The sequence below is a fragment of the Myodes glareolus genome, chromosome 4, assembly GCF_982192425.1.
Source record: "Myodes glareolus chromosome 4, mMyoGla1.1, whole genome shotgun sequence".
Classification (NCBI taxonomy): Eukaryota; Metazoa; Chordata; class Mammalia; order Rodentia; family Cricetidae; genus Myodes; species Myodes glareolus.
In genome coordinates, this window is record NC_142029.1 from 47,801,908 (window position 1) to 47,873,996 (window position 72,089).

At 39.1% G+C, this 72,089-nt stretch overlaps 4 protein-coding genes across 4 annotated transcripts in view; all 4 read left to right on the forward strand.

Annotated features, from left to right (window-relative positions):
* Window positions 1-1,394: 1,394 nt before the first annotated feature.
* LOC148122256 (tripartite motif-containing protein 43B-like) lies at window positions 1,395-6,873 on the forward strand. Its single transcript, XM_087905921.1, has 6 exons — window positions 1,395-1,805; window positions 2,355-2,450; window positions 3,736-3,957; window positions 4,754-4,776; window positions 5,180-5,277; window positions 6,371-6,873. The coding sequence occupies exons 1-6, from the start codon at window positions 1,395-1,397 to the stop codon at window positions 6,871-6,873; spliced, it is 1,353 nt and encodes a 450-aa protein (XP_087762047.1).
* Window positions 6,874-18,642: 11,769 nt separating this feature from the next.
* On the forward strand, window positions 18,643-29,061 carry LOC148122257 (tripartite motif-containing protein 43-like). The gene is made up of 6 exons (XM_087905037.1): window positions 18,643-18,780; window positions 23,550-23,964; window positions 24,514-24,609; window positions 25,894-26,118; window positions 27,834-27,843; window positions 28,519-29,061. The coding sequence occupies exons 2-6, from the start codon at window positions 23,554-23,556 to the stop codon at window positions 29,019-29,021; spliced, it is 1,245 nt and encodes a 414-aa protein (XP_087761163.1). The 5' UTR covers window positions 18,643-18,780; window positions 23,550-23,553; the 3' UTR covers window positions 29,022-29,061.
* A 19,543-nt stretch (window positions 29,062-48,604) lies between these two features.
* Window positions 48,605-54,090, forward strand: LOC148122258 (tripartite motif-containing protein 43B-like). The gene is made up of 6 exons (XM_087905922.1): window positions 48,605-49,015; window positions 49,565-49,660; window positions 50,947-51,168; window positions 51,965-51,987; window positions 52,391-52,488; window positions 53,588-54,090. The coding sequence occupies exons 1-6, from the start codon at window positions 48,605-48,607 to the stop codon at window positions 54,088-54,090; spliced, it is 1,353 nt and encodes a 450-aa protein (XP_087762048.1).
* An 11,772-nt stretch (window positions 54,091-65,862) lies between these two features.
* LOC148122259 (tripartite motif-containing protein 43-like) overlaps window positions 65,863-72,089 on the forward strand; it is a 10,437-nt gene continuing 4,210 nt past the window's right edge. Inside the window, exons 1-3 of the mRNA XM_087905038.1 lie at window positions 65,863-66,000; window positions 70,788-71,202; window positions 71,752-71,847. Of these exons, the coding sequence (XP_087761164.1) occupies window positions 70,792-71,202; window positions 71,752-71,847 (507 nt within the window). The 5' untranslated portion in view covers window positions 65,863-66,000; window positions 70,788-70,791. The remainder of the gene's footprint in view (window positions 66,001-70,787; window positions 71,203-71,751; window positions 71,848-72,089) is intronic.

A 72,089-nucleotide genomic window follows, 5' to 3' on the forward strand; every position in this document is an offset into this window, starting at 1 on the left:
GCCAGACAGGCAGATCTCGGTGAGTTTAAGGCCAACTGTTCCACAAAGCGAATGCCAGGATGAATCTCAATCTAAACAGAGATAGCCTGTCACAAAAAACAAAACAGAACAAAAATCCTGAAAATTAACTCAACCATTTTATTCATGAAACTAGTGTCTGGTTAAATTTTGGCACAATTTTTTAAAATTTATTTTTAATATTTATTATTTTCGTGTGCTTACAAAGTGTTTTGAAATGATGCATCTAATGTACAACAAAACATACCAACAGAGGGCCATCAGATAAGTTAAAAAAGCCAACTTTGTAAATACAGTCTCTTCTCTAAACTGATATTGACAGTGAAGATTAGTACTAGTTTCCAGCATACACAATACCACCAGCTAAAGTCATTGAATCCATTTGCTTCAGACCCCGGAATCTTAAGTTATTTGGAGGATATTTTCCTCAAACAAACCAAGATTCTTGATTTGTTTAGATATTCAAAGAGAAAGGGAGTGTGCACCTGTTGATTAGATAGCCAAGTCTCAAACAGTCTTGAGAATCTCATTCATGTCTCTAGGATTCATTCCACACTCAAACTAGGATGTGTATCTTCAGTAAGCGAACAAGTTTCGATAAGGACTCCCCTGGTATTCACTCGATGGATCTTTGTATAGACATGGGATCCTGTTGGCATGTTGAAGGTTTATTTGAAGTAGTTTGACTATAATTGGGGATCCACATGAAGTGCTCCATGATTTTGGAAGCCGTGAGGCCAGGTACCTCAAGTTCTACCACCGCTTATTTCCTGTTATGATGGACAATGTCCTTGAATTATGAGACAAATAAATTCTTATTCTTGTTACATATTTGCAGCAGAAAAAAGAGAAGTAACTAATATTGTGTTCATGCGTCAAGGGGATAGATAATGGGATGTTTATGATCAAGATGCTTAAATCAGAAAGCTAAACATTTACTAGGAATCCTGTTACTCGGGAATTGTTTTCCTGTATAGACAAGCAAAGATGAAAGATTTCAACCAACATAGTTCTGTAGTAAGTGACCAAAATGTGGACCTGAAGTACTTTGATCAACACAGTGTAAATACATTCATAAGCACTGTGAGAGCATGTCTCAGACCTTGAAGCATGGTACTAATTTGGATGAAGTCTCTGAAAAAGATGCAGATCGTAGGGCACAGAAAGTCATCAGATCAATCTGTATTCATGTGAAGAAGAGTGAAACAGAAAAAATTAGCAACTGCAATCCTATGATTATTTTGATTTTTGGATGCCAGAAGATGAAGAATGTGTTGTTATAAACAGAACAGAAACACAACATTAATCAAATTTTGTGATTTTTTTTTCCTTCTCTGGGTTCAATAACATCAGTACTATTTTCTTCCTTCAGAAAAATGGAGTCAGACCTCTCACAAGCCTTCCAGGAAGAACTCACCTGCTTCATCTGCATGAGCTACCTTATAGACCCAGTCACCATAAGCTGTGGCCACAGCTTCTGTCGAGCCTGCCTCCACCTTTCTTGGGAAGACAGTCTCTTTCTAGGCCATTGTCCTATGTGTAGGGAACCATCCCAGCAGAAGGACTTCAGAACCTGCTTTGTTCTGAAGAAGCTGGTGTCCATTGCCAGACAAGCCAGCCTCATGAAGTACCTGAGCTCCGAGGAGCATCAGTGTGTAACTCACAAGGAGACCAAGAGAATCTTTTGTATGGACAACAGGATCTACCTCTGTCGACTCTGCTCTGACTCCCATGAGCACAGAGGACACAGACACTGTCCCATTGAAGCAGCTGCTGAGGTTCAAATGGTGAGTGATGTTTCTGAGAGAACATGAAACCCGCAGAGTGAGGCTCAGCTGAGAACAGCAATATGCTGGTCTTGATTATGAGAAATTTACTCTTTTCTGAATGGTGGCCCCTTATTAGCAGCTAGTGAAGAAAGAATGACTATAAATGTAAACAATCCTTGGGAGACCCATGGGTGTAAGATCACTTGTGTTTTATTATACATTATTTACAGGTCACTGTAAAGTGAATAAAGTGAAATACTGTATTCACATCTTTTAAAAGTATCTTTGACTGGTGACTAAATTAGAAAATACAATAGTGTCAGCTACAGAGAAACCTGTGAGAAACCCAATATTATGCTAATTACTCATATATTATTTATCACATTACCTGAACAAAGGGATATAACATGTTCTATTTCTATGTTTTAAATGTAAAATTCAAAGTTACCTAAAGTAAAAATGGAACATTGTGATCCTTCCCTTTTTGCTAAAGTTAATTTATTCGTTGTCTAAGAGTTTTCCCATCATTACTGTTTATTAAAAGTTGATATTCATCGTTTCTTCCAGGAGAGACTTCTACGGCATATGACATCTTTATGGGAGAAGATCCAAGAAAATCAAGAGAATCTAGAGGAGGAACGCAGAGTGAAAAGTTTATTTATAGTGAGTGTGAGATGTATGCTGAGAATCTGGTTGAGATAGTTATTTTCCAAAATCATAGTTCAAGATAAGTCATAGGGTATGATATTAGGAAAACATGTTATGATGGCCTCTAATTCTGCATGTAAAATATAGCTCTGCACATGGAAAGATGATCTGGCTCTATGGAAAAAGAGTCTGAGACTAAAGTGTGAATTACTGACAGTTCAGCACACTGCATTAGACTCTAGGACTGCACCACGAATTCTAATTATTGCATGCAGATTTCATACTCGCGTGAACATATGAATTATCAGTCCATGCCATTTCTTCATGCAGCCTTGATTTTCTTTGACAGGTGGAAATGCTTAGGGCTTGATTTCCTTTGTGTTGAGGGAAGCTACTTGTTTATTCCTGGCCACCCAGACGCAAAATAATCAGAAATTATATTAATCAAAACAGTGCTTGGCTGGTTAGCTCAGGCTTCTTATTAACTAGTTCTTACATCTTAAAGTATCCAATTCCTGTTATTTTGTATATTAGTACAAGGCTGGTGCTTCAACGGTAATCTTCTTGCTGGAGGTTTACATCTTTCTCCTTCGGTGACTACATGGCATCTCTTTGACTCTGCCTAGTTTCTCCTCTATCTCTGCTTGGGATTCCCACCTTGCTCTATTCTGCCCTTCCAGAGGCCCAAAGCAGCTTCTTTATTAACCAAATGGTAAAAAAACACATTCACAGCATACAGAGGGGAATCCTACATCACCTCTCCTTTTCTGTCTAGAGAAAAATGAAGGTTTTAACTTTAACATAGTAAATTTACATATAACAAAATAGACATAAAGCATGGATTAGTTACAATATTTATATCTACTTTATCTTTTATCATAAGTAAGGAAAATTATAATTAAAACTTTCTGTTCTTGAACTCCTTCAAACACACCAGAAGGATATAACAATACCTTACTTAACAGGATATCCATTGTAAGCAACTTTCAAAATTCTCGATAGACAGAAGCATCTTGCTTCCTGGCCAGTCACTGAAGGTTCTTCTGTAACAAATAGGACATCCATCTTCAGCTTACAGACCCATAGTTCCAGCAGTTATTTTCATGACGAAGGGAATTTGGAAGACTGTGTCCCTGAGAAGGAGTAAATTAAACCATGGAATTTCCATTTTCTGACAAGTCCGTCATTGTGTGTGTAGCACAGCGATAAGAGTCCTTCATCAAATTTAAGCATAGAAGGATACAGTGGAGGAGAATGAGGTATTTTATAAATATCATCAACAATGTCCTGTTTTGTTTAGGACTACCTGATTATGAGGGAAGAAATGATCAGAAAAGAGTTTAGGATATGGACATGTGACCAGGAGGAGGAGCACATTGAGGGCATGGTCAACGAAGGCAACCGTGTTCTAAAGAAACTAAGGAAAAATGAAGCCATGATAATTCAAAAGAGCAGTCAACTAAGAGAAATGTATCAGGAACTGATGGCGATGTCCCAGGAGCCATATGTGGTGCTGCTGCAGGTGAGCAGGGAGGAGTGAAGGAAAAGGCTTTATTGTCTTTGGCTCACACTGGTGATTGCTTGACTAAGATAACTTTCACAATTCCCTTCATTTATGTCAGGGGATTCCTGTTCAGGATTAATTGGGAGAAACGAAATTCTGTCATAATCTTGCCAGAGAAGTTTTTGAAATTGTGCCAGTACATTCCCCAAGAAATAAGTCCTAACATTTGCTTTTGTAGTTTGCTTCTCTGAAAGATGATATTCAGTGTTGCCATTCTTATACTCCATAGCCTCTACTTGGATATTATGAAAATTTCAAAGAAAGTTATTGCTTAATTTCTTCTTTTTGAAATTTGCAATTTGCAAAATCTTAATAAGGAAGAGATTTTGAGGCAGGTTCCTTTTCTCCAGCTCATGATCACATACAACTCACAGTAATCTTCAGGCCTCTACTCTAGCAATTCTAGTATTAGAAGCATGAGGCACAATGCAGTGGTGAAGTCAGACATTTGAAGTATCCTTTGTTAAAGTATAAATATGTTTTGTGTTCAAGATAGTGAAGGTTTCCTTTTGTAGACAGTTGGCGTTTCAAAAGCAATATAAAATCAGTATCAAGGTCCTTGTCATATTTTGCTCTCACAGTCTGATCTATCAAGACTTTGGATGGTGCTAACCTGCTTTGTTGGTATTGTCCTAAGAATTAAATATAAATTTTCAAGTTAGATAGTGTGATGTTCTCTGTCATTTATAAACATCACAAAGAAACTTTGTATTCCATTTTATCAGTAACATATTTTTTCTCATTTTCTTTGCAGGCTTTGGACGACATGTTCAGAAGGTGTGTTTAGCTATTGGTGCATGCCGAGACACCCTAAAATTGTTATAAAATTGATCAAGCTACCTAAGCAAAGTGCATATGTAGTTTGAAGAGAGAATATGCAATTGTTTGTTTATGATGTGTTTTGGATTTTTTATTTGATGTGTTATATTTGTGAGGAACAAATGTGTGTTGATGTTCATGCCAAGTGGTATTGCATATGTGTGGAGGTCAGAAGACAACTTTCAGGAGAGAGTCCTCACTTCCACCATGGGTTCCAGGGATTGAACTCAAGTTGTAAGGCTTGTGTCGCAAGGGAATTGGACTCCAGAGCCATTTGGCTGAAGTAGTAGTGAGCTTTTTCCTAATCAACTGTGATGATATCTTTATTACCAGACAAATCAGTATTTTCTTGTCCTTGCAGGAGTGAGTCAATGCAGTCGAGCATTCCCCAGGGTATGAAACCAGAACTCTCTGCCCTCCCCATCACTGGACTCACTGAACGATTCAACTACTTCAAAGGTGAGTGTGAGAAATGGTGGAAATAGTAGAGGGACCCTTCCACAGTGACATCACTTCACAGACATAAATATTTTAAGGCCTGAGAAATAGGTCTTCGTTAATCACATGTAATCTCAATTAATCACATGGTTACCTTACAAGCAAAGAGACAAAAATGAATACAAATATATCAGGTTGCATGTAATAGTAGCTGAAAGAGTATCAGATTTTTGTTGAGGCATAAGGAATGGTTAATAATTCAGGACAGTGCAATTCCAATTAAGTGTACCCACTGTTGGAGATATTTGATTATGTTCCTTCAGTCCTTTTAGCCTTGGACTTTTATACTACATTGTAGTTAATATATTAAAATTATACAAGATATAGTGTTGTGCACTGCTAATACCAACAATATCATTGAGAGGACTGCCAATGAGATTTAGGACAGTCTCGTCAACAAAATAAGTTCCATACCTGTCAAGGTTATTAAGCAAGACCCTATCTCAAAACGAATTAAAAAGAATAATCATAAAATATCTAAACAGAGCCATGTATCATGAGCCATGAATATAAAACAAATTGATAAGTAATGAGGCTGTGTCTAAATCCCCCTTATAGATCTAGAAGTCAATTTTAATCTCACAGGAAACAGTATCAGAGGAACCAGAGTACAAAGATGGATACCTACTTGTAGGGATCTACTTCTAGAGTATATTTATCTCGTTCTTTAGTGTGAATATGATTAATTACATGGAAAGAACAACACCAACATGAAAGAAATCACTGTACATACCTTAGGAATAACTTTTTATGTAAACCTAAGAGGATAGTCTTTGCTCTGGCCATGGTTGCTATATATACATCTTCCGTTTGCCAGGTGTAATTAAAGTAACCTGTCAGAGGTAGGTTGAGGCTCCCTCCTCTACCGCATCTACAAAAATATCATAAAACTTTTCATCATGCTACCATTTGTTTCTTTTGGATATCTTTGTATCAGAGCCACATTTAACTTCTTATCTTAGCCTGTTTTGACAAACTGAGAAGACTCTAGTGACCTCTATCACCTGAGAAATACAAATGGTAATTTTAACAAAAATATTGTCTCTTCCCCCAGTGTACATTTCCTTTAAAAATATAACTGTACTCCGTGAGAAGAAGAACCTCTTTAATGTCATGAGAAGACTCAACCTCAGACCTCAGGTTCCAGATACATTTGTGGATCCTTTTGGAAGCTATTTGGTCTTCAGTGGATCAGAGAGCTTCATCTCAGGGAAATATTATTGGGAAGTGGATTTGAAGGACAATTTGGAATGGGCTGTTGGTGTCTGTACCAATTCCTGGTTAAGTAATACAAGCCGAGCGTATGAAACTAAGGGTGCATTCCTCCTTTTCTGTGTGAAGGAGGGTAGTCATTACAGTCTTCTCACCACAAACCCAGTATCCTGTCACTATATAGAGAAGCCACTGGGCCAGGTTGGCGTGCTCCTTGATTGTCAGAATGGATGTTTAAGTTTCCTGAATATTGCCAAGAGTTCCCTCATATACAGATATCCTAATGGCACCTTCAGTGATGCTGTTTGGCCTTTCTTCTCCAGAGGCCAAATAGTACCATATTAAGTTGTAATCCATTATCTTGTGTTTTTAACTAATTCCTACTGTAATGATACCTCTTTTATTGATATTAAATATAAAAATAATATAAAATGAAAAAGAGCCTTGACTATGTTGCATTTTTTCTATGTTATTCATATTCCACAAAGAGCAACTTCATTTCATAAAGGGTTTGTCTTGGTATTTTGTAACATGAGGACCTGCTTGTTGGGGGTTCCTGTCCTGCCTGGTTTATGTCCTCCTACCAGGTCTCACAGACATTTAGCCTCAAAGAAAAATCACACAGTGGTCTCCACAAGTTATAAACTGATTGACCCATTAGCTCAGGCTTCATATTAGCTCTTGTAACTTACATTAGCACATTATTCTAGTATGTGTTAGCCACATGGCTCAGTACCTTTTTCAGCAGGGCAGGTCACATCCTGCTTCTTCTGTGTCTGGGCAGGACTTGGGAGGAATGGGCTTCTTCCTTTCCAGAATTCTCCTGTTCTCATTGCCTTGCTTCTACTTCTTGCCTGGCTACTGGCCAGTCAATGTTTATTTAAAACCTAATTGTCAGAATACAGAATTGTCCTGCACCATTCCCCCCCCCCCCATTTTTTTTAAACAAAAAAAATATCCACAGTCCATTTTCTGGAAATATGAATGGAATATTCCAGGCAACTTCCTGTTGGTTGGAGATGCTGGTAATCTTATGGGTACCTAAAGAAAATTTAGAATTATGATCAAGTCCTGACTGGAGTATCCTGTGAGTTTTCATCATCTCAGGCAGCAATCTTGAATCTGTTCTAGATGTTGAATTCAGACATCTGGGCCATCTGTTCCTACCGGAGATTTCTCAGGTGGTTTTCCTTGATCAAACTGAATTTTTCTAACTCAAGATAAATCCACACTCTCTCATTACCTGTGGAAACAAAGGTAAAATCTCTTCTCCAAAGTAAGATACCTTTTGACTTCAATTTTGAAGTTGAGGAATTTTCAAAATGCCTATCTTGGATTAATTCAGCAGCATTTATATACAAATATCTTTTAGCAGCTGTTGCTTCTTCCTCAGCATTTAAACAATTCAAAGAGAGCATAATAATATACAATATCCAGATTCTCTGTGTGTTTTCCATCTTTACGTGGCTTTATTTTAAACTCTATATCTTTTATTTTTACTTTTAATTTTTTGAGACAGGTTCTCTGCAAAACTTTGCCTGTCCTGGAACTCCCTCTGTAGACCTGGCTGTCTTTGAACTCACAGAGATCCACATGCCTCTGACTCCCAAGTGCTGGGATTAAAGGTGTGTGTGAGCACATCTTGAATTTGCAGAGGTCTCTCTGCCTCTGTCCCCACGCATTGTGATTAAATGTGTTTGCACCAACACCCAGCTACTCTCTTTCTTTCTTTTTTTATTTTACGTACTTTAACCTTTAGCCTGCATATATTTTTAACACACTGTAAACCATTTAGAGGTTTTCTTCATCTTTGACTTTCTCTTAGCGCTCTCTCATTCTTCTTTTTTTCTGACCACATGAGTTTTTAATTTGCTAAACAATATAGAGAGGGATTAAAGTGGTTTTGATATCTGGATTCAGCCCATTCCTTAGCTTTCTGAAATCCCAGGCTCATGGCAGAGATACCTGGCTAGAGCCTTGTTTATTGTCACAACTCTATGGAGTTTCAAGGTCCTTGCCAGCAAGCAAGTTGCAACATTGTGTCCACAAACATCCCACAAATGCTCTCTCTGTAGCCAGACCTCTTGTCTCAAAGAGTCAGAGTTTGCACTGGCACAATGGCCCAGAAAGCCTGCCTTTTAAAACGGCACATCTTGTAGGAAATAGACAAGAGTCCCAGGTAACCTCGGGTGCATGGGGGGGTGGGAGGGTCGATGGAAAGGGAGAGGGTTAGAGAGAAGGGAGTAGGGGAGGAACAGGGAAAGCTTGGTGGCCTGGGATGGGGGGGGGAGGAAGGATGAATATGGGATCAGGGAAGAATATATTTCAACTAAGGGAGCCATTTTAGGGTTTACAGGAGACTTGATTATATATGGGATCCCAGGTCCAAGGAGAGATCCCCCAGAATGCTCTCTGGACAGAGGAGAGGGTGCCTGAATCGGTCGTGGCCCATGACCATACTGATGTATATTTTGCTTATCACCATAGATCCTTCATCTGGCGAAGGACGGCGATACAGTCGGAGACCCACATTGGAGCACTGGACTGAGCCCCCCGAGGTCCAAATGAGGAGCAGAAGGAGGAAGAACATGAAAAACGAAATCAGTACTGCGAGGGATGCTATCACCCACTGATACAAGGGAACGGATCTGATGAGAGTTTACCAAGGCCAGTTGGACTGGGACTGAACGAGGACGTGATCTAACCAGATTCTCGGAATTTGGCCGGATTCTATGACTGTGGCTGGCCCGAAGTCTTTCTGAAAAGCCATTGACTATGACACTGGGACTTGTTTCCTCTACATATACTGGATTTTGGGGATCCAGTCTGTTTGGACACTCACCTTCCTGGACCTGGAGGGAGGGGGAAGGAACTGGAACTTCCCACAGGGCAGGAAACCCTGACTGCCCTGGGGGACGAAGAGGGAGGAGGAGGGGGAGTAGGGGGAGTGGGAGGGTGTTAGGAGAGGGGGGCGGAAATGGAAACTTTTATAATTTAATAAAATTTACTTAAAAAAAAAACGGCACATCTTTCCCCCCCCCCCCTGCGGTCAGCTTTTTCCAACACCATTTAACTGTTTCGTGGCAGGACCTCTTAAAGAGCTGCAGGGTTTTCAGCTAAAGCTGAGTCAGGAAGCCTCTCTTAAATGAGATGGCTTGCCTCTAGGAAGCAGAACAGATCCGAGAAATTGCTGCTACCAAGAAGCCATGCTTTACTCCATTCTTTTCCAATTCTGTCTAGAATTACTTCCCAAGCTCTCTCAGATTTTATGTGGATGCAGTCATTCATATGTTGGGCATCATTCATCTGTTGCATGGAGAGCAGGTCCTTTCTTCTCTGTTACAGGAGGAGCGGGCTGCTCGTTGTCCCAGCTACCTGGCTATCTTACACCCGAAATAATCACACGGAAACTGTGTTCATTTAAACACTGCTTGGCCCATTAGCTCTAACTTCTTATCGGCTAACTCTTACATCTTAATTTAACCCATTTCTGTTAATCTGTGTGTCACCACGTGACTGTGGCTTACTACAAGTTTCTAACCAGCGTCCGTCTCAGGCAGGAGATCCATGGCATCTGCCACTCTGCCTTTCTTCCCAGTATTCAGTTCTGTCTACTCTGCCTACCTAAGTTCCACCCTATCAACTAGGTCAAGGCAGTTTCTTTATTCATTATCCAATGAAAGCAACACATAAACAGAAGGATCTCCTACACCAGTGTTGGTCTTATTTTCCTAACTTGTCAGAATTATTTATTAGAACGAAAGCTTGACATCAGTGCTAGAGATCTTTATGAAGTATGCTCAAAACCTTCACTTGATTTCTAGCTCAATAAAAATACTATATAGCTCTATGTGTGCATATACATATACATGCAGCTATATTTCACTTAATTGTCTTATTGGTGCCAAGTAGAATCACAGATGTGCTGGATATTTTCATTCCAACTTGAAACAGGCTACAGTCATCTGAGAGAAGGGAAACCCGTTTGAGAAAATGCCTCCATCACAAGTGACTGTGGGCAAGCCTGTAGAGCATTTTCTTAGTTATTGATCAGGAATGAGCAGACAATTGTTGGCAGGGTTTCCCTGGTCTGGAGGTGGTGGGTTCTATAAGGAAGTAGGTTGAGCAGCAATGTTGAGCAAGCAAATAAGAAGGATCACTCCATCACTTTGCTTTAGTCCCTGCCTCCAGGTTCTTGTCCTTTTGAGTTCTTGTCCTGACTTTTTTTGATGATGAAAAGTGATGAGAAAGTGTAAAGGAATAATCCATTAGACATAAAGCTGTAAATATTTTATCTAAGGAAATATTTTGAGGTCTATAAAGTTAGTTGTGGGTTAGTTTTACAACTTAGGATAGAAAGTGAATCAGGTAGAAAACTTTGGAGTCACCAACATAGAATAGATAATGGAGCATTTTCTCTGAGAGTACCAAAAACAAATGACTTGGATATTGTGAATATAATTCTTACCTGATAATTGCTCTTATTTTGCATATTTTTACTGTGTTAGAATTAAAACCTCCCCCTTTTACTCAAATAAATAGCAAAAACGTGACATATTTTGATTGTACTCTGATGCTCCTGAGACTACCAATTATATTTGTCTTGAATCACAGGGCAGAGCTACAGATCAGGTGACTAGAAATAACAAAAGTCAAAGATTGGGCTTAGGGATAGGAATCAAAGAAAATACTCATTAAAGGAAAGGTAGGAACATGCATTGTGGTGTGGAAAGTCCTTCAGTATATGTGTTGCTTTTATTGGTTAATGAATAAAGAACCTGCTTTCGGTCATTGGCTTAACAGAATAGAGACAGGCTGGAATAGATATAAAGAGAGAGAGAGCAGGCAGAGTCAAGAGATATCATGTAGTTGCCAGAGGGAAAGAAGCAAACTGTTAGCTGAAACCTTGCCAGTAGTCCATGAGCCTCAAGGTAAAATAAAAAGAATGGAAATGGGTTAAATCTGGATGTAAGTGCTAGTCAACAATATGCTTAAGTGATTGGTCAAAGCAATGATTTAAACACTAGTTCCTGTGTGATTATTTTGGGAGTCTGTGTGGCAGGGATATGAACAAGCAGCCTCCAACAACACACAAGAATATTCTCCGTTTGACAGTATAAAGAACAAGTATGGGCCCTGATATGGATGTTGGGATAAATTGGTGAAATGGCCAACCGATGCTAGACAGGACCTCCCGTGCACAAGTATCTATCAACTTGACATACTGTGGTTTGGCAGTTTTTCTGCTATCCTTGACTCTACTCCCTGTTCCAATTAGAAGAAAACTCAGGCTTAGGGATGAATTACCAAGTTAATAAGAAATAGGGTATGATTTGATATATTCTGCAAGTATTATTCTTTGAAGAAAGAGAAAAGCAGGTTTTAGGATCTGTGAAATAAAAGAACAAACATGTACCATTCACTAGAGATCACTGAACAATCATGTATCCATGACCTAGAAGCATAATCCTAGCTGGGTAGTGGTGGATCAGGCCTTTGAATCCATCACTGGAGAAGCAGAGGCAGCCAGATCTCTGTGAATTTAAGGCCAACCTCATCTACAGAGGGAGTTCTATGACAGAGAGGGCTACAAAGAGAAACCCTATCACAAAAAAGAAACAGAAGGAAGCATACTCCTAATGAGCCCTAAGTGCTTGCTCCTGAGAATTGCCAATGACAACATGTTGCTATAGGTCTCCAGCATCTCACTGCTGTAACGCATCTTCTGAGTATCTTTGAGATTCTGCCACTCATGCCAGCTGAAATTCATAGATGAAGACAGAGTATTCCCATCCTGTCAGATATTTATATCTACTTTATCTTTTATCATAACTAAGGAAAACTATGACTATCAATTCTTCTACTCCATCAAAGACTCCAGAAGGATATAGTATTACCTAAGTAAACAAGAAGTAAGCAACTTCCAAAACTCTAGAAATGACAGAGACATTTTGCTGCCTGGACAGTCACCCAAAGTTCCTCTGTACCGTTGGGGCATCCATCTTCGGCCTTCAGGCCCATAGTATCCAGAGACATTTCCATGAAGCAGGAAATTTCAAAGGCAGTTCAGTCACTATCTGCTGTGTCCTGCAGAATGTCTCGCAGACTCCTTCATGAATCAGGAACCCTGAAAGATCATCTCACCTTTAGGCAAGTTCAGCAGTCCTCTGTCTGCGGGTTCTCTGTGTCCAGTTTATACAACAGTCCAGGCAAGAACAGTTTCTTGCCCAAATGGCTCCAACTCCATAAGGAGCCTCTTTGATGCCCATCTTCCTCTTGAAGTAGATTGGTGCTGCCAGGAGCAGATGTGTCTCGTTGTCATGGAAAGCCCTAAGTTATTAAAACATTAAATGCCATGTTCTGTAGTCTTTGAAAGATATGAAGAATGCCTATCTGAAATATATCTATGCACATCTAGAAAATCAAACTAACATTACTACAAGCTTGAGTATTATCGATGATTATCCATTAACAACCTATATTTTTAATTATACATTGCATTTTAAATGAACTACACAATCAAAATCAGAAATATATACACATATAACAAAATTGACCTTAAAATCCATAACAAAGCAAATTATTCATATCTATACTATATCCCCCTTTAAATGTAAAAGAACATTTATAAACAATATCTGGGAATATGGACGTAGTTATTTCTCTCCAAACTTCTTCCTGCTGAATAGGGGCGCTGTTAATCAGGTCTTTCACAGTAAACCTGTTTGCTAGCTTCGTCTCAGTTGATAGTTGAATGAAGTAATTTTTTGAGGGTGTTCACAACCTTTCAGGAGGGCGTGGTCTATCATACCATATTGGGATAGAAGCAATCCACAGGGTCTCATCCTCTGTGAAAACAAAAGAAGAACCTCCTTTCCAAAGTATCATATCCTTAGATCCAAATTCAGGAGTCAAGGTATTTTGAACATATCTATCTTGGATTAGTTCAGCAGCATTTATAAACAAATATCTTTTAGCAGCTGTTGCTCCTTCCTCAGCATTCAGACAATTCAAAGAGAGCATAATAGCATACAGTATCAAGATTCTCTGTTTATTTTCCATCTTTTTGTGGCTTTGCTTTAACCTCTATTTCTTATATTTTTACTTTTACTTTTTGAGACAGGTTCTCTATATATCTTTGTCCTGGAATAACTCTGTAGACCAGGCTGTCCTTGAACTCACAGAGATCTTTCTGTCTCTACCTCCCCAGTGCTGGGATTAAAGGTGTGTGCTACAACACCTTGAACTCACAGAAATCTGTCTCTGCCTCCCAGTCATAGGGATTAAAGGCGTGTACTACCACACCTTGAGGTCACAGAGGTCAATCTCTACCTCTGTCCCTTGAAGTCACAGAGGTTAATATCCCTCTGCCTCCCAGGCATTGGGATTAAAGGTGTGTACCACCACACCCTATTTCTCCCTTTCTTTCTTTACTTTAAGAACTTTAACTTTTAGCCTGTATATATTTTTAACACAATGTAAACCATTTAGAGGTTTTGTTTGTCTTTGAATCTCTTTTTACTGTATATCTCTCTTATTCTAACCACATGAGTCTAAAACCGTGGCTTTGACAGCTAGATCCAATCCATTTCTTAGCTTTCCAGACTCATGGTAGAGGTACCACTGGAGCCATTTTTACTGCCACAACTCTATGGCATTTCAAGGTCCGTGCCAGCAAGCAAGCTGGAGCATTCTGCTCACAGACCACACTCAGTCAGACTGCCTGCCTGAAAGAGTCAGAGTTTGCCCTGGCAGGACAGTCCAGAAAGCCGGCATTTTAAAACAGCACAGCCTTTTTCCTGCTACGGCTGAAAACCGAAAAGCATGCGTTCAGCTTTTGATCAACACCATAAGTGTTTCGTGGCAGGACCTCTTAAAGGAGCTACAAAGTTTTGCAGTTAAAGCTGAGTCAGGAAGCCTCTCTTAGATGAGAGTGCTTGCTTGCCTCTAGAAAGCAGAGTAGAACCAAGAAATTGCTGCCACCAAGAAAACATGTTTTACTCTATTCTTTCTCAAACTTTCTCAGGTTTTCTGTGGATGCAGTTATCCACGTGGGCGCCCTCTGTAGTGAGGGGCTGCAGGCAGGCCTGCTTTTCGCCTCACCCAGCTCCCGCACGGCTAGCTTAGTCCCAGAAAAAACAACACACAAATTGTATTCATTTAAGCACTGCCTGGCCCATTATCTCTAGAGAGTTAGTTACTGACTAACTCTCATATCTTGATATTAACCCATTTCTAATAATCTGTAGCACCACGAGGTGGTGGCTTACCGGAAAAGATTCAGCATGTCTGACCTGGTGGCTGGCTCCATGGCTTCTGGCTCATTGCCCTCTTCCCAGCATTCTATTCTGTTTACTCTGCCTACCTAATTTTCTGTCCTATCAAAGGGCCAAGGCAGTCTCTTTATTGACCAATGAAAATAACACAATAGACGGATAGCCCTCCTCCATCAAACATGCACACATGCACATGAACACAAGGAAACACAGTGTGTGAGGATATATGCAGTGGGAACCCAGTGACAGATAAAAATGACTGAGCCATTATACCCTCCCTTCGTGATGGCTTCTGATGAATTGTGAGGTAGAAAAGACCAGTTTTCCCTGCCATGAATTTCACTTTCTCCCTTCCTTCCTATCATCTCCAGAAACAAGGAGAATAACCAGATCATTGGTCTTAGCCTCATGCTGGGATGCATACTGCTACCTTTACTGTATATGAGTAACATCAATCGGTTCAGTGCCAGAATAACGTTAACAGCTGTCTGCATAGATCAGCACAAATTAGCTGCTAAGTTATCATTCTGTATCCACTTGGAGGCCACTTTTCATGATATTTTGATATTTGGCTCCTTAGACTCATAAATTATAGCTCGGACATCCAGCTATATAGGTCCATGGTTTGGAACTTGTACATCCAGCATCACCCAGGAAGAGTTTAATCCAGTTTGGTAGACCTGATAAAATACAGGCTCCAGCAGAGTCAGATGTTGTGGACAAAGCAAGCTCTTCCCTTCACATAACTTTTCTTACAGAAGTTCAGCTTAGCATGGCAATAGAAACCCAAGGACCACAAGATCCATCAACACCTTCACTGATCTTGGAGTCCACAACACAGTCCACACCTGCAGAGGGAGAAGGTGAAGTAGGGAGTACTCTAGTCACATAGGAAAACTCCACAAGTTTAACAAATCAAGTTTCCTCATTCAGGGTTTTATGGGTAAGCTGCATGTCATTTTGATGTTTTTCCATCATCCTTTTACAAATCCCTTGAAATCTATCTTAACATACTCAGGGTGTTTGTGTTCTCTGAATTCTATACTCATCTCAAAATCTGACATACCATATAAATAATAAAATATGCTTTTGTCTCAGCCCTCCTTATTATTTATATCTTTCATTCCATTGATCTCAGGATTGCTCAAACTTTGTTATCTTTTATTAGGTTTTCTATAGTAAACAAAACATGAGATTACAAACCTAATTTTTAAAAAAAGCCTGGTAATGCTTATTTACAAGTTTTTAGAAAATAAGCAGTAGACTATGCAGACAGCCACTCACAAACACCACAACTGTACAAAATTCAAAAATCAATAGATTATGGGGATCCGTATCTATATATACATCTATATCCTAGCTCCTACATCGATGGTTCCAGAAACATCGTGGAAGAGGAGTCAGAACGGCAGTATGATCCAGGACACTGGGAAGTGTGCTGTGAAATGATCTCTCCTTGACATGGCTTCAACCAGAACAAAACAATGAATATGTGGATGTGGAAACTTTTTGAAGAGATTCATCCCAGACCAAGAAGTAGCCGCTATCAGGGATGAACTTACTCACTGTTCACAAAATACAATATGGTCAGCCCTTGTGGAATCAACAAAACCCAAGAAGATGTGACTTTTCTATTGAGGGATTTTTCTTCATTGACTCAGTTGAAGTGAACAGGCACACTTAAATCCAGATCTTTTGAGGTGTGAGAATCCATCTAAATCTTGGACATGTTTTCTTGTGGCAGTATTGCTGGGGATGTTTTCCTTTTCTTTTTTGATTTTTCAAAACAAGTTTTCTCTGAGTTCTTAGACTGTCTTGAAACTCACTGTTTAGACAAGGTTGGCCTTGACTCGCCGTAATTTGTTTGTCTCTCCCCACTGAATACTGTTATTAAAGGTGTGTGTCAGCACGCCCAGATTTTTCTTCATTGAATCATTTGAAATAGACAGATCAATCTAAAACCCAATCTTTTGAGCTGTGAGAATGCACTTAAAATCTTTTTTATTAAATACCCCCAGAGGGTGTCTTTAACACTTGGAGACCCTCGCCCAAGAACCAAGTCCGAGTCACTGGATGCAAGAGCAAGAGGCAATTTTTATTGTTCACTCAGAGCCTGTGGGTGCTGCAGTCATGTGGAGAACTGAGCACCCCGGGCTGGGTTTGGGGCAGATTATATGGGGTTGGGGTAGGCAGAAGCAGGCGTACAGAAGCAGATGCATAGTTACGGGGGTCTCATTGGTCAATTTTAATGAGGCCATGAGGTCATGCCTGAGACAGGGTGTTGGCTCTCCGCTGGGTGCATTACAGCTATGTTGTCAGTTTGGGGACTTTCCGTTCCCCCTCCTTAATCTTTCTCATGCGGGTGGCATAACTCCTGGTGCCTGACCACAGATATCCTGTTTGTGCGGATTTGGCAATACCATCTGTTACCTTATTATGAGCCCTAGTTCTTAGTTCAAGCCTTGCCATAAAATGATATGACAGCAGCTAAGCCAGGCAGGGGTCTTTCAATTATACCTTCCGTATATGGTGTAGCCTAGAAAAAGGAACAGTAAAAGGAATAGAGGGAAAAATGATGTAATTTTACTTTATGTAGCAAATATTAGAAGTAAAGAAGAGAAACGGGGTGTCCAGGTGCAAAGGAATCAAAAGTACCTCACTGAGATTCTGTGGTCTCTGGCACTGGTGACACACACCTTTAATCCCAGCACTTCAGAGGCAGAGGCAGGCAGATCTCTGTGAATCTTGGCCAGTCTGATCTCCAGAGCTAGTTCCAGTAATGTCAAGGATACACTGAGAAATCCAGTCTAAAAATAAAAAATGTTGCAGGTTCTGAAGTGGCTCACAAATGAATTTCCATACAATTCTCTGCCTCGTTAATTTGAACTTTACACAGCCTGAATTTGGCATCCTTGAACTCTGATGTCTTTTTATTGTTGGAACTGAATTAGAATGACATATATGGAACAAATTTTATTTTGTTTTGTTAATAAAGAAAAAGTTGAGTGTTTAAGTAAAGGCTATGAGTAAGGAAGGACTTGCAATTGAGGTGAGTATGATCAGAACCAGGTGCACAATATTCCCAAAGATGTATTAAGATTTTTAAAGATTTATTTACTTATTATGTACACAGTGTTTTGCCTGCATCCCAAAAGACAACAGATATCACTATAGATGGTTGTAGTTACCATGTTGTAACTGGAAATTGAACTCAGGCCCTGTGGATGAGCCATCAATGTTCTTAACCTATGAGATATCTGGGAGGCAGAAGCAGGTGGATCTCTATGAATTTGAGGTCAGCCTGTTGTACAAGAACTAGTTCCAAGACAGGCATCGAATCTACAAAGGGAGACACTGTCCCAAAAAAGCAAAATTTTTTTTTTAGATTTCCATTAATAATATTTTAATGTTGATATCTACTCAAATTACAGACTCATGATACAATCGTTTGTTATAATATCAAATGCAAAATATTATCAGACTGGAAAATAATTAGATACTGCAAAATATTGAAGAAAAATTAAGTTTTTTGGCAAGATCTCAGTTCATATCGTAGGCAGGCCTTGAAGTAAAACTCCCCCTGCTTCAGCAGGCCATTCCCAGGTCTCTAGGATTAAAGGTGTGAGCTGCCACACCCAGCTAAGCAGTCACTCAGGGAAGCTTGTTGTGGAGATTTGCTTGTGGACTCAGTCTTCCATCCAGTCAGAATACTGCTTCGACAAAGGGTCACATAACAGAAACATTAATAAAAGCAACCATGGGAGGAAGTAGGCGTGGTCTTTCGAGAGTATATAAGGACACTCCAGAGCTCAGCCAGGTGCATTCTTCACCAGAGCAGATAGAGTGTGTTTCCATACATTCTGGCTCTTCAACTGCTGGATCGATCACCTGCAGACATTGAGTATTGGACCCCAGAGGTGAGGAAATAGTGTGGTGTCCTCATCCAACACTGCTGAGGCCAAAGACAATTTCTTGGGTGAGTACACAGCTTACAGAGGAAATTCCGTTATTTTTCTTACATTAATATATGATTAAACTGAGTTTTCAGCTTAGAAATGACTGCTACTACCAAAAAAATTCTGTTCCCCTGTGGTCATCTTTATTCATCAATATAATGTGAGTTATTGCAATAGATAGTTTAGATTTGTCTGTTTTGTTGCCCTTATGTACAATGCTCAAGGTACTTACTTACCTCTCACTTTCAATTTGGATGTCTAAATTCAAAGAAAACTTTTAGAGTATTTCCTTATGTACTTCACAGATGCCTGAGTTTTTGATGCCTCTAAATTAAGTGTACACATTTAATATACTAAAATTGTAAACTTTTTATGTGTGAGTATCCACCTTAAATCTAGGTCACAACTTTTACTGCCAGCCTTGTGCGAGATTTTTTTGTGGGTTGATTCATTTTAGTGGAGAGATCCACCTAAATTCTGATCTTTTGAGCTGTGAGAATCCACCTTCCATTTTGGCCACACCTTCTGGTTTCAGCTTAGAAAAAGGACGTGTAAAAGGAATAGAGGGAAAAATGATTCATGATTTCAACTAACAATATATTAGAAATAAACGATGAAATCAATGCATTCAGGTAAAAAGCAATAAACTGTACCTGACTGAGATCCTGTAGGTTCTGCCTGGTGGTGATGAGACACATTTCATCTCCCCACTTCAGGCGCAGAAGGAGGAAGATCTCAGTGAATTCCTGGCCAAGCTGATCCACAGAGCTAGTTCCAGGAAAGTCAAGGCTGTGCAGAGTTTCTGAAAATAAATGTTGCAGGTCTGAATTGCCTCACATCTGAATTCTCACACAGTTCTCTGGCTTGTTAATTTGAACTGTAGACAGCTTAGCCAGGAATTCTAGAAATTTAATGTCACTCTATGTTGTAAAAGGAGCAGCAGACTGTATTCCCGCTGGTGTCCAGGCTCCCCGGCTAGTTAAACCGGAAATAATTACAGGGAAATTTAAACACTGCCTGGCCCATTGTCTCCAACCCCTTATTGACTAACTCTCACATCTTAATTAACCCATTTCTAATAATGCTTGTAGCGCCATGAGGTCTTGGCTTACTGGGAGAATTCAAACCCAAGTCTATCATGGAGAGGAGAGTCATGGTGTCTGCTCTCTCTGACCCTGCTTCTTTCTCCCAACATCCTGTTCTGTCTACTCTACCTATCTAAGCTGCTGTCCTATCAAAACCCAAGACAGTTTCTTTATTAACCAATGAAAGTAACACATAGAAAGAAGACTTCCCTATCAACTCTGCACCGTTGGAACTGAATTGAAATGATCTATATAAAATGAACTTTTTCATTGTAAAAGAGAAATTTGGGTGTTTAAGGAAATGGGAGTTGCAATTGAGGTAAATATGATGAAAACAATGTAGACAAAATTCTCAAAAAACTCTTCAGATTTTTTAAAAGTTTATTTATTTTTTATGTACAAATTGTTCTGCCTGCACACCAGAAGATACCATATCTCATTATAGATGGCTGTAGCACTATGTGGTAGCTGGAAATTGAACTGAGGACCTCTGGTAGGGCACTCAGAGCTTTTAATCTCTGAGCCATCTCTAAACACCTTTAAAACTAAGTTTTTAAATTTCTATTAAGAAATATTATCAAATATTTGGTAATATTTCTTAATATTTACCAAATATAAGAGATATTTGGTTAAAATCACAGATTGTTGGCATCATCATTATCAAGAGCAAAATATATGCACATGACACAAAGTACTTAGGTATTGTATAATATTGTAGGGGAATTACTACCATTTTTGACAGGTTCTCAGTTCATATCCTAGGCAGGCCTTGAACTAAAACTCCTTCTGCTTCAGCTGCTAATTGTCTAGCACGCCAGGATTAAAGGTGTGAGCTTCCACACCCAGCTAAGCAGTCACTCAGGAAACCTTGTTGTAGAGATTTGCTTGTGAGGATTGGCCACAGCTAATTCCATGTTTCATTCAACTAGAATACTGCTACTTACAGAAGGTTACGTATTTGTATTTGTGAAAACAGCTATGGAAGGAAGTAGGCACGGTTCTTAGAGACTATATGAGCCCACTCCATGGCCCAGCCAGGTCTATTCTTCACCAGAGCAGACAGAGTGTGTTTCCATACATTCTGGTTCCTTGACTGTTGTATCGATCATCTGCACCCATTGAGGACTGGACACCAGAGTTGAGGTAAATGTTGTGGTGTCTCCACTAACAGTGCTGAGACCTGAGACAATTCCATGTGTGAATGCATAGTTTACAGGAGGAAAATTGTTGTTAGTTCTTATTCTTATTTTTTTTTTTACCCAAGTGAGATTTCTGCTTAGAAATTACCATTTGCCACTTACCAAAAAGCATTGTGTTCTATGTGGTCATTTTATTTTATAAATAAAATATGATCAGAGTGATTGATAATTTTAGATTTATCTATACAACACACCCCTTTGTTGCTTTGATGTAATATGCTAAAGGTACTTACATGGTCCTTTTCTCTTCTCTTCTCTTCTCTTCTCTTCCTTTCTTTCTTTCTTTCTTTCTTTCTTTCTTTCTTTCTTTCTTCCTTCCTTCCTTCCTTCCTTCCTTCCTTCCTTCCTTCCTTCCTTCCTTTTTGGTTTTTCAAGACGGGGATTCTTTGTAGCTTTGAAGCCTGTCCTGGAGCTAGCTCTTGTACACCAGGCTGGCTTCTAACTCACAGAGATCCACCTGCCTCTGCCTCCCAGAGTACTGGGATTAAAGGCGTGTGCCACCACTGCCTGACTCACAAGCTCCTGTTCGATTTTGATTGTCTAAATTTCAAAAGTGCTGATACCTGTATATTAAGTATACCATGTAATATATAAAAATTAAACACAGAGCAAAGAAAACCAGCCTACAACACACAATCCTAGAGAACTTAGACAACGTTGAGAACACTAAGAGAGACTTACGTAGATTTAATCAACATGGGAAGTAGAAAGTAGAAAAAGACAAGATCTCCTCAGTAAATTGGGAACATGGGGACCTTGGGAGAGAGCTGAAGTGGGGAGAGGAGAGGTAGGGAGGGGAGCAGAGAAAAATGTAGAGCTCAATAAAAATCAATAAAAATGAAGTGCTTTGAATTCCTTGACAATTACTGGCCTTTACAGATATTTTCTATAGATATTATGTATAAAAGCAAAGACTCAAGATATAGTCAAGTAATTTATTTTGGTATTTTTCTGTTGTAAACTATAGGAAAATTTCAGTGTGAAATAATGCTTGATCATACCTTACGATCATGGAAGAAGTGCTATTACTATTTTTGATTTATGAGTTTAGATGTACACACGTGATTAAATTACTGAAATCTAGATAGTGTTACCTGCCATTAATCCCAGCAGTTGGGAGCCAGACAGGCAGATCTCAGTGAGTTTAAGGCCAACTGTTCCACAAAGCGAATGCCAGGATGAATCTCAATCTAAACAGAGATAGCCTGTCACAAAAAACAAAACAGAACAAAAATCCTGAAAATTAACTCAACTATTTTATTCATGAAACTAGTGTCTGGTTAAATTCTGGCACAATATTTTAAAATTCATTTTTAATATTTATTATTTTCGTGTGCTTACAAAGTATTTTGAAATGATGCATCTACAGCAAAACATACCAACAGAGGACCATCAGATAAGTTAAAAAAGCCAAATTTGTAAATACAGTCTCTTTTCTAAACTGATATTGACAGTGAAGATTAGTACTAGTTTTCAGCATACACAATACCACCAGTTAAAGTCATTGAATCCATTTGCTTCAGACCCCGGAAGCTTAAGTTATTTGGAGGATATTTCCCTCAAACAAACCAAGATTCTTGATTTGTTTAGATATTCAAAGAGAAAGGGAGTGTGCACCTGTTGATTAGGTAGCCAAGTCTCAAACAGTCTTGAGAATCTCATTCATGTCTCTAGGATTCATTCCACACTCAAACCAGGATGTGTATCTTCAGTAAGCAAACAAGTTTCCATAAGGACTCCCCTGGTATTCACTTGATGGATCTTTGTATAGACATGGGATCCTGTTGGCATGTTGAAGGTTTATTTGAAGTAGTTTGACTATAATTGGGGATCCACATGAAGTGCTCCATGATTTTGGAAACCGTGAGGCCAGGTACCTCAAGTTCTACCACCGCTTATTTCATGTTATGATGGACAATGTCCTTGAATTATGAGACAACATAAATTCTTATTCTTGTTACATATTTGCAGCAGAAAAAAGAGAAGTAACTAATATTGTGTTCATGTGTCAAGGGGATAGATAATGGGATGTTTATGAGCAAGATGCTTAAATCAGAAAGCTAAACATTTACTAGGGATCCTGTTACTCGGGAATTTTTTTCCTGTATAGACAACTAAAGATGGAAGATTTCAACCAACATCGTTCTGTAGTAAGTGACCAAAATGTGGACCTGAAGTACTTTGATCAATACAGTGTAAATACATTCATAAGCACTGAGAAAGCATGTCTCAGACCTTGAAGCATGATACTAATTTGGATGGAGTCTCTGAAAAAGATGCAGATCGTAGGGCACAAAAAGTCATCAGATCAATCTGTATTCATGTGAAGAAGAGTGAAACAGAAAAAATTAGCAACTGCAATCCTATGATTATTTTGATTTTTGGATGCCAGAAAATGAAGAATGTGTTGTTATAAACAGAACAGAAACACAACATTAATCAAATTTTGTGAAGTTTTTTTCCTTCTCTGGGTACAATAACATCAGTACTACTTTCTTCCTTCAGAAAAATGGAGTCAGACCTCTCACAAGCCTTCCAGGAAGAACTCACCTGCTTCATCTGCATGAGCTACCTTACAGATCCAGTCACCATAAGCTGTGGCCACAGCTTCTGTCGAGCCTGCCTCTACTTTTCCTGGGAAGACAGCCATCTTCCTGTCCATTGCCCTAAGTGTAGGGAACCATCCCAGCAGAAGGACTTCAGAACCTGCTTTGTTCTGAAGAAGCTGGTGTCCATTGCCAGACAAGCCAGCCTCATGAAGTACCTGAGCTCTGAGGAGCATCAGTGTGTGACCCACAAGGAGACCAAGAGAACCTTCTGTATGGAGAACAGGATCTACCTCTGTCGACTCTGCTCTGACTCCCATGAGCACAGAGGTCACAGACACTGTCCCACTGAAGCAGCTGCTGAGAATCAAATGGTGAGTGATGTTTCTGAGAAAACATGAAACCTGGAGAATGAGGCTCAGCTGAACACAACCATATGCTGGTCCTGATTATGAGGAATCCACTCTTTTCTGAATGGTGGCCCTTTATTTTCAGTTAGTGAAGAAAGAGTGACTATAAATGTAAACATTCCTTGGGAGACCCATGGGTGTAAGATCACTTGTGTTTTATTTTACAGTATTTCCAGGTCACTGTAATGTGAAATACTTTATTCACATCTTTTAAAAGTATCTTTGACTGGTGACTAAATTAGAAAATACAATGTAGTCAGTTACAGAGAAGCTTGTGAGAAACCCAATAATATGCAAATTACTCAGATATTATTCATAATTATTTATCATGTTATTTGAACAAAGGGATATCCCATATTCTATTTCTATGCTTTAAATGTAAAATTCAAAGTTACCTAAAGTAAAAATGGAACATTGTGATCCTTCCCTTTTTGCTAAAGTTAATTTATTTAATGTCTAAGATTTTGCCCATCATTCCGTTTATTAAAAGTAGATATTCATTGTTTCTTAAAGGAGAAACTTCTACGGCAAATGACATCTTTATGGAAGAAGATCCAAGAAAATCAAGAGAATCTAGAGGAAGAAAGCAGAGTGAAAAGTTTGTTTATAGTGAGTGTGAGATGTATGCTGAGAATCTGGTTGAGATAGTTATTTTCCAAAATCATAGTTCAAGATTACTCATAGGATATGATACTAGGAAAACATGTTATGATGGCCTCTAATTCTGCTTGCAAAATATAGTTCTGCACTTGAAAAGATGATCTGGCTCTATGGAAAAAGAGTCTGAGACTAAAGTGTGAATTACTGACAGTTCAGCACACTGCATTGGACTCTAGGATTGTACCACGAATTCTAATTATTGCATGCAGATTTCATACTCACGCGAACATATGAAATATCAGTCCGTGCCATTTATTCATGCAGCCCTGGTTTTCTTTGACAGGTGGAAATGCTTACTTAGGGCTTGATTGCCTTTGTGTTGAGGGAGGTTACTTGTTTATTCCTGGCCACCCAGACCCAAAATAATCAGAAATTATATTAATCAAAACAGTGCTTGACTGGTTAGCTCAGGCTTCTTATTAACTAACTCTTACATCTTAAATTATCCAATTCCTGTTATTTTGTGTATTAGTACAAGGCTGGTGCTTCAACGGTAATCTTCTTGCTGGAGGTTTGCATCTTTCTCCTTTGGTGACTACATGGCATTTCTTTGACTCTGCCTAGTTTCTCCTCTATCTCTGCTTGGGATTCCCACCTTGCTCTCTTCTGCCTTTCCAGAGACCCAAAGCAGCTTCTTTATTAACCAATGGTAACAAAACACATTCACAGCATACAGAGGGGAATCCTACATCACCTCTCCTTTTCTGTCTAGAGAAAAATGAAGGTTTTAACTTTAACATAGTAAAATTACATATAAAAAATAGACATAAAAACATGAATTAGTTACAATATTTATATCTACTTTATCTTTAATCATAAGGAAAATTATAAATGAAACTATCTATTTTTGAACTTCTTCAAAGACACCAGAAGGAGATAACAATACCTTACCTAACAGGAAATTTGTTGTAAGCAACTTTCAAAACTCTCGATTGACAGAAACATCTTGCTTCCTGGCCAGTCACTGAAGGTTCTTCTGTAACAAACAGGACCTCCATCTTCAGCTTACAGACCCATAGTTCCAGCAGATATTTTCATGACGAAGGGAATTTGAAAGACTGTTTCCCTGAGAAGGAATAAATTAAACCACGGAATTTCCATTTTCTGACAAGTCCGTCATTGTGTGTGTAGCACAGTGATAAGAGTCCTTCATCAAATTTAAGCATAGAAGGATACAATGGAGGAGAATGAGGTATTTTATAAATATCATTGACAATGTCCTGTTTTGTTTAGGACTACCTGATTATGAGGGAAGAAATGATCAGAAGAGAGTTTAAGATATGGATATGTGACCAGGAAGAGGAACACATTGAGGGCATGAACAATGAGGGCAACCGTGTTCTAAAGAAACTAAGGGAAAATGAAGCCATGATGATTCAAAAGAGCAAACAACTAAGGGAAATGTATCAGGATCTGATGTTGATGTCCCAGGAGCCATATGTGGTGCTGCTGCAGCAGGTGAGCAGGGAGGAGTGACTGGTGATTGCTTGACTAAGATAGCTTTCACAATTCCCTTCATTTACGTCAGGGGGTTCCTTTTCAGGAATAATCGGGAGAAACAAAATTCTGTCATAATCTTGCCAGAGAAGTTTTTGAATTGTGCCAGTACATTCCCCAAGAAATAAGTCCTAACATTTTGCTTTTGTAGCTTGCTTCTCTGAAAGATGAAATTCAGTGTTGCCATTCTTATACTCCGTAGACTCTACTTGGATATTATGAACAATTTCAAAGAAAGTTATTACTTAATTTCTTCTTTTTGAAAGTTGCAATTTGCAAAATCTTTACAAGGAAGAGATTTTGAGGCAGGTTCCTATTCTCCAGCTCATGATCACATACAACTCACAGTAATCTTCAGGCCTCTGCTCTAGCAATTCTAGAATTAGAAGCATGAGGCACAATGCAATGGTGAAGTCAGACATTTGAAGTACCCTTTGTTAAAGTATAAATATGTTTTGTGTTCAAGATAGTGAAGGTTTCCTTTTGTAGACAGTTGGCATTTGAAAAGCAATGTAAAATCAGTATCAAGGTCCTTGTCATATTTTGCTCTCACAGCCTGATCTATCAAGAATTTGGTTGGTGCTAACCTACCTTGTTGGTATTATCCCAAGTATTAAATATAAATTTTCAAGTTAGATAGTGTGATGTTCTCTGTCATTTATAAACATCACAAAGAAACTTTGTATTCCATTTTATCAGTAACATATTTTTTCTCATTTTCTTTGCAGGCTTTGGACGACATATTCAGAAGGTGTGTTTAGCTATTGGTGCATGCCGAGACACCCTAAAATTGTTATAAAATTGATCAAGCTACCTAAGCAAAGTGCATATGTAGTTTGAAGAGAGAATATGCAATTGTTTGTTTATGATGTGTTTTGGATTTTTTATTTGAATTGTTATATTTGTGAGGAGTAAATGTGTGTTGATGTTCATGCCAAGTGGTATTGCATATGTGTGGAGGTCAGAAGACAACTTTCAGGAGAGAGTCCTCACTTCCACCATGGGTTCCAGGGATTGAACTCAAGTTGTCAGGCTTGTGTGGAAAGGGGATTGGACTCCAGAGCCATTTGGTTAAACTTGGAGTGAGGTTTTCCTAATCAACTGTGATGATATCTTTATTACCAGGCAAACCAATATTTTCTTGTTCTTGCAGGAGTGAGTCAATGCAGTTGAGCATTCCCCAGGGTATGAAACCAGAACTCTCTGCCCTCCCCATCACTGGACTCACTGAACGATTCAACTACTTCAAAGGTGAGTGTGAGCAATGATGGAAATAGCAGAGGGACGTTTCCACGGCGAGATCACTTCACAAACATAAATATTTTAAGGCCTGAGAAATAGGTCTTTGTTAATCACATGTAATCTCAATTAATCACATGATTACCTTACAAGCAAAGAGACAAAAATGAATACCAATGTATCAGGTTGCATGTAATAGTAGCTGAAAGAGAGTATCAGTTTTTCATTGAGGCATAAGGAATGGTTAATTAATTCAGGACAGGGCAATTTCAATTAAGTGTACCCACTGTTGGATCTCCAACAGTACATATGTTCCTTTACACCTTTTAGCAATGGACTTTTATACTACATTGTAGTTAATATATTAAAATTATACAAGATGTAGTGTTGTACACTACTAATACCAACAATATCATAGAGAGAGGAATGCCAGTGAGATTGAGGACAGTCTTGTCAACATAATGAGTTCCATACCTGTCAAGGTTATTAAGCAAGACCCTATCTCAAAACGAATTAAAAAGAATAATCATAAAATAACTAAACAGAGCCATGTATCATGAGCAATGAATATAAAACAAATTGATAGGACATGAGGCTGTGTCTAAATCCCCCTCATAGATTTAGAAGTCAGTTTCAATCTCACAGGGAAAAAGTATCTGAGGAACCAGAGGTCAAAGGAGGACAATTACTTACGGGGATCTACTTCTAAAGTTTCTTGAGTTCTATCTTTCATATAAATATGATTAATTACATGGAAAGAGCAACATCAATATAAAAGCAATCACTGCATATATTTTAAGAATAATTTTTATGTAGACCCAGGAAGATAATCTTTGCTATTGCCGTGGCTGCTATGTACACATATTCACTTTACTAGTTTCAATTAAAAGTCACCTGTCAGAGGTATGTTGATGCTTTCTCCTCTAAAGCACCTACAAAAATAATATAAAAGTTATCATCATGCTACCAATCTCTTTCTTTTGGAAATCCTTGTCTTTGTATCTGAGCCACATTTAAACTGTTATCTTAGCCTGTTTTTAAAAATCTGAGAAGTCTCTAGTGACCTCTGTCTCCTGAGAAATACAAATGGTAATTTTAACAAAAATGTTTCTCTTCCCACAGTGTACATTTCCTTTGAAAATCTGACTGTATTCCATTACAAGAAGAACCTATTTAATATCATGAGAAGACTCAACCTCAGACCTCAGGTTCTAGATACATTTGTGGATCCTGCTGGAATCTATTTTGTCTCCAGGGGATCACAGAGCTTCATCTCAGGGAAATATTACTGGGAAGTGGACTTGGAGGACAACCCGGAATGGGCTGTAGGAGTCTGTACCAATTCCTGGTTTAGGAATGCAAGCCAAGCTTTTGAAACTGAGGGTGCATTCCTTCTTTTCTGTGTGGAGGAGGGTAGTCATTACAGTCTCCTCACCACAAACCCATTATCCCATCACTATATAGAGAAGCCACTGGGCCAGGTTGGTGTGCTCCTTGATTGTGAGGATGGATATTTAAGTTTTCTGAATATTGCCAAGAGTTCCCTCATATACAAATATCCTAATGGCACCTTCAGTGACACTGTTTGGCCTTTCTTCTCCAGTGGCCAAACAGTACCATATTAAGCTGTAATCCATTATCTTGTGTTTTTAACTATTTCCTACTGTAATGATACCTCTTTTATTGATATTAAATATTAAAATACTATAAAATGAAAAAGAGCCTTGACTATGTTGCCTTTTTACCTGTGTTGTTCGTATTCCACAAAGAACAATTTTATTTCATAATGGGTTTGTCTTGGTATTTTGCAAAATGAGGGCTTGCTTGTTGGGGGTTCCTGTCCTGCCTGGTTTCTGTTCTCCCACCAGGTCTCACAGCCGTTTAGCCCCAAATAAAAATCACACAGAGGTCTCCATAAGTTATAAATTGATTGGCCCATTAGCTCAGGCTTTGTATTAGCTTTGTAATTAGCCCATTATTCTAGTATATGTTAGCCACATGACTCAGTACCTTTTTCAGTGGGCCAGGTCACATCATGCTTCTTCCATGTCTGGACAGGACTGGAGAGGAATGGGTTTCTTCCTTCCCACAATTCTCCTGTTCTCATTGCCTTGCTTCTACTTCTTGCCTGGCTACTGGCCAATCAATGTTTATTTAAAACCTAATTGTCAGAATACAGAATTGTCCTGCACCATTTTCCCCTCTGTTTTTTTTTAATAAAGGAAAATATCCACAGTCCTTTTTTTTTGGGAGTTTGGATGGAGTATTCTAGGTTACTTCCTGCTGGTTGGGCATATTGGCAATCTTATGGTTACCTAAAGAAAATTTAGAATTAGAATCAAGGCCTGACTGAAATATCCTGTGAGTCTTGATCATCTCAGGCAGCAGTCTTGAATCTGTTCTAGATGTAGAACTCAGACATATTGGCCATCTGTTCCTACTGGAGATTCCTACTGGTCTTCCTTGATCAAACTGGATTTTTCTTAACTCAAAATAAATTCACAGCCTCTCCTTACCTGTGGAAACAAAAGCAAAATCTCTTCTCCAAAGTAACATACCTTTTGACTTCGATTTTGAAGTCGAGGTATTTTCAAAATGCCTATCTTGGATTAATTCAGCAGCATTTATACGCAAATATCTTTTAGCAGCTGCTGCTCCTTCCTCAGCATTCAAACAATTCAAAGAAAGCATAATAATATTCAATATCCAGATTCTCTGTGTGTTTTCCCTCTTTACGTGGCTTTATTTTAAACTCTATACCTTTTATTTTCACTTTTAATTTTTTGAGACAGGTTCTCTGCAAAACTTTGCCTGTCTTGGAACTCCCTCTGTAGACCAGGCTGTCTTTGAACTCACGGAGATGCACATGCCTCTGCCTCCCAAGTGCTGTGATTAAAGGTGTGTGGTACAACACCTTGAATTTGCAGAGGTCTCTCTGCCTCTGCCCCCAAGTGTTGTGATTAAATATGTTTGCCACAACACCCAACTACTCTCTTTCTTTTTTTATTTTACAGACTTTAACCTTTAGCCTGCATATATTTTTAACACACTGTAAACCATTTAAAGGTTTTCTTCATCTTTGAATCTCTCTTTAGCTCTCTCTTTTTTTTATGACCATGTGAGTCTTTAATTTGCTAAGCAATATGGAGAGGGATTAAAGTGGTTTTGACATCTGGATCCAGCCCATTCCTTAGCTTCTTGAAATCCCAGGCTCATGGCAGAGGTACCTGGCTAGAGCCTTGTTTATTGTCACGACTCTATGGGGTTTCAAGGTCCTTGCCAGCAAGGAAGTTGCAACATTGTGTCCACAAACATCCCACAAATGCTCTCTCTGTAGCCAGACCTCTTGTCTCAAAGAGTCAGAGTTTGCACTGGCACAACGACCCAGAAAGCCTGCCTTTTAAAACGGCACATCTTTTTCCCCCTGCGGTCAGCTTTTTCCAACACCATTTAACTGTTTTGTGGCAGGACCTCTTAAAGAGCTGCAGGGTTTTCAGCTAAAGCTGAGTCAGGAAGCCTCTCTTAAATGAGATGGCTTGCCTCTAGGAAGCAGAACAGATCCGAGAAATTGCTGCTACCAAGAAGCCAGGCTTTACTCCATTCTTTTCTGTCTAGAATTACTTCCCAAGCTCTCTCAGATTTTATGTGGATGCAATCATCCATATGTTGGGCATCATTCATCTGTTGCATGGAGAGCAGGTTCTTTCTTCTCTGTTACAGGAGGAGCGGGCTGCTCGTTGTCCCAGCCACCTGGCTATCTTACACCCGAAATAATCACACGGAAACTGTGTTCATTTAAACACTGCTTGGCCCATTAGCTCTAACTTCTTATCGGCTAGCTCTTACATCTAAATTTAACCCATTTCTGTTAATCTGTGTGTCACCACGTGACTGTGGCTTACTACAAGTTTCTAACCAGCGTCCGTCTCAGGCAGGAGATCCATGGCATCTGCCACTCTGCCTTTATTCCCAGTATTCAGTTCTGTCTACTCTGCCTACCTAAGTTCCACCCTATCAACTAGGTCAAGGCAGTTTCTTTATTCATTATCCAATGAAAGCAACACATAAACAGAAGGATCTCCTACACCAGTGTTGGTCTTATTTTCCTAACTTGTCAGAATTATTTATTAGAACGAAAGCTTGACATCAGTGCTAGAGATCTTTATGAAGTATGCTCAAAACCTTCACTTGACTTCTAACTCAATAAAAATACTATATAGCTCTATGTATGCATATACATATACATGCAGCTATATTTTACTTAACTGTCTTATTGGTGCCAAGTAGAATCACAGATGTGCTGGATATTTTCATTCCAACTTGAAACAGGCTACAGTCATCTGAGAGAAGGGAAACCCGTTTGAGAAAATGCCTCCATCACAAGTGACTGTGGGCAAGCCTGTAGAGCATTTTCTTAGTTATTGATCAGGAATGAGCAGACAATTGTTGGCAGGGTTTCCCTGGTCTGGAGGTGGTGGGTTCTATAAGGAAGTAGGTTGAGCAGCAATGTTGAGCAAGCAAATAAGAAGGATCACTCCATCACTTTGCTTTAGTCCCTGCCTCCAGGTTCTTGTCCTTTTGAGTTCTTGTCCTGACTTTTTTTGATGATGAAAAGTGATGAGAAAGTGTAAAGGAATAATCCATTAGACATAAAGCTGTAAATATTTTATCTAAGGAAATATTTTGAGGTCTATAAAGTTAGTTGTGGGTTAGTTTTACAACTTAGGATAGAAAGTGAATCAGGTAGAAAACTTTGGAGTCACCAACATAGAATAGATAATGGAGCATTTTCTCTGAGAGTACCAAAAACAAATGACTTGGATATTGTGAATATAATTCTTACCTGATAATTGCTCTTATTTTGTATATTTTTTACTGTGTTAGAATTAAAACCTCCCCCTTTTACTCAAATAAATAGCAAAAACGTGACATATTTTGATTGTACTCTGATGCTCCTGAGACTACCAATTATATTTGTCTTGAATCACAGGGCAGAGCTACAGATCAGGTGACTAGAAATAACAAAAGTCAAAGATTGGGCTTAGGGATAGGAATCAAAGAAAATACTCATTAAAGGAAAGGTAGGAACATGCATTGTGGTGTGGAAAGTCCTTCAGTATATGTGTTGCTTTTATTGGTTAATGAATAAAGAACCTGCTTTCGGTCATTGGCTTAACAGAATAGAGACAGACTGGAAGAGATATAAAGAGAGAGAGAGCAGGCAGAGTCAAGAGATATCAAGAGAGGGAAAGAAGCAAACTGTTAGCTGAAACCTTGCCAGTAGTCCATGAGCCTCAAGGTAAAATAAAAAGAATGGAAATGGGTTAAATCTGGATGTAAGTGCTAGTCAACAATATGCTTAAGTGATTGGTCAAAGCAATGATTTAAACAATAGTTCCTGTGCGATTATTTTGGGAGTCTGTGTGGCAGGGATATGAACAAGCAGCCTCCAACAACACACGAGAATATTCTCCGTTTGACAGTATAAAGAACAAGTATGGGCCCTGATATGGATGTTGGGATAAATTGGTGAAATGGCCAACCTATGCTAGACAGGACCTCCCGGGCACAAGTATCAATCAACCTGACATACTGTGGTTTGGCAGTTTTTCTGCTATCTTTGACTCTACTCCCTGTTCCAATTTGAAGAAAAACTCAGGCTTAGGGATGAAATACCAAGTTAATAAGAAATAGGGTACGATTTGAAATATTCTGCAAGTATTATTCTTTGAAGAAAGAGAAAAGCAGGTTTTAGGATCTGTGAAATAAAAGAACAAACGTGTACCATTCACTAGAGAGCACTGAACAGTCATGTCATCCATGACCTAGAAGCATAATCCTAGTTGGGTTGTGGTAGAACAGGCCTTTGAATCCATCACTGGAGAAGCAGAGGCAGGCAGATCTCTGTGAATTTAAGGCCAACCTCATCTACAGAGGGAGTTCTATGACAGAAAGGGCTACAAAGAGAAACCCTATCACAAAAAAGAAACAGAAGGAAGCTGACTCCTAATGAGCCCTAAGTGCTTGCTCCTGAGAATTGCCAATGACAGCATGTTGCTATAGGTCTCCAGCATCTCACTGCTGTAAGGCATCTTCTGAGTATCTTTGAGATTCTGCCACTCATCCCAGCTGAAGTTCATAGATGAAGACAGAGTATTCCCATCCTGTCAGCTACTTCTGCATTACCACACAGAGGCTTGTCTTAATTGGAATTGCTTGACCAACAACTCAGACTTGTTACTAGATAATTATTACACTTAAATTAACCCATATTTCTTATACATGCTTTGCCACATGACTCATATCTTGGTAAGTCCTTTTCTAAATCTCCCGCTGATGTAGGAGGGTCATCTGTCTATTGTGTTACTTTCATTGGTTCATAAAGAAACTGCTTTGGTTTGATAGGTCAGAATTTAGATAGGTGGAGTAGACAGAACATAATGCTGGGAGAAAGAAGCAGAGTCAGTCAGTTGCCATGACTCTCCTCTCCAAGACAGATGCAGGTTCGGATCTCTTCCGGTATGCCACGACCTCGTGGTGATATACAGATTATTAGATATGGGTTAAGCAATATGTAAGAGGTAGCCAATAAGAGGCTACAGATAATGGGCCAGGCAGTGTTTAAATGAATACAGTTTCTGTGTAATTATTTTGGGTAAAGCTAGCCAGGCGGTGGGAAGCATCCCGCTGTTCCTTTTACAGAGTGGCGCCCAACATGGTAACTAACTTCACGTAAAACCTAAGAGGGCTTTAAAAGGAATTCTACACATAAATATAGAATTTAACACAGCTTTTTGCTGTTTGCTAGGACATGCCGTAGAGAGATTTCCTGTTTCAGCCATTGCGGCAGAAAAAAAGCTGCGTCATTTTAAAACGCGGCTTCCTGGGCTGTGCCGCTGCTGCAAACTCTGGCTTTAAAGCATTTCAATGGCTTTTATGGAACTGGATGTTTGTGTGCCCGCTCAGGATCGGGAAGAAAGTTCTCTGAGACCATGCCAATGCCTCAGCGCTCCCTGCCTGCACTGGGGCAGACTGCAAGCTCAGGCTTAGGCAGACTGGAGAGCATGGCGGATTTCTGCCGCCATACAGAGAGATGTTTGCAGGCTGTGCAGTGCTCTACGTGTCAGATTTGGCTGTAACTTGGATGAAAAGAGTTTCTATGCTGCACATTCAGTCTCAGAATTAAACTGCTGAGTGCGGCTCCAATGCGGACCTACTGTGTACCTGGAACTGTGAGTGGCTCTGAGGCTGGAGTGGCCCTGGCTCCACCCCGCCATGCTAAACTGTACTGACCTGAGGCAGAAATGATCACAATTATCGTAATAAAAGCACAGTTAAGGTTTAGACTGGGCAGGAAACAGGTGGTATCATATTACCCCTATGTGGCGCAAGCTAAAGTTTTTAAGAAGCACTTAGCATTTTAAGAACTGCTCCTGGACAGTAAAGAAGTACAGATTCACAATAGGACTCAGACATAAAAGATAGATTCAGACACAATAGATTCAGACATAAAAGACCTCTAAATGGGTCACAGTGTTGGATGACTGTATGTAGGCTTGGCAGAGAGAAGAAAAAGACTATAGAGAATAAAGTTAATGCCTTAAAAAAAGGGTAAAATCTTTAAAGAGACAGAGTACAGATAGTTATAGATTAAAAGAAATAAATAAAAATAAGCCACGTAAAAATGGAAAATTCACAGACAATTCTGATTCTGTATATTGTGTTTTCTTTAAAATGTTTGACTGTGAAGGAGCTAAGTACAGAGAAACATTTCATTGTATGTGCTGTCAAGCTAAACCAGAATGGATACTATAAGAGTATTATGACTTCAGAATTTGGATCTAAGGATATGACACTTTGGAAAGGCGGTTCTTCTTTTGTTTTCACAGAGAATGAGGCCCTGTGGATTGCTTCTATCCCAATATGGTATGATAGGCCACGTCCTCCTGAAAGGTTGCTGTGAACACCTTCAGAAAATTACTTCCTCAACTGCCGACTGAGATGAATCTAGCACACAGGTTATACCATGAAAGACCTGAATAACAGCACCCCTATTCAGCAGGAAGAAGTTTGGAGAGAAATAACTACGTCCATATTCCCAAATATTGTTTATAAGTGTTCTTTTACATTTAAAGGGGGATATGATATAGATATGAATAATTTGCATTGATATGGATTTTAAGGTCAAATTTGTTATATGTATATGCATTTCTGATCTTGATTAACGTATTGTGATTGCATAATTCATTTAAAAATGTAATGTATAATTAAGAAATATAGGTTGTTAATGGATAATCATCAATAATAGTCAAGCTTGTAGTCATGTTAGTTAGATTTTCTAGATATATAGAGATATATTTCAGTTAGATAGACATTATTCATATCTTTCAAAGACTACAGAATATGGCATTTAATGTTTTAATAACATTTTCATGACAATGAGACATGTCTGCTCCTGACAGCACCAAGCTGCTTCAAGAGGAAGATGGGCATTGAAGAGGCTCCTTATGGAATTTGATAGCCATTTGGGCAAGAAACTGTCTTGCCTGGAGTATTGCATTAACTGGACACAGAGAACCCACAGAGAGAGGACTGCTGAACTTACCTAAAGGAGAGATGGTCTTTTGGGGTTCCTGATTCATGAAAGAGTCTGCGCAACATTCTGTAGGACACAGGAGATAGTGACTGAACTGTCTTTGAAATTTCCTGCTTCATGGAAATGTCTGCTGGATACTATGGGCCTGTAGGCCGAAGATGGATGCCCCAACATTACAAAAGAACTTTGGGTGACTGTCCAGGCAGCGAGATGTCTCTGTCATTTCTAGAGTTTTGGAAGCTGCTTATTTCTTGTTTGCTTAGGTATTATTATATCCTTCTGGAGTCTTTGATGGAGTTGAAGAATGGTTAGTTATAGTTTTCCTTAGTTATGATAAAAGATAAAGTAGATATAAATATTGTAACTGTAATTCTTGCTTGATAACTGTTTTGTTATTTGCAATTTTACTGTGTTAAAGTAAAAGTCTTTCTTTTTTGTTTAAACAGAAAAAGGGAGAAATGATGTAGGAGGGTCATCTGTCTACTGTGTTACTTTGATTGGTCAATAAAGAAACTGCCTTGGCTTAATAGGTCAGAATTTAGATAGGTGGAGTAGACAGAACATAATGCTGGGAGAAAGAAGAAGAGTCAGTCAGTTGCCATGACTCTCCTCTCAGAGACAGACACAGGTTAGGATCTCTCCCGGTAAGCCACGACCTCGTGGTGGTATACAGATTATTAGATATGGGTTAAGCAATATGTAAGAGGTAGCCAATAAGAGGCTACAGATAATGGGCCAGGCAGAGTTTAAATGAATACAGTTTCCGTGTAATTTTTTCGGGTAAAGCTAGCCGGGCGGTGGGAAGCAGCCCGCCGTTCCTTTTACTACATCCCACTTTCTCAGCAGCCATCCGGTATCGACTTTTACTCTGTCCTCCTTTCCATTATTCTCAGTTTGGCTGTTCTGCCTAACTTTATCCTGTTCAGATACTGGCCAGTCAGTTTGTTTATTAAAACCATAATAGTGACATATATTAACACAATACAGAAGAATGATTCTACAGCACACCGTGGCATCCTCAAATAAGAAATAATCAGTTTCAGCATTCATAGACAAAGCTCTACATGCAAAAGAGTAATTCTGTGAGTCTTGGATTGTTAATTCAGACTAAAATGGTAGATGACTAAAGGTCACTCCTCTGTTCCAGACATTAAATGTAATACAGGAAAGCTGTGCCTTTCAATCTTTGTCCACATTCCCATTTCAGGTAAACTTTCTGTGATTGTGAATCATTTCTAAGGGTATATTTTGGTATAATTAAGATTTCACTGTATGGATTTGATTATTTCATAGATACCACATGTCAATTAAATATAATTCCCTTCTTTACTTTGATCTGCAAAATGAAGAGTTACTTATGAGTTCTGCTTCAGGTTTCACATTCAATTTCAAGCCATTTCTGAAGAGAAACTGACAAGAAATTAAAAACTACACTCAGTGCATTAATTACTTTTCATCTTGCACTTAAAGAAGCATCTGAAGTGGTTTGTTTTTCCTCAATTTCTGATGACATGATCCATCATGGTTACAGGAGGGTACATTAGCAGGTCACATTGTATGTGTAATTGGGAAGCTCTGAGAGTTGAATGCTTGTCCTCATTTGATTTCATAGTTTAACCCCTGTTTGCTCAGTCCTCTACACTAGCCCTCACTGAAAGAAGATATTCAGTTCAATTGCGCAGATGTTCCCCACGGTGTGTTTCCTTAGAGAATTACAAATCCATCAGCTCGAGAAAAATATGTCCCTAATCACACCATACACAGAGGTTTCCAAGGTCTTGAAATGGGTACATGGAATGAGGGAATGGACATATAAATTTCCAGTACTGAAACTGTTGAAGAACTTTCAAACTCTTATAGGATATCACAGTACTTCCATCCTGAGACTACACAACAAATCCCAAATATTTTCTCCCAAATACATGACCTATAGATATGACTGCATTGTTCATTTCCCTTGGTGCTCTATTTATATTTCAACATGTGACCAACTTAGGTCATGTGTGCTAATGCCAGGCTTTGCATGATTGGATTCAAGACTGTCTCTGAGAGCTTGTCACAAGCAATTAAATAAGAATCATTCCTTAAGATGTCCCAGTAAGTACTCAATCAGTTGTATCCAGATAAAATAGGAACACAGAATCTCTTGAGTGCAAAACTGGGGGTATGAGCATTTCAATATGTTTAACTTTTTCATCAGGAAGGTGTCCTAACTTTTATTTTTATAAAAATCTAAGGGAAGATATGGATGATAAGTAGATGAAATGATTGTGGTGAGGCTGAACCTTCTTCCCTGTGCAGATACCACAGTGTACACACTCACATTATTCCTATATATAGACTGATTAATATTTGATTCTAATATTAAGACAACTGTACCTCTGCATGTGTTTAAGTGGACTCCATGAAGCCACTTGGAAGATATTTTCTAGTGGCAATTCCATGAGTCAGAGAGAAGAAGACATTGTTATTTGGAGGGGGGTGGCATTTTTCAAGTTAATCTCCTGAGGGGCCCCTTAGAAGGCAGAGTGACTCTCTTCTGAACCTTCCTCTCAGTTGGGTGGATGAACAGGGACTTCTGGCAGAAGGGAGGATTTCATGGCTAAGAATTCAATATCATAGTCTTTATTAATGAAAATTTAGGGTTTGACATTCTTTGTGAGTTGAGGCAACTGAGTTATGGAAAAGGAATAGCCTTACTCCCTAGTGCTCAGAGATAATGATAAAGGCACACATATATATGGTAGAACATGCACACATGCACATGAACACAAGGAAACACAGGGTGTGAGGATATATGCAGGGGAACCCAGTGACAGATAAAAATGACTGAGCCATTATACCCATCCTTTGGGATGTCTTCTGAAGAATTGTGAGGTAGAAACATCAGCTTTTCCTGCCCTGAACTTTCCTTTTCCCCTTCCTTCCTTTTATCTTCAGAAGCACGGAGAATAACCAGAACCTGTGGCTCAGACTAATGCAGGGACACATAGAGCTACCTTTACTGTATAAGGGCAATAGCAATCGTTTGAGTCCCAGAGTAACTGCAGCAGCTGTCTGCATAGATCAGCACAGATTAGCTGCTGAGTTATCATTTTGTATCCACCTGGGGGCACTTTTCATGATATTTTGATATTTGGCTCCTTAGACTCATAAATTATAGCTTGGACATCCAGCTACATAGGTCCATGGTTTGGAACTTGTACATCCAGCATCACCCAGGAAGAGGTTTAGTCCAGTTTTGCTAGACCTGATAAAATACAGGCTCCAGCAGAGTCAGATGTTGTGGACAAAGCAAGCTCTCCCCTTCACATAACTTTTCTTACAGAAGTTCAGCTTAGCATGGCAGTAGAAACCCAAGGACCACAAGAACCATCAACACCTTCACTGATCTTGGAGTCCACAACACAGTCCACACCTGCAGAGGGAGAAGGTGAAGTAGGGTGTACTCTAGTCACATAGGAAAACTCCACAAGTTTAACAAATCAAGTTTCCTCATTCAGGGTTTTATGGGTAAGTTGTATGTCATTTTGATGTTTTTTCATCATCCTTTTACAAATCCCTTGAAATCTATCTTAACATACTCAGGGTGTTTGTGTTCTCTGAATTCTATACTCATCTCAAAATCTGACATACCATATAAATAATACAAAAATACTTTTGTCTCAGCTCTCCTTATTATTTATATCTCTCATTACATTGATCTCAGGTTTGCTCAAACTTTATTATCTTTTATTAGGTTTTATATAGTAAACAAAACATGAGTTTACAAACCTAGTTTTTTAAAAAAGTCTAGTAATGTTTATTTACAAGTTTTTAGAAAATAAGCAGTAGACTATGCAGACAGCCACTCACAGAACACCACAACTGTACAAAATTCAAAAATCAATAGATTATGGGGAACCGATCCATATCTATATATACATCTATATCCTAATTCCTACATCAATGGTTCCAGAAACATCATGGAAGAGGTGTCAGAAAGACAGTATGATTCAGAAAACCGGGAAGTGTGCTGTGAAATTATCTCTTCTTGACATGGCTCCAACCAGAACAAAACAATGAATATGTTGATGTGGAAACTTTTTGAAGAGATTCACCCCAGACCAAGAAGTAGCCTCTATCAGGGATGAACTTACTCACTGTTCACAAAATACAATATGGTCAGCCCCTGTGGAATTAACAAAACCCAAGAAGATGTGACTTTTCTATTGAGGGGTTTTTTTTTTCATTGACTCAGTTGAAGTGGACAGGAGAACTTAAATCCAGATCTTTTGAGGTGTGAGAATCCATCTAAATCTTGGACATGTTTTCTTGCGGCAGCCTTGTTGGGAATGTTTTCCTTTTTTTTTTTTTTTTTTTTTTTGATTTTTCAAAAAGTTTTCTCTGAGTTCTTAGACTGTCCTGAAACTCACTGTTTAGACCAGACTGGCCTTGACTCGTGGTAATCTGTTTGTCTCTCCCCCCCCTCCCCGAATACTGTTATTAAAGGTGTGTGCCACCACGGTCAGATTTTTCTTCATTGAACTATTTGAAATAGACAAATCAAACTAAAACCCAATCTTTTGAGCTGTGAGAATACACTTAAAATCTTGGTTATACCTTCTGTATATGGTGTAGCCTAGAAAAAGGAACAGTAAAAGGAATAGAGGGAAAAATGATGTAATTTTACTTTATGTAGCAAAATATTAGAAGTAAAGAAGAAAAACGAGGTGTCCAGGTGCAAAGGGATCAACAGTATCTCACTGAGATTCTGTGGTCTCTGGCACTGGTGACACACACCTTTAATCCCAGCACTTCAGAGGCAGAGGCAAGCAGATCTCCGTGAATTTTGGCCAGTCTGATCTACAGAGCTAGTTCCAGTAACGTCAAGGCTACACTGAGAAATCCAGTCTAAAAATAAAAAACGTTGCAGGTTCTGAAGTGGCTCACAAATGAATTTCCATATAATTCTCTGCCTCGTTAATTTGAACTTTACACAGCCCGAATTTGGCATTCTTGAACTCTGATGCCTTTATATTGTTGGAACTGAATTAGAATGACATATATGGAATAAATTTTATTTTTTTTGTTAATAAAGAAAAAGTTGAGTGTTTAAGTAAAGGCTATGGGTGTGGAAGGACTTTCTATTGAGGTGAGTATGATAAGAACAAGGTGCACAAAATTCCCAAAGATGTATTAAAATTTTTAAAGATTTATTTACTTATTATGTACACAGTGTTTTGCCTGCATCCCAAAAGACAACAGATATCACTATAGATGGTTGTAGTTACCATGTTGTAACTGGAAATTGAACTCAGGCCCTGTGGATGAGCCATCAATGTTCTTAACTTATGAGATATCTGGGAGGCAGAAGCAGGTGGATCTCTATGAATTTGAGGTCAGCCTGTTGTACAAGAACTAGTTCCAAGACAGGCATCAAATCTACAAAGGGAGACACTGTCCCAAGAAAGCAAAAAAATTTTTTTTTAGATTTCCATTAATAATATTTTAATGTTGATATCTACTCAAATTACAGACTCATGATACAATCGTTTGTTATAATATCAAATGCAAAATATTATCAGAATGGAAAATAATTAGATACTGCAAAATATTGAAGAAAAATTAATTTTTTTGGCAAGATCTCAGTTCATATCGTAGGCAGGCCTTGAAGTAAAACTCCCTCTGCTTCAGCAGGCCATTCCCTAGGTCTCTAGGATTAAAGGTGTGAGCTGCCACACCCAGCTAAGCAGTCACCCAGGGAAGCTTGTTGTGAAGATTTGCTTGTGGAGGTTGGCCTCAGAGTTAATTCAATCTCCCATCCATTCAGAATACTGCTATCGACAAAGGGTTATATAATGGAAGCATTAATGAAAGCAACCATGGGAGGAAGTAGGCGTGGTCTTTCGAGAGTATATAAGGACACTCCAGAGCTCAGCCAGGTGCATTCTTCACCAGAGCAGATAGAGTGTGTTTCCATACATTCTGGCTCTTCAACCACTGGATCGATCAACTGCAGACATTAAGGATTGGACCCCAGAGCTGAGGAAATAGTGTGGTATCCTCATCCAACACTGCTAAGGCCAGAGACAATTCCTTGGGTGAGTACACAGCTTACAGAGGAAATTCCGTTATTTTTCTTACATTAATATATGATTAAACTGAGTTTTCCGCTTAGAAATGATTGTTTTCTACTACCAAAAAAATTCTGTTCCCCTGTGGTCATCTTTATTCATCAATATAATGTGAGTTACTGAGATTCATGATATTTTAGATTTATCTATACACACTGTTTTGTTGCCCTTATGTACAATGCTCAAGGTACTTACTTACCTCTCACTTTTCAATTTGGATGTCTAAATTCAAAGAATACTTTTAGAGTATTTCCTTATGTACTTCACAGATGCCTTAGTTTTTGATGCCTCTAAATTAAGTGTACACATTTAATATATTAAAATTGTAAACTTTTTAGGTGTGAGTATCCACCTTAAATCTAGGTCACAGCTTTTGGTGCCAGCCTTGTGAGGGATTTCTTTGTGGGTTGATTCATTTTAGTGGAGAGATCCACCTAGATCTTTTGAGCTGTGAGAATCCACCTTCCATTTTGGCCACACCTTCTGGTTTCAGTTGAGAAAAAGGACGTGTAAAAGAAATAGAGGAAAAAATGATTCATGATTTCAACTAACAATGTATTAGAAATAAATGATGAAATCAATGCATTCAGGTGAAAAGCAATCAACTGTACCTGACTGAGATCCTGTAGGTTCTGCCTGGTGGTGATGAGACACATTTAATCTCCCCACTTCAGGAGCAGAAGGAGGAAGATCTCAGTGAATTCCTGGTCAAGCTGATTCACAGAGCTAGGTCCAGGAAAGTCAAGGCTGCACAGAGTCTCTGAAAATAAATGTTGTAGGTTCTGAACTTCCTCACATCTGAATTCTCACACAGTTTTCTGGCTTGTTAATTTGAACTGTACACAGCTTAGCCAGGCATTTTGGAAATTTATTGTCACTCTATGTTGTAAAAAGAGTGGCAGGCTGTGTTCCCTCTGGTATCCAGGCTCCCCGGCTAGTTAAACCGGAAATAATTACACGGAAATTGTATTCATTTAAACACTGCCTGGCCCATTGTCTCCAACCCCTTATTGTCTAACTCTCACATCTTAATTAACCCATTTCTAATAATATTTGTAGCACCACGAGGTCGTGGCTAACCGGAAAGATTCTAATCCAAGTCCATCATGGAGAGAAGAGCCATGGCATCTGCTCTCTCTGACCCTGCTTCTTTCTCCCAACATCCTGTTCTGTCTACTCAGCCTAACTAAGCTACTGTGCTATCAAAAGCCAAGGCAGTTTCTCTATTAACCGATGAAAGTAACACATAGAAAGAAGACCCACCTACATCAACTCTACTCTGTTGGAACTGAATTGAAATGATCTATATAAAATAAACTTCTTCATTGAAAAAGAGAAATTGGGTGCTTAAGGAAATGGGATGGATGTTGAAGGAGTTGCAGTTGAGGTAAATATGATGAAAACAATGTAAACAAAATTCTCAAAAAGTTCTTCAGATTTTTTAAAAGTTTATTTATTTTTTATGTACAAATTGTTCTGCCTGCACACCAGAAGATACCATATCTCATTATAGATGGCTGTAGCACTATGTGGTAACTGGAAATTGAACTGAGGACCTCTGGTAGGGCACTCAGAGTTTTTAACCTCTGAGCCATCTCTGAACACCTTTAAAATTAATTTTTTAAATTTCTATTAAGAACTTTCTAATGTTGATATTTGGTAAAATCACAGATTGTTGGCATCATCATTATCAAGAGTGAAATAAATGCACATGACACAAAGTATTTAGATACTGTAAAATATTGTAGGGAAATTACTACCATTTTTGACAAGTTCTCAGTTCATATTCTAGGCAGGCCTTGAACTAAAACTCCTTCTGCTTCAGCTGCTAATTCTCTTGGACTCTAGGATTAAAGGTGTGAGCTTCCACACCCAGTTAAGCAGTCACTCAGGAAACCTTGTTGTAGAGATTTGCTTGTGGGGATTGGCCACAGCTAATTCCATGTTCCATTCAACTAGAATACTGCTACTTTCAGAAGGTTACGTATTTGTATTTGTGAAAACAGCTATGGAAGGAAGTAGGCACGGTTTTTAGAGACTATATGAGCCCACTCCATGGCCCAGCCAGGTCTATTTTTCACCAGAGCAGACAGAGTGCGTTTCTATACATTCTGGTTCCTTGACTGCTGGATTGATCATCTGCACCCATTGAGGATTGAACACTAGAGCTGAGGTAATGTTGGGGTGTACCCACTAACAGTGCTGAAATCTGAAACAATTCCATGTGTGAGTGTATAGTTTACAGGAGGAAAATTGTTGTTAGTTCTTATTCATAATTTTTTTACCCAAGTGAGATTTCTGCTTAGACATTACTGTTTGCCATTTACCCAAAAAGATTGTGTTTCATGTTGTCATCTTTCTTTATAAATAAAATATTACCTAGAGTGAATGATAATTTTAAATTTATCTATACACACTCTTTCGTTACTGGATCACAGAGATCCACCTGCCTCTGCCTCCCAGAGTACTGGGATTAAAGGCATGTGCCACCACTGCCTGACTCACAAGCTCCTGTTCAATATTGATTGTTGTCTAAATTCTAAAAGTGCTGATACCTGTATATTAAGTATACCCATGTAGCATATAAAAATTAAACACAGCAAAGAAAACCAGCCTACAACCCACAATCCTAGAGAACTTAGACAACATTGAGAACACTAAGAGAGACTTATGTAGATTTAATCTGCATGGGAAGTAGAAAGTAGAAAAAGACAAGATCTTCTCAGTATATTGGGAACATGTGGACCTTGGGAGAGAGCTGAAGAGGGGAGAGGAGAGGTAGGGAGGGGAGCAGAGAAAAATGTAGAGCTCAATAAAAATCAATAAAAAATTGAAGTGCTTTGAATTCCTTGACAATTATTAGCCTTTACAGATATTTTCTATAGATATTATGTATAAAAGCATCTTGACTCAAGATGTAGTCAAGTAATTTATTTTGGTATTTTTCTGTTGTAAACTATAGGAAAATTTCAGTGTGAAATAATGCTTGATTATACCTTACGATCTTGGAAGAAGTGGCTATTACTATTTTTGATAGTATATTATGTATACTATAGTATACATAATTTTATAGTATATAAAATTATATATAATTTATAGTATATTTTGATAGTATATTTTGATAGTATATTATGAGTTTAGATGTACACACGTGATTAAATTATTGAAATCTAGATAGTGGTACATGCCTTTGATCCCAGCAGTTGGGAGCCAGACAGGCAGATCTCTGTGAGTTCAAGACCAACTGACCTACAGAGAGAATGCCAGGATGTGCTCCCAATCTAAACAGAGATAGCCTGTAACAAAAAATAAAACAAAATAAATATCCTGAAAATTAACCCAACAATTTTTTTCACGAAACTAGTGTCTGGTTAAAGTTTGGCACAATTTTTTTAAATTTATTTATTTATTTGTTTATAAAAATTTCCACTTCCTCCCCTCCTCCCCATACCCTCCCATTCCCCACACTCCCTCTCCTCCCCCTCCCCACTCCCTCTCCTCCCCCTTCCGACTCCCTCTCCTACTCCCTCTCCAGTCCTAAGAGCAGTCAGGGTTTCCTGCCCTGTGGGAAGTTCAAGTTCCTCCACTCTCCCTCCAGGTCTAGGAAGGTGAGCATCCAACCAGACTAGGATCCCAAAAATCCAGTACATGCAGACAAAACAAGACCCAGTGCCATTGTCAATGGCTTCACAGTCAGCCCCCATGTCAGCCACATTAAGAGAGTCCGGTTTGATCACATGCTTGTCCAGTCCCAGTCCAGCTGGCCTTCGTGAGCTCTCATTCGATCAGTCCCCTTGTATCAGTGGGTGAACGCACCCCTCGCGGTCCTGATTTCCTTGTTCATGTTCTCCCTCCTTCTGATCCTCATTTGGACCTTGGGGGCTCAGTCCAGTGCTCCAAAGTGGGTCTCCGTCTCTATCTCCATCTATCATCAGATGAAGGTTCCCTCTGGTTCTGCCTTTCTTGCTCACGTTCTCCCTCCTTCTGCTTCTCATTTGGACCTAGGGAGTTAAGTCCAGTGTTCCAATATGTGCCTCTGTATCTATCTCCATCCATTGCCAGATGAAGGTTCTATGGTGATATACAAAATATTCATCAGTATGGTTATGGGCCAAAGCCAGTTCAGGCACCCTCTTCTCTGCTGCCCAGGGAACAATCTGGGGACCTCTCCTTGGGCCGGGGAACCCCTCCAGAATCAAGTCTCTTGCAAACCCTAAAATGGTTCCCTTAGTTGAGATAAATACTTCCCTGCTCCCATATCCATCCTTCCTCCCTCCCCCCCATTCCACTCCCCCAAGCCATCCCCTATCCTCCCCCTCTCCCTTCTCTCTAACCATCTCCCCTTACTTCCACCCCCCCCCCCCCCCCGTGCACCCAAGTTTGCCTGGCACTCTTGTCTATTTCCAATCTCCAGGAGTTTCTTCATGTTCACCTTCTTATTTAGCTTCTCTAGGATCACGAATAATAGGCTCAAAGACCTTTAACTATGGCTAGAATCCACTTATGAGTGAATACTTACCATATTCCTCTTTTTGGGTCTGGATTACCTCACTCATAAAGCGTTTTCTATTTCCATTTATTTGCCTGCAAAATTCAAGATGTCATTGTTTTTTACCGCTGAGTAAAACTCTAATGTGTATATGTTCCACACCTTTTTTTAACCATTCTTCTATTGAGGGGCACCTAGGTTGTTTCCATGTTCTGGCTATTACAAATAGTGCTGCTATGAACATAGTTGAACAAATGCTTTTGTAGTATGATAGGGCCTCTCTTGGGTATATTCCCAAGAGTGGAATTGCTGGGTCCTGAGGGAGGTTGACTCCCAGTTTCCTGAGAAACCGCCACACTGATTTCCACAGTGGCTGCACAAGTTTGCATTCCCACCAACAATGGATGAGTGTTCCCCTCACTCCACATCCTCTCCAGCATAGGCTATCATTGGTGTTTTTGAGTTTGGCTATTCTGACAGGTGTTAAGATGGTATCTCAAAGTTGTTTTGATTTGCATTTCCCTGATCGCTAAGGAGGTTGAGCATGACCTTAAGTGCCTTTTGGCCATTCGAAATTCATCTGTTGTGAATTCTCTGTTCAGTTCAGTATCCCATTTTTTAATTGGGTTAATTAGAGTTTTAGTGTCTAATTTCTTGAGTTCTTTGTATATTATGGAGATCAGATCTTTGTCTGATGAGGGGTTGGTGAAGATCTTCTCCCAGTCGGAAGGTGGTCTTTTTGTCTTACTGACAGTGTCCTTTGCTTTACAGAAGCTTCTCAGTTTCAGTAAACTATTTTCAATATTCATTATTTTTGTGTGCTTACAAAGTATTTTGAAACGATGCATCTAAGATCTAGATGTTGGTATCTAAAACATACCAACAGAGAACCATCAGATAAGTTAAAAAAGTCAAATTTGTAATCACAGTCTCTTTTCTAAACTGATATTGACAGTGAAGATTAGTACTGGTTTTCAGCATACACAACACTACCAGTTAAAGTCATTGAACCCATTTGCTTCAGACCCCGGAAGCTTAAGTTATTTGGAAGATATTTCCCTCAAACAAACCAAGATTCTTGATTTGTTTAAATATTCAAAGAGAAAGGGAGTGTGCACCTGTTGATTAGGTAGCCAAGTCTCAAACAGTCTTGAGAATCTCATTCATGCCTCTAGGATTCATTCCACACTCAAACTAGGATGTGTATCTTCAGTAAGCAAACGAGTTTCCATAAAGACTCTCCTGGTATTCACTCGAAGGACCTTTGTATAGACATGGCATCCTGTTGGCATGTTGAAGGTTTATTTGAAGTAGTTTGACTATAATTGGGGATCCACATGAAGTGCTTCATGATTTTGGAAACCGTGAGGCCAGCTACCTCAAGTTCTGCTACCGCTTATTTCCTGTTATGATGGACAATGTCCTTGAATTATGAGACAAATAAATTCTTATTCTTGTTACATATTTGCAGCAGAAAAAAGAGAAGTAACTAATATTGTGTTCATGCGAAAACGGGACGGATAATGGGATGTTTATGAGCAAGATGCTTAAATCAGAAAGCAAAGCATTTACTAGGAATCCTGTTACTTGGGAATTGTTTTCCTGTATAGACAACCAAAGATGAAAGATTTCAACCAACATAGTTCTGTAGTAAGTGACCAAAATATGGACCTGAAGTACTTTGATCAATACAGTGTAAATACATTCATAAGCACTGAGAGAGCATGTCTCAGACCTTGAAGCATGGTACTAATTTGGATGGAGTCTCTGAAAAAGATGCAGATCGTAGGGCACAGAAAGTCATCAGATCAATCTGTATTCATGTGAAGTAGAGTGAAATAGAAAAAAATAGCAACTGCAATCCTATGATTATTTTGATTTTTGGATGCCAGAAAATGAAGAATGTGTTGTTATAAACAGAACAGAAACACAACATTAATCAAATTTTGTGATTTTTTTTCTTCTCTGGGTTCAATAACATCAGTACTATTTTCTTCCTTCAGATAAATGGAGTCAGACCTCTCACAAGCCTTCCAGGATGAACTCACCTGCTTCATCTGCATGAGCTACCTTACAGATCCAGTCACCATAAGCTGTGGCCACAGCTTCTGTCGAGCCTGCCTCCAACTTTCTTGGGAAGACAGTCTCTTTCTGGGCCATTGTCCTATGTGTAGGGAACCATCCCAGCAGAAGAACTTCAGAACCAACATTGTTCTGAAGAAGCTGGTGTCCATTGCCAGACAAGCCAGCCTCATGAAGTATCTGAGCTCTGAGGAGAATAAGTGTGTGACCCACAAGGAGACCAAGAGAACCTTCTGTATGGAGAACAGGATCTACCTCTGTCGACTCTGCTCTGACTCCCATGAACACAGAGGACACAAACACTGTCCCACTGAAGCAGCTGCTGAGGATCAAATGGTGAGTGATGCTTCTGAGAGAACATGAAACCCGCAGAGTGAGGCTCAGCTGAACACAGCAATATGCTGGTCCTGATTATGAGGAATCCACTCTTTTCTGAATGGTGGGCCCTTATTTGCAGCTAGGGAAAAAAGAGTGATTACAAATGTAAACATTCCTTGGGAGACCTTTGGGTGTAAGATCACTTGGGTTTTATTATACATTATTTCAGGTCACTGTAATGTGAAATACTGTATTCACATCTTTTAAAAGTATCTTTGACTGGTGACTAAATTAGAAAATACAATGGAGTCAGCTACCGAGAAGCCTGTGAGAAACCCAATATTATGCTAATTACTCAGATATTAGTCATAATTATTTGTCATGCTGCCTGAACAAAGGGATATGCCATATTCTATTTCTATGCTTTAAATGTAAAATTCAAATTTACCTAAAGTAAAAATGGAATAATGTGATCCTTCTTTTTTTGCTAAAGTTAATTTATTTAATGTCTAAGATTTTGCCCATAATTACTGTCTATTAAAAGTTCATAATTATTGTTTCTTCCAGGAGAGGCTTCTACGGCATATGACATCTTTATGGGAGAAGATCCAAGAAAATCAAGAGAATCTAGAGGAAGAACTCAGAGTGAAAAGTTTGTTTATAGTGAGTATGAGATTTATGCTGAGAATCTGGTTGAGATATTTATTTTCCAAAATCATAGTTCAAGATAAGTCATAAAATATGATACTAGGAAAACATGTTATGATGGCCTCTAATTCTGCATGTAAAATACAGTTCTGCACATGGAAAGATGATCTGGCTCTATGGAAAAAGAGTCTGAGACTAAAGTGTGAATTACTGACAGTTCAGCACACTGCATTAGACTCTAGGACTGCACCACGAATTCTAATTATTACATGCAAATTTCATACTTGCGTGAACATATGAATTATCAGTCCATGCCATTTCTTCATGTAGCCCTGATTTTCTTTGACAGGTGGAAATGCTTAGGGCTTGATTTCCTTTGTGTTGAGGGAAGCTACTTGTTTATTCCTGGCCACCCAGTCGCAAAGTAATCAGAAATTATATTAATCAAAACAGTGCTTGGCTGGTTAGCTCAGGCTTCTTATTAACTAGTTCTTACATCTTAAAGTATCCAATTCCTGTTATTTTGTATATTAGTACAAGGCTGGTGCTTCAACGGTAATCTTCTTGCTGGAGGTTTACATCTTTCTCCTTCGGTGACTACATGGCATCTCTTTGACTCTGCCTAGTTTCTCCTCTATCTCTGCTTGGGATTCCCACCTTGCTCTATTCTGCCCTTCCAGAGGCCCAAAGCAGCTTCTTTATTAACCAAATGGTAAAAAAAACACATTCACAGCATACAGAGGGGAATCCTACATCACCTCTCCTTTTCTGTCTAGAGAAAAATGAAGGTTTTAACTTTAACATAGTAAATTTACATATAACAAAATAGACATAAAGCATGGATTAGTTACAATATTTATATCTACTTTATCTTTTATCATAAGTAAGGAAAATTATAATTAAAACTTTCTGTTCTTGAACTCCTTCAAACACACCAGAAGGATATAACAATACCTTACTTAACAGGATATCCATTGTAAGCAACTTTCAAAATTCTCGATAGACAGAAGCATCTTGCTTCCTGGCCAGTCACTGAAGGTTCTTCTGTAACAAATAGGACATCCATCTTCAGCTTACAGACCCATAGTTCCAGCAGTTATTTTCATGACGAAGGGAATTTGGAAGACTGTGTCCCTGAGAAGGAGTAAATTAAACCATGGAATTTCCATTTTCTGACAAGTCCGTCATTGTGTGTGTAGCACAGCGATAAGAGTCCTTCATCAAATTTAAGCATAGAAGGATACAGTGGAGGAGAATGAGGTATTTTATAAATATCATCAACAATGTCCTGTTTTGTTTAGGACTACCTGATTATGAGGGAAGAAATGATCAGAAAAGAGTTTAGGATATGGACATGTGACCAGGAGGAGGAGCACATTGAGGGCATGGTCAACGAAGGCAACCGTGTTCTAAAGAAACTAAGGAAAAATGAAGCCATGATAATTCAAAAGAGCAGTCAACTAAGAGAAATGTATCAGGAACTGATGGCGATGTCCCAGGAGCCATATGTGGTGCTGCTGCAGGTGAGCAGGGAGGAGTGAAGGAAAAGGCTTTATTGTCTTTGGCTCACACTGGTGATTGCTTGACTAAGATAACTTTCACAATTCCCTTCATTTATGTCAGGGGATTCCTGTTCAGGATTAATTGGGAGAAACGAAATTCTGTCATAATCTTGCCAGAGAAGTTTTTGAAATTGTGCCAGTACATTCCCCAAGAAATAAGTCCTAACATTTGCTTTTGTAGTTTGCTTCTCTGAAAGATGATATTTAGTGTTGCCATTCTTATACTCCATAGCCTCTACTTGGATATTATGAAAATTTCAAAGAAAGTTATTGCTTAATTTCTTCTTTTTGAAATTTGCAATTTGCAAAATCTTAATAAGGAAGAGATTTTGAGGCAGGTTCCTTTTCTCCAGCTCATGATCACATACAACTCACAGTAATCTTCAGGCCTCTACTCTAGCAATTCTAGTATTAGAAGCATGAGGCACAATGCAGTGGTGAAGTCAGACATTTGAAGTATCCTTTGTTAAAGTATAAATATGTTTTGTGTTCAAGATAGTGAAGGTTTCCTTTTGTAGACAGTTGGCGTTTCAAAAGCAATATAAAATCAGTATCAAGGTCCTTGTCATATTTTGCTCTCACAGTCTGATCTATCAAGACTTTGGATGGTGCTAACCTGCTTTGTTGGTATTGTCCTAAGAATTAAATATAAATTTTCAAGTTAGATAGTGTGATGTTCTCTGTCATTTATAAACATCACAAAGAAACTTTGTATTCCATTTTATCAGTAACATATTTTTTCTCATTTTCTTTGCAGGCTTTGGACGACATGTTCAGAAGGTGTGTTTAGCTATTGGTGCATGCCGAGACACCCTAAAATTGTTATAAAATTGATCAAGCTACCTAAGCAAAGTGCATATGTAGTTTGAAGAGAGAATATGCAATTGTTTGTTTATGATGTGTTTTGGATTTTTTATTTGATGTGTTATATTTGTGAGGAACAAATGTGTGTTGATGTTCATGCCAAGTGGTATTGCATATGTGTGGAGGTCAGAAGACAACTTTCAGGAGAGAGTCCTCACTTCCACCATGGGTTCCAGGGATTGAACTCAAGTTGTAAGGCTTGTGTCGCAAGGGAATTGGACTCCAGAGCCATTTGGCTGAAGTAGTAGTGAGCTTTTTCCTAATCAACTGTGATGATATCTTTATTACCAGACAAATCAGTATTTTCTTGTCCTTGCAGGAGTGAGTCAATGCAGTCGAGCATTCCCCAGGGTATGAAACCAGAACTCTCTGCCCTCCCCATCACTGGACTCACTGAACGATTCAACTACTTCAAAGGTGAGTGTGAGAAATGGTGGAAATAGTAGAGGGACCCTTCCACAGTGACATCACTTCACAGACATAAATATTTTAAGGCCTGAGAAATAGGTCTTCGTTAATCACATGTAATCTCAATTAATCACATGGTTACCTTACAAGCAAAGAGACAAAAATGAATACAAATATATCAGGTTGCATGTAATAGTAGCTGAAAGAGTATCAGATTTTTGTTGAGGCATAAGGAATGGTTAATAATTCAGGACAGTGCAATTCCAATTAAGTGTACCCACTGTTGGAGATATTTGATTATGTTCCTTCAGTCCTTTTAGCCTTGGACTTTTATACTACATTGTAGTTAATATATTAAAATTATACAAGATATAGTGTTGTGCACTGCTAATACCAACAATATCATTGAGAGGACTGCCAATGAGATTTAGGACAGTCTCGTCAACAAAATAAGTTCCATACCTGTCAAGGTTATTAAGCAAGACCCTATCTCAAAACGAATTAAAAAGAATAATCATAGAATATCTAAACAGAGCCATGTATCATGAGCCATGAATATAAAACAAATTGATAAGTAATGAGGCTGTGTCTAAATCCCCCTTATAGATCTAGAAGTCAATTTTAATCTCACAGGAAACAGTATCAGAGGAACCAGAGTACAAAGATGGATACCTACTTGTAGGGATCTACTTCTAGAGTATATTTATCTCGTTCTTTAGTGTGAATATGATTAATTACATGGAAAGAACAACACCAACATGAAAGAAATCACTGTACATACCTTAGGAATAACTTTTTATGTAAACCTAAGAGGATAGTCTTTGCTCTGGCCATGGTTGCTATATATACATCTTCCGTTTGCCAGGTGTAATTAAAGTAACCTGTCAGAGGTAGGTTGAGGCTCCCTCCTCTACCGCATCTACAAAAATATCATAAAACTTTTCATCATGCTACCATTTGTTTCTTTTGGATATCTTTGACTTTGTATCAGAGCCACATTTAACTTCTTATCTTAGCCTGTTTTGACAAACTGAGAAGACTCTAGTGACCTCTATCACCTGAGAAATACAAATGGTAATTTTAACAAAAATATTGTCTCTTCCCCCAGTGTACATTTCCTTTAAAAATATAACTGTACTCCGTGAGAAGAAGAACCTCTTTAATGTCATGAGAAGACTCAACCTCAGACCTCAGGTTCCAGATACATTTGTGGATCCTTTTGGAAGCTATTTGGTCTTCAGTGGATCAGAGAGCTTCATCTCAGGGAAATATTATTGGGAAGTGGATTTGAAGGACAATTTGGAATGGGCTGTTGGTGTCTGTACCAATTCCTGGTTAAGTAATACAAGCCGAGCGTATGAAACTAAGGGTGCATTCCTCCTTTTCTGTGTGAAGGAGGGTAGTCATTACAGTCTTCTCACCACAAACCCAGTATCCTGTCACTATATAGAGAAGCCACTGGGCCAGGTTGGCGTGCTCCTTGATTGTCAGAATGGATGTTTAAGTTTCCTGAATATTGCCAAGAGTTCCCTCATATACAGATATCCTAATGGCACCTTCAGTGATGCTGTTTGGCCTTTCTTCTCCAGAGGCCAAATAGTACCATATTAAGTTGTAATCCATTATCTTGTGTTTTAACTAATTCCTACTGTAATGATACCTCTTTTATTGATATTAAATATAAAAATAATATAAAATGAAAAAGAGCCTTGACTATGTTGCATTTTTTCTATGTTATTCATATTCCACAAAGAGCAACTTCATTTCATAAAGGGTTTGTCTTGGTATTTTGTAACATGAGGACCTGCTTGTTGGGGGTTCCTGTCCTGCCTGGTTTATGTCCTCCTACCAGGTCTCACAGACATTTAGCCTCAAAGAAAAATCACACAGTGGTCTCCACAAGTTATAAACTGATTGACCCATTAGCTCAGGCTTCATATTAGCTCTTGTAACTTACATTAGCACATTATTCTAGTATGTGTTAGCCACATGGCTCAGTACCTTTTTCAGCAGGGCAGGTCACATCCTGCTTCTTCTGTGTCTGGGCAGGACTTGGGAGGAATGGGCTTCTTCCTTTCCAGAATTCTCCTGTTCTCATTGCCTTGCTTCTACTTCTTGCCTGGCTACTGGCCAGTCAATGTTTATTTAAAACCTAATTGTCAGAATACAGAATTGTCCTGCACCATTCCCCCCCCCCCCATTTTTTTTAAACAAAAAAAATATCCACAGTCCATTTTCTAGAAATATGAATGGAATATTCCAGGCAACTTCCTGTTGGTTGGAGATGCTGGTAATCTTATGGGTACCTAAAGAAAATTTAGAATTATGATCAAGTCCTGACTGGAGTATCCTGTGAGTCTTCATCATCTCAGGCAGCAATCTTGAATCTGTTCTAGATGTTGAATTCAGACATCTGGGCCATCTGTTCCTACCGGAGATTTCTCAGGTGGTTTTCCTTGATCAAACTGAATTTTTCTAACTCAAGATAAATCCACACTCTCTCATTACCTGTGGAAACAAAGGTAAAATCTCTTCTCCAAAGTAAGATACCTTTTGACTTCAATTTTGAAGTTGAGGAATTTTCAAAATGCCTATCTTGGATTAATTCAGCAGCATTTATATACAAATATCTTTTAGCAGCTGTTGCTTCTTCCTCAGCATTTAAACAATTCAAAGAGAGCATAATAATATACAATATCCAGATTCTCTGTGTGTTTTCCATCTTTACGTGGCTTTATTTTAAACTCTATATCTTTTATTTTTACTTTTAATTTTTTGAGACAGGTTCTCTGCAAAACTTTGCCTGTCCTGGAACTCCCTCTGTAGACCTGGCTGTCTTTGAACTCACAGAGATCCACATGCCTCTGACTCCCAAGTGCTGGGATTAAAGGTGTGTGTGAGCACATCTTGAATTTGCAGAGGTCTCTCTGCCTCTGTCCCCACGCATTGTGATTAAATGTGTTTGCACCAACACCCAGCTACTCTCTTTCTTTCTTTTTTTATTTTACGTACTTTAACCTTTAGCCTGCATATATTTTTAACACACTGTAAACCATTTAGAGGTTTTCTTCATCTTTGACTTTCTCTTAGCGCTCTCTCATTCTTCTTTTTTTCTGACCACATGAGTTTTTAATTTGCTAAACAATATAGAGAGGGATTAAAGTGGTTTTGATATCTGGATTCAGCCCATTCCTTAGCTTTCTGAAATCCCAGGCTCATGGCAGAGATACCTGGCTAGAGCCTTGTTTATTGTCACAACTCTATGGAGTTTCAAGGTCCTTGCCAGCAAGCAAGTTGCAACATTGTGTCCACAAACATCCCACAAATGCTCTCTCTGTAGCCAGACCTCTTGTCTCAAAGAGTCAGAGTTTGCACTGGCACAATGGCCCAGAAAGCCTGCCTTTTAAAACGGCACATCTTGTAGGAAATAGACAAGAGTCCCAGGTAACCTCGGGTGCATGGGGGGGTGGGAGGGTCGATGGAAAGGGAGAGGGTTAGAGAGAAGGGAGTAGGGGAGGAACAGGGAAAGCTTGGTGGCCTGGGATGGGGGGGGGGAGGAAGGATGAATATGGGATCAGGGAAGAATATATTTCAACTAAGGGAGCCATTTTAGGGTTTACAGGAGACTTGATTATATATGGGATCCCAGGTCCAAGGAGAGATCCCCCAGAATGCTCTCTGGACAGAGGAGAGGGTGCCTGAATCGGTCGTGGCCCATGACCATACTGATGTATATTTTGCTTATCACCATAGATCCTTCATCTGGCGAAGGACGGCGATACAGTCGGAGACCCACATTGGAGCATTGGACTGAGCCCCCCGAGGTCCAAATGAGGAGCAGAAGGAGGAAGAACATGAAAAACGAAATCAGTACTGCGAGGGATGCTATCACCCACTGATACAAGGGAACGGATCTGATGAGAGTTTACCAAGGCCAGTTGGACTGGGACTGAACGAGGACGTGATCTAACCAGATTCTCGGAATTTGGCCGGATTCTATGACTGTGGCTGGCCCGAAGTCTTTCTGAAAAGCCATTGACTATGACACTGGGACTTGTTTCCTCTACATATACTGGATTTTGGGGATCCAGTCTGTTTGGACACTCACCTTCCTGGACCTGGAGGGAGGGGGAAGGAACTGGAACTTCCCACAGGGCAGGAAACCCTGACTGCCCTGGGGGACGAAGAGGGAGGAGGAGGGGGAGTAGGGGGAGTGGGAGGGTGTTAGGAGAGGGGGGCGGAAATGGAAACTTTTATAATTTAATAAAATTTACTTAAAAAAAAAACGGCACATCTTTCCCCCCCCCCCCCTGCGGTCAGCTTTTTCCAACACCATTTAACTGTTTCGTGGCAGGACCTCTTAAAGAGCTGCAGGGTTTTCAGCTAAAGCTGAGTCAGGAAGCCTCTCTTAAATGAGATGGCTTGCCTCTAGGAAGCAGAACAGATCCGAGAAATTGCTGCTACCAAGAAGCCATGCTTTACTCCATTCTTTTCCAATTCTGTCTAGAATTACTTCCCAAGCTCTCTCAGATTTTATGTGGATGCAGTCATTCATATGTTGGGCATCATTCATCTGTTGCATGGAGAGCAGGTCCTTTCTTCTCTGTTACAGGAGGAGCGGGCTGCTCGTTGTCCCAGCTACCTGGCTATCTTACACCCGAAATAATCACACGGAAACTGTGTTCATTTAAACACTGCTTGGCCCATTAGCTCTAACTTCTTATCGGCTAACTCTTACATCTTAATTTAACCCATTTCTGTTAATCTGTGTGTCACCACGTGACTGTGGCTTACTACAAGTTTCTAACCAGCGTCCGTCTCAGGCAGGAGATCCATGGCATCTGCCACTCTGCCTTTCTTCCCAGTATTCAGTTCTGTCTACTCTGCCTACCTAAGTTCCACCCTATCAACTAGGTCAAGGCAGTTTCTTTATTCATTATCCAATGAAAGCAACACATAAACAGAAGGATCTCCTACACCAGTGTTGGTCTTATTTTCCTAACTTGTCAGAATTATTTATTAGAACGAAAGCTTGACATCAGTGCTAGAGATCTTTATGAAGTATGCTCAAAACCTTCACTTGATTTCTAGCTCAATAAAAATACTATATAGCTCTATGTGTGCATATACATATACATGCAGCTATATTTCACTTAATTGTCTTATTGGTGCCAAGTAGAATCACAGATGTGCTGGATATTTTCATTCCAACTTGAAACAGGCTACAGTCATCTGAGAGAAGGGAAACCCGTTTGAGAAAATGCCTCCATCACAAGTGACTGTGGGCAAGCCTGTAGAGCATTTTCTTAGTTATTGATCAGGAATGAGCAGACAATTGTTGGCAGGGTTTCCCTGGTCTGGAGGTGGTGGGTTCTATAAGGAAGTAGGTTGAGCAGCAATGTTGAGCAAGCAAATAAGAAGGATCACTCCATCACTTTGCTTTAGTCCCTGCCTCCAGGTTCTTGTCCTTTTGAGTTCTTGTCCTGACTTTTTTTGATGATGAAAAGTGATGAGAAAGTGTAAAGGAATAATCCATTAGACATAAAGCTGTAAATATTTTATCTAAGGAAATATTTTGAGGTCTATAAAGTTAGTTGTGGGTTAGTTTTACAACTTAGGATAGAAAGTGAATCAGGTAGAAAACTTTGGAGTCACCAACATAGAATAGATAATGGAGCATTTTCTCTGAGAGTACCAAAAACAAATGACTTGGATATTGTGAATATAATTCTTACCTGATAATTGCTCTTATTTTGCATATTTTTACTGTGTTAGAATTAAAACCTCCCCCTTTTACTCAAATAAATAGCAAAAACGTGACATATTTTGATTGTACTCTGATGCTCCTGAGACTACCAATTATATTTGTCTTGAATCACAGGGCAGAGCTACAGATCAGGTGACTAGAAATAACAAAAGTCAAAGATTGGGCTTAGGGATAGGAATCAAAGAAAATACTCATTAAAGGAAAGGTAGGAACATGCATTGTGGTGTGGAAAGTCCTTCAGTATATGTGTTGCTTTTATTGGTTAATGAATAAAGAACCTGCTTTCGGTCATTGGCTTAACAGAATAGAGACAGGCTGGAATAGATATAAAGAGAGAGAGAGCAGGCAGAGTCAAGAGATATCATGTAGTTGCCAGAGGGAAAGAAGCAAACTGTTAGCTGAAACCTTGCCAGTAGTCCATGAGCCTCAAGGTAAAATAAAAAGAATGGAAATGGGTTAAATCTGGATGTAAGTGCTAGTCAACAATATGCTTAAGTGATTGGTCAAAGCAATGATTTAAACACTAGTTCCTGTGTGATTATTTTGGGAGTCTGTGTGGCAGGGATATGAACAAGCAGCCTCCAACAACACACAAGAATATTCTCCGTTTGACAGTATAAAGAACAAGTATGGGCCCTGATATGGATGTTGGGATAAATTGGTGAAATGGCCAACCGATGCTAGACAGGACCTCCCGTGCACAAGTATCTATCAACTTGACATACTGTGGTTTGGCAGTTTTTCTGCTATCCTTGACTCTACTCCCTGTTCCAATTAGAAGAAAACTCAGGCTTAGGGATGAATTACCAAGTTAATAAGAAATAGGGTATGATTTGATATATTCTGCAAGTATTATTCTTTGAAGAAAGAGAAAAGCAGGTTTTAGGATCTGTGAAATAAAAGAACAAACATGTACCATTCACTAGAGATCACTGAACAATCATGTATCCATGACCTAGAAGCATAATCCTAGCTGGGTAGTGGTGGATCAGGCCTTTGAATCCATCACTGGAGAAGCAGAGGCAGCCAGATCTCTGTGAATTTAAGGCCAACCTCATCTACAGAGGGAGTTCTATGACAGAGAGGGCTACAAAGAGAAACCCTATCACAAAAAAGAAACAGAAGGAAGCATACTCCTAATGAGCCCTAAGTGCTTGCTCCTGAGAATTGCCAATGACAACATGTTGCTATAGGTCTCCAGCATCTCACTGCTGTAACGCATCTTCTGAGTATCTTTGAGATTCTGCCACTCATGCCAGCTGAAATTCATAGATGAAGACAGAGTATTCCCATCCTGTCAGATATTTATATCTACTTTATCTTTTATCATAACTAAGGAAAACTATGACTATCAATTCTTCTACTCCATCAAAGACTCCAGAAGGATATAGTATTACCTAAGTAAACAAGAAGTAAGCAACTTCCAAAACTCTAGAAATGACAGAGACATTTTGCTGCCTGGACAGTCACCGAAAGTTCCTCTGTACCGTTGGGGCATCCATCTTCGGCCTTCAGGCCCATAGTATCCAGAGACATTTCCATGAAGCAGGAAATTTCAAAGGCAGTTCAGTCACTATCTGCTGTGTCCTGCAGAATGTCTCGCAGACTCCTTCATGAATCAGGAACCCTGAAAGATCATCTCACCTTTAGGCAAGTTCAGCAGTCCTCTGTCTGCGGGTTCTCTGTGTCCAGTTTATACAACAGTCCAGGCAAGAACAGTTTCTTGCCCAAATGGCTCCAACTCCATAAGGAGCCTCTTTGATGCCCATCTTCCTCTTGAAGTAGATTGGTGCTGCCAGGAGCAGATGTGTCTCGTTGTCATGGAAAGCCCTAAGTTATTAAAACATTAAATGCCATGTTCTGTAGTCTTTGAAAGATATGAAGAATGCCTATCTGAAATATATCTATGCACATCTAGAAAATCAAACTAACATTACTACAAGCTTGAGTATTATCGATGATTATCCATTAACAACCTATATTTTTAATTATACATTGCATTTTAAATGAACTACACAATCAAAATCAGAAATATATACACATATAACAAAATTGACCTTAAAATCCATAACAAAGCAAATTATTCATATCTATACTATATCCCCCTTTAAATGTAAAAGAACATTTATAAACAATATCTGGGAATATGGACGTAGTTATTTCTCTCCAAACTTCTTCCTGCTGAATAGGGGCGCTGTTAATCAGGTCTTTCACAGTAAACCTGTTTGCTAGCTTCGTCTCAGTTGATAGTTGAATGAAGTAATTTTTTGAGGGTGTTCACAACCTTTCAGGAGGGCGTGGTCTATCATACCATATTGGGATAGAAGCAATCCACAGGGTCTCATCCTCTGTGAAAACAAAAGAAGAACCTCCTTTCCAAAGTATCATATCCTTAGATCCAAATTCAGGAGTCAAGGTATTTTGAACATATCTATCTTGGATTAGTTCAGCAGCATTTATAAACAAATATCTTTTAGCAGCTGTTGCTCCTTCCTCAGCATTCAGACAATTCAAAGAGAGCATAATAGCATACAGTATCAAGATTCTCTGTTTATTTTCCATCTTTTTGTGGCTTTGCTTTAACCTCTATTTCTTATATTTTTACTTTTACTTTTTGAGACAGGTTCTCTATATATCTTTGTCCTGGAATAACTCTGTAGACCAGGCTGTCCTTGAACTCACAGAGATCTTTCTGTCTCTACCTCCCCAGTGCTGGGATTAAAGGTGTGTGCTACAACACCTTGAACTCACAGAAATCTGTCTCTGCCTCCCAGTCATAGGGATTAAAGGCGTGTACTACCACACCTTGAGGTCACAGAGGTCAATCTCTACCTCTGTCCCTTGAAGTCACAGAGGTTAATATCCCTCTGCCTCCCAGGCATTGGGATTAAAGGTGTGTACCACCACACCCTATTTCTCCCTTTCTTTCTTTACTTTAAGAACTTTAACTTTTAGCCTGTATATATTTTTAACACAATGTAAACCATTTAGAGGTTTTGTTTGTCTTTGAATCTCTTTTTACTGTATATCTCTCTTATTCTAACCACATGAGTCTAAAACCGTGGCTTTGACAGCTAGATCCAATCCATTTCTTAGCTTTCCAGACTCATGGTAGAGGTACCACTGGAGCCATTTTTACTGCCACAACTCTATGGCATTTCAAGGTCCGTGCCAGCAAGCAAGCTGGAGCATTCTGCTCACAGACCACACTCAGTCAGACTGCCTGCCTGAAAGAGTCAGAGTTTGCCCTGGCAGGACAGTCCAGAAAGCCGGCATTTTAAAACAGCACAGCCTTTTTCCTGCTACGGCTGAAAACCGAAAAGCATGCGTTCAGCTTTTGATCAACACCATAAGTGTTTCGTGGCAGGACCTCTTAAAGGAGCTACAAAGTTTTGCAGTTAAAGCTGAGTCAGGAAGCCTCTCTTAGATGAGAGTGCTTGCTTGCCTCTAGAAAGCAGAGTAGAACCAAGAAATTGCTGCCACCAAGAAAACATGTTTTACTCTATTCTTTCTCAAACTTTCTCAGGTTTTCTGTGGATGCAGTTATCCACGTGGGCGCCCTCTGTAGTGAGGGGCTGCAGGCAGGCCTGCTTTTCGCCTCACCCAGCTCCCGCACGGCTAGCTTAGTCCCAGAAAAAACAACACACAAATTGTATTCATTTAAGCACTGCCTGGCCCATTATCTCTAGAGAGTTAGTTACTGACTAACTCTCATATCTTGATATTAACCCATTTCTAATAATCTGTAGCACCACGAGGTGGTGGCTTACCGGAAAAGATTCAGCATGTCTGACCTGGTGGCTGGCTCCATGGCTTCTGGCTCATTGCCCTCTTCCCAGCATTCTATTCTGTTTACTCTGCCTACCTAATTTTCTGTCCTATCAAAGGGCCAAGGCAGTCTCTTTATTGACCAATGAAAATAACACAATAGACGGATAGCCCTCCTCCATCAAACATGCACACATGCACATGAACACAAGGAAACACAGTGTGTGAGGATATATGCAGTGGGAACCCAGTGACAGATAAAAATGACTGAGCCATTATACCCTCCCTTCGTGATGGCTTCTGATGAATTGTGAGGTAGAAAAGACCAGTTTTCCCTGCCATGAATTTCACTTTCTCCCTTCCTTCCTATCATCTCCAGAAACAAGGAGAATAACCAGATCATTGGTCTTAGCCTCATGCTGGGATGCATACTGCTACCTTTACTGTATATGAGTAACATCAATCGGTTCAGTGCCAGAATAACGTTAACAGCTGTCTGCATAGATCAGCACAAATTAGCTGCTAAGTTATCATTCTGTATCCACTTGGAGGCCACTTTTCATGATATTTTGATATTTGGCTCCTTAGACTCATAAATTATAGCTCGGACATCCAGCTATATAGGTCCATGGTTTGGAACTTGTACATCCAGCATCACCCAGGAAGAGTTTAATCCAGTTTGGTAGACCTGATAAAATACAGGCTCCAGCAGAGTCAGATGTTGTGGACAAAGCAAGCTCTTCCCTTCACATAACTTTTCTTACAGAAGTTCAGCTTAGCATGGCAATAGAAACCCAAGGACCACAAGATCCATCAACACCTTCACTGATCTTGGAGTCCACAACACAGTCCACACCTGCAGAGGGAGAAGGTGAAGTAGGGAGTACTCTAGTCACATAGGAAAACTCCACAAGTTTAACAAATCAAGTTTCCTCATTCAGGGTTTTATGGGTAAGCTGCATGTCATTTTGATGTTTTTCCATCATCCTTTTACAAATCCCTTGAAATCTATCTTAACATACTCATGGTGTTTGTGTTCTCTGAATTCTATACTCATCTCAAAATCTGACATACCATATAAATAATAAAATATGCTTTTGTCTCAGCCCTCCTTATTATTTATATCTTTCATTCCATTGATCTCAGGATTGCTCAAACTTTGTTATCTTTTATTAGGTTTTCTATAGTAAACAAAACATGAGATTACAAACCTAATTTTTAAAAAAAGCCTGGTAATGCTTATTTACAAGTTTTTAGAAAATAAGCAGTAGACTATGCAGACAGCCACTCACAAACACCACAACTGTACAAAATTCAAAAATCAATAGATTATGGGGATCCGTATCTATATATACATCTATATCCTAGCTCCTACATCGATGGTTCCAGAAACATCGTGGAAGAGGAGTCAGAACGGCAGTATGATCCAGGACACTGGGAAGTGTGCTGTGAAATGATCTCTCCTTGACATGGCTTCAACCAGAACAAAACAATGAATATGTGGATGTGGAAACTTTTTGAAGAGATTCATCCCAGACCAAGAAGTAGCCGCTATCAGGGATGAACTTACTCACTGTTCACAAAATACAATATGGTCAGCCCTTGTGGAATCAACAAAACCCAAGAAGATGTGACTTTTCTATTGAGGGATTTTTCTTCATTGACTCAGTTGAAGTGAACAGGCACACTTAAATCCAGATCTTTTGAGGTGTGAGAATCCATCTAAATCTTGGACATGTTTTCTTGTGGCAGTATTGCTGGGGATGTTTTCCTTTTCTTTTTTGATTTTTCAAAACAAGTTTTCTCTGAGTTCTTAGACTGTCTTGAAACTCACTGTTTAGACAAGGTTGGCCTTGACTCGCCGTAATTTGTTTGTCTCTCCCCACTGAATACTGTTATTAAAGGTGTGTGTCAGCACGCCCAGATTTTTCTTCATTGAATCATTTGAAATAGACAGATCAATCTAAAACCCAATCTTTTGAGCTGTGAGAATGCACTTAAAATCTTTTTTATTAAATACCCCCAGAGGGTGTCTTTAACACTTGGAGACCCTCGCCCAAGAACCAAGTCCGAGTCACTGGATGCAAGAGCAAGAGGCAATTTTTATTGTTCACTCAGAGCCTGTGGGTGCTGCAGTCATGTGGAGAACTGAGCACCCCGGGCTGGGTTTGGGGCAGATTATATGGGGTTGGGGTAGGCAGAAGCAGGCGTACAGAAGCAGATGCATAGTTACGGGGGTCTCATTGGTCAATTTTAATGAGGCCATGAGGTCATGCCTGAGACAGGGTGTTGGCTCTCCGCTGGGTGCATTACAGCTATGTTGTCAGTTTGGGGACTTTCCGTTCCCCCTCCTTAATCTTTCTCATGCGGGTGGCATAACTCCTGGTGCCTGACCACAGATATCCTGTTTGTGCGGATTTGGCAATACCATCTGTTACCTTATTATGAGCCCTAGTTCTTAGTTCAAGCCTTGCCATAAAATGATATGACAGCAGCTAAGCCAGGCAGGGGTCTTTCAATTATACCTTCCGTATATGGTGTAGCCTAGAAAAAGGAACAGTAAAAGGAATAGAGGGAAAAATGATGTAATTTTACTTTATGTAGCAAATATTAGAAGTAAAGAAGAGAAACGGGGGTGTCCAGGTGCAAAGGAATCAAAAGTACCTCACTGAGATTCTGTGGTCTCTGGCACTGGTGACACACACCTTTAATCCCAGCACTTCAGAGGCAGAGGCAGGCAGATCTCTGTGAATCTTGGCCAGTCTGATCTCCAGAGCTAGTTCCAGTAATGTCAAGGCTACACTGAGAAATCCAGTCTAAAAATAAAAAATGTTGCAGGTTCTGAAGTGGCTCACAAATGAATTTCCATACAATTCTCTGCCTCGTTAATTTGAACTTTACACAGCCTGAATTTGGCATCCTTGAACTCTGATGTCTTTTTATTGTTGGAACTGAATTAGAATGACATATATGGAACAAATTTTATTTTGTTTTGTTAATAAAGAAAAAGTTGAGTGTTTAAGTAAAGGCTATGAGTAAGGAAGGACTTGGAATTGAGGTGAGTATGATCAGAACCAGGTGCACAATATTCCCAAAGATGTATTAAGATTTTTAAAGATTTATTTACTTATTATGTACACAGTGTTTTGCCTGCATCCCAAAAGACAACAGATATCACTATAGATGGTTGTAGTTACCATGTTGTAACTGGAAATTGAACTCAGGCCCTGTGGATGAGCCATCAATGTTCTTAACCTATGAGATATCTGGGAGGCAGAAGCAGGTGGATCTCTATGAATTTGAGGTCAGCCTGTTGTACAAGAACTAGTTCCAAGACAGGCATCGAATCTACAAAGGGAGACACTGTCCCAAAAAAGCAAAATTTTTTTTTTTAGATTTCCATTAATAATATTTTAATGTTGATATCTACTCAAATTACAGACTCATGATACAATCGTTTGTTATAATATCAAATGCAAAATATTATCAGACTGGAAAATAATTAGATACTGCAAAATATTGAAGAAAAATTAAGTTTTTTGGCAAGATCTCAGTTCATATCGTAGGCAGGCCTTGAAGTAAAACTCCCCCTGCTTCAGCAGGCCATTCCCAGGTCTCTAGGATTAAAGGTGTGAGCTGCCACACCCAGCTAAGCAGTCACTCAGGGAAGCTTGTTGTGGAGATTTGCTTGTGGACTCAGTCTTCCATCCAGTCAGAATACTGCTTCGACAAAGGGTCACATAACAGAAACATTAATAAAAGCAACCATGGGAGGAAGTAGGCGTGGTCTTTCGAGAGTATATAAGGACACTCCAGAGCTCAGCCAGGTGCATTCTTCACCAGAGCAGATAGAGTGTGTTTCCATACATTCTGGCTCTTCAACTGCTGGATCGATCACCTGCAGACATTGAGTATTGGACCCCAGAGGTGAGGAAATAGTGTGGTGTCCTCATCCAACACTGCTGAGGCCAAAGACAATTTCTTGGGTGAGTACACAGCTTACAGAGGAAATTCCGTTATTTTTCTTACATTAATATATGATTAAACTGAGTTTTCAGCTTAGAAATGACTGCTACTACCAAAAAAATTCTGTTCCCCTGTGGTCATCTTTATTCATCAATATAATGTGAGTTATTGCAATAGATAGTTTAGATTTGTCTGTTTTGTTGCCCTTATGTACAATGCTCAAGGTACTTACTTACCTCTCACTTTCAATTTGGATGTCTAAATTCAAAGAAAACTTTTAGAGTATTTCCTTATGTACTTCACAGATGCCTGAGTTTTTGATGCCTCTAAATTAAGTGTACACATTTAATATACTAAAATTGTAAACTTTTTATGTGTGAGTATCCACCTTAAATCTAGGTCACAACTTTTACTGCCAGCCTTGTGCGAGATTTTTTTGTGGGTTGATTCATTTTAGTGGAGAGATCCACCTAAATTCTGATCTTTTGAGCTGTGAGAATCCACCTTCCATTTTGGCCACACCTTCTGGTTTCAGCTTAGAAAAAGGACGTGTAAAAGGAATAGAGGGAAAAATGATTCATGATTTCAACTAACAATATATTAGAAATAAACGATGAAATCAATGCATTCAGGTAAAAAGCAATAAACTGTACCTGACTGAGATCCTGTAGGTTCTGCCTGGTGGTGATGAGACACATTTCATCTCCCCACTTCAGGCGCAGAAGGAGGAAGATCTCAGTGAATTCCTGGCCAAGCTGATCCACAGAGCTAGTTCCAGGAAAGTCAAGGCTGTGCAGAGTTTCTGAAAATAAATGTTGCAGGTCTGAATTGCCTCACATCTGAATTCTCACACAGTTCTCTGGCTTGTTAATTTGAACTGTAGACAGCTTAGCCAGGAATTCTAGAAATTTAATGTCACTCTATGTTGTAAAAGGAGCAGCAGACTGTATTCCCGCTGGTGTCCAGGCTCCCCGGCTAGTTAAACCGGAAATAATTACAGGGAAATTTAAACACTGCCTGGCCCATTGTCTCCAACCCCTTATTGACTAACTCTCACATCTTAATTAACCCATTTCTAATAATGCTTGTAGCGCCATGAGGTCTTGGCTTACTGGGAGAATTCAAACCCAAGTCTATCATGGAGAGGAGAGTCATGGTGTCTGCTCTCTCTGACCCTGCTTCTTTCTCCCAACATCCTGTTCTGTCTACTCTACCTATCTAAGCTGCTGTCCTATCAAAACCCAAGACAGTTTCTTTATTAACCAATGAAAGTAACACATAGAAAGAAGACTTCCCTATCAACTCTGCACCGTTGGAACTGAATTGAAATGATCTATATAAAATGAACTTTTTCATTGTAAAAGAGAAATTTGGGTGTTTAAGGAAATGGGAGTTGCAATTGAGGTAAATATGATGAAAACAATGTAGACAAAATTCTCAAAAAACTCTTCAGATTTTTTAAAAGTTTATTTATTTTTTATGTACAAATTGTTCTGCCTGCACACCAGAAGATACCATATCTCATTATAGATGGCTGTAGCACTATGTGGTAGCTGGAAATTGAACTGAGGACCTCTGGTAGGGCACTCAGAGCTTTTAATCTCTGAGCCATCTCTAAACACCTTTAAAACTAAGTTTTTAAATTTCTATTAAGAAATATTATCAAATATTTGGTAATATTTCTTAATATTTACCAAATATAAGAGATATTTGGTTAAAATCACAGATTGTTGGCATCATCATTATCAAGAGCAAAATATATGCACATGACACAAAGTACTTAGGTATTGTATAATATTGTAGGGGAATTACTACCATTTTTGACAGGTTCTCAGTTCATATCCTAGGCAGGCCTTGAACTAAAACTCCTTCTGCTTCAGCTGCTAATTGTCTAGCACGCCAGGATTAAAGGTGTGAGCTTCCACACCCAGCTAAGCAGTCACTCAGGAAACCTTGTTGTAGAGATTTGCTTGTGAGGATTGGCCACAGCTAATTCCATGTTTCATTCAACTAGAATACTGCTACTTACAGAAGGTTACGTATTTGTATTTGTGAAAACAGCTATGGAAGGAAGTAGGCACGGTTCTTAGAGACTATATGAGCCCACTCCATGGCCCAGCCAGGTCTATTCTTCACCAGAGCAGACAGAGTGTGTTTCCATACATTCTGGTTCCTTGACTGTTGTATCGATCATCTGCACCCATTGAGGACTGGACACCAGAGTTGAGGTAAATGTTGTGGTGTCTCCACTAACAGTGCTGAGACCTGAGACAATTCCATGTGTGAATGCATAGTTTACAGGAGGAAAATTGTTGTTAGTTCTTATTCTTATTTTTTTTTTACCCAAGTGAGATTTCTGCTTAGAAATTACCATTTGCCACTTACCAAAAAGCATTGTGTTCTATGTGGTCATTTTATTTTATAAATAAAATATGATCAGAGTGATTGATAATTTTAGATTTATCTATACAACACACCCCTTTGTTGCTTTGATGTAATATGCTAAAGGTACTTACATGGTCCTTTTCTCTTCTCTTCTCTTCTCTTCTCTTCTCTTCTCTTCTCTTCCTTTCTTTCTTTCTTTCTTTCTTTCTTTCTTTCTTTCTTTCTTTCTTTCTTCCTTCCTTCCTTCCTTCCTTCCTTCCTTCCTTCCTTCCTTCCTTTTTGGTTTTTCAAGACGGGGATTCTTTGTAGCTTTGAAGCCTGTCCTGGAGCTAGCTCTTGTACACCAGGCTGGCTTCTAACTCACAGAGATCCACCTGCCTCTGCCTCCCAGAGTACTGGGATTAAAGGCGTGTGCCACCACTGCCTGACTCACAAGCTCCTGTTCGATTTTGATTGTCTAAATTTCAAAAGTGCTGATACCTGTATATTAAGTATACCATGTAATATATAAAAATTAAACACAGAGCAAAGAAAACCAGCCTACAACACACAATCCTAGAGAACTTAGACAACATTGAGAACACTAAGAGAGACTTACGTAGATTTAATCAACATGGGAAGTAGAAAGTAGAAAAAGACAAGATCTCCTCAGTAAATTGGGAACATGGGGACCTTGGGAGAGAGCTGAAGTGGGGAGAGGAGAGGTAGGGAGGGGAGCAGAGAAAAATGTAGAGCTCAATAAAAATCAATAAAAATGAAGTGCTTTGAATTCCTTGACAATTACTGGCCTTTACAGATATTTTCTATAGATATTATGTATAAAAGCAAAGACTCAAGATATAGTCAAGTAATTTATTTTGGTATTTTTCTGTTGTAAACTATAGGAAAATTTCAGTGTGAAATAATGCTTGATCATACCTTACGATCATGGAAGAAGTGCTATTACTATTTTTGATTTATGAGTTTAGATGTACACACGTGATTAAATTACTGAAATCTAGATAGTGTTACCTGCCATTAATCCCAGCAGTTGGGAGCCAGACAGGCAGATCTCAGTGAGTTTAAGGCCAACTGTTCCACAAAGCGAATGCCAGGATGAATCTCAATCTAAACAGAGATAGCCTGTCACAAAAAACAAAACAGAACAAAAATCCTGAAAATTAACTCAACTATTTTATTCATGAAACTAGTGTCTGGTTAAATTCTGGCACAATATTTTAAAATTCATTTTTAATATTTATTATTTTCGTGTGCTTACAAAGTATTTTGAAATGATGCATCTACAGCAAAACATACCAACAGAGGACCATCAGATAAGTTAAAAAAGCCAAATTTGTAAATACAGTCTCTTTTCTAAACTGATATTGACAGTGAAGATTAGTACTAGTTTTCAGCATACACAATACCACCAGTTAAAGTCATTGAATCCATTTGCTTCAGACCCCGGAAGCTTAAGTTATTTGGAGGATATTTCCCTCAAACAAACCAAGATTCTTGATTTGTTTAGATATTCAAAGAGAAAGGGAGTGTGCACCTGTTGATTAGGTAGCCAAGTCTCAAACAGTCTTGAGAATCTCATTCATGTCTCTAGGATTCATTCCACACTCAAACCAGGATGTGTATCTTCAGTAAGCAAACAAGTTTCCATAAGGACTCCCCTGGTATTCACTCGATGGATCTTTGTATAGACATGGGATCCTGTTGGCATGTTGAAGGTTTATTTGAAGTAGTTTGACTATAATTGGGGATCCACATGAAGTGCTCCATGATTTTGGAAACCGTGAGGCCAGGTACCTCAAGTTCTACCACCGCTTATTTCATGTTATGATGGACAATGTCCTTGAATTATGAGACAACATAAATTCTTATTCTTGTTACATATTTGCAGCAGAAAAAAGAGAAGTAACTAATATTGTGTTCATGTGTCAAGGGGATAGATAATGGGATGTTTATGAGCAAGATGCTTAAATCAGAAAGCTAAACATTTACTAGGGATCCTGTTACTCGGGAATTTTTTTCCTGTATAGACAACTAAAGATGGAAGATTTCAACCAACATCGTTCTGTAGTAAGTGACCAAAATGTGGACCTGAAGTACTTTGATCAATACAGTGTAAATACATTCATAAGCACTGAGAAAGCATGTCTCAGACCTTGAAGCATGATACTAATTTGGATGGAGTCTCTGAAAAAGATGCAGATCGTAGGGCACAAAAAGTCATCAGATCAATCTGTATTCATGTGAAGAAGAGTGAAACAGAAAAAATTAGCAACTGCAATCCTATGATTATTTTGATTTTTGGATGCCAGAAAATGAAGAATGTGTTGTTATAAACAGAACAGAAACACAACATTAATCAAATTTTGTGAAGTTTTTTTCCTTCTCTGGGTACAATAACATCAGTACTACTTTCTTCCTTCAGAAAAATGGAGTCAGACCTCTCACAAGCCTTCCAGGAAGAACTCACCTGCTTCATCTGCATGAGCTACCTTACAGATCCAGTCACCATAAGCTGTGGCCACAGCTTCTGTCGAGCCTGCCTCTACTTTTCCTGGGAAGACAGCCATCTTCCTGTCCATTGCCCTAAGTGTAGGGAACCATCCCAGCAGAAGGACTTCAGAACCTGCTTTGTTCTGAAGAAGCTGGTGTCCATTGCCAGACAAGCCAGCCTCATGAAGTACCTGAGCTCTGAGGAGCATCAGTGTGTGACCCACAAGGAGACCAAGAGAACCTTCTGTATGGAGAACAGGATCTACCTCTGTCGACTCTGCTCTGACTCCCATGAGCACAGAGGTCACAGACACTGTCCCACTGAAGCAGCTGCTGAGAATCAAATGGTGAGTGATGTTTCTGAGAAAACATGAAACCTGGAGAATGAGGCTCAGCTGAACACAACCATATGCTGGTCCTGATTATGAGGAATCCACTCTTTTCTGAATGGTGGCCCTTTATTTTCAGTTAGTGAAGAAAGAGTGACTATAAATGTAAACATTCCTTGGGAGACCCATGGGTGTAAGATCACTTGTGTTTTATTTTACAGTATTTCCAGGTCACTGTAATGTGAAATACTTTATTCACATCTTTTAAAAGTATCTTTGACTGGTGACTAAATTAGAAAATACAATGTAGTCAGTTACAGAGAAGCTTGTGAGAAACCCAATAATATGCAAATTACTCAGATATTATTCATAATTATTTATCATGTTATTTGAACAAAGGGATATCCCATATTCTATTTCTATGCTTTAAATGTAAAATTCAAAGTTACCTAAAGTAAAAATGGAACATTGTGATCCTTCCCTTTTTGCTAAAGTTAATTTATTTAATGTCTAAGATTTTGCCCATCATTCCGTTTATTAAAAGTAGATATTCATTGTTTCTTAAAGGAGAAACTTCTACGGCAAATGACATCTTTATGGAAGAAGATCCAAGAAAATCAAGAGAATCTAGAGGAAGAAAGCAGAGTGAAAAGTTTGTTTATAGTGAGTGTGAGATGTATGCTGAGAATCTGGTTGAGATAGTTATTTTCCAAAATCATAGTTCAAGATTACTCATAGGATATGATACTAGGAAAACATGTTATGATGGCCTCTAATTCTGCTTGCAAAATATAGTTCTGCACTTGAAAAGATGATCTGGCTCTATGGAAAAAGAGTCTGAGACTAAAGTGTGAATTACTGACAGTTCAGCACACTGCATTGGACTCTAGGATTGTACCACGAAT

Excerpts from the sequence above, each read along its gene's own strand:
- LOC148122257 (XM_087905037.1), top strand. The coding sequence starts at position 23,554 with ATGGAGTCAGACCTCTCACAAGCCTTCCAGGAAGAACTCACCTGCTTC. Across the intron at positions 23,965-24,513 it reads CAGCTGCTGAGAATCAAATG|GAGAAACTTCTACGGCAAAT; the intron begins GTGAGTGATGTT and ends TGTTTCTTAAAG. Across the intron at positions 24,610-25,893 it reads GAGTGAAAAGTTTGTTTATA|GACTACCTGATTATGAGGGA; the intron begins GTGAGTGTGAGA and ends TGTTTTGTTTAG.
- LOC148122256 (XM_087905921.1), top strand. The coding sequence starts at position 1,395 with ATGGAGTCAGACCTCTCACAAGCCTTCCAGGAAGAACTCACCTGCTTC. Across the intron at positions 1,806-2,354 it reads CAGCTGCTGAGGTTCAAATG|GAGAGACTTCTACGGCATAT; the intron begins GTGAGTGATGTT and ends CGTTTCTTCCAG. Across the intron at positions 4,777-5,179 it reads TTGGACGACATGTTCAGAAG|GAGTGAGTCAATGCAGTCGA; the intron begins GTGTGTTTAGCT and ends TTGTCCTTGCAG.
- LOC148122258 (XM_087905922.1), top strand. The coding sequence starts at position 48,605 with ATGGAGTCAGACCTCTCACAAGCCTTCCAGGATGAACTCACCTGCTTC. Across the intron at positions 51,988-52,390 it reads TTGGACGACATGTTCAGAAG|GAGTGAGTCAATGCAGTCGA; the intron begins GTGTGTTTAGCT and ends TTGTCCTTGCAG. Across the intron at positions 52,489-53,587 it reads ACGATTCAACTACTTCAAAG|TGTACATTTCCTTTAAAAAT; the intron begins GTGAGTGTGAGA and ends CTCTTCCCCCAG.